This window comes from Aegilops tauschii, chromosome 1, assembly GCF_002575655.3.
Source record: "Aegilops tauschii subsp. strangulata cultivar AL8/78 chromosome 1, Aet v6.0, whole genome shotgun sequence".
In the NCBI taxonomy this organism is placed as follows: Eukaryota; Viridiplantae; Streptophyta; class Magnoliopsida; order Poales; family Poaceae; genus Aegilops; species Aegilops tauschii.
The window spans coordinates 316,705,189-316,777,277 of record NC_053035.3 but is presented as its reverse complement, the minus strand read 5'-3'; the positions used below and the strand labels follow the sequence as shown (position 1 = coordinate 316,777,277).

Genomic DNA, 72,089 nt, shown 5'->3' with positions numbered 1-72,089 from the left:
ATAACTAAAAGAAATAAGAAGCATGCCACAGTCGGGCGTCTATGCGACACCACATAAAGGGCTCATAAAGAATTTAAATAACAAGCATGCCACAGTCGGGCGTCTGAGCGACACCACATAAAGGGCTTATAAATAAAAGAAATAACAAGCATGCCACAGTCGGGCGTCTATGCGACACCACATAAAGGGCTTGTAAGAGAATAATCGCAGTCAGTATCCAGGAGGTAGAACCGTCCCAGGGATACCCAATAATTCGAATAATGTAAATGGTTAGTCCACAATAATAATAATCATAATCCTCATATGTCAGAGGTCATAATCAATGTTCTGGTTTAGCAGTTTTTCCTCCGAAGACCGACACTAAGACCGACACTAAGACCAAAATTAAGACCGACACTAGGCCCATCTCAGACTGTAGTCCTTACCCATGGACACGGCTATCCGAATAGATTTAACCTCTGCAGAGGGTGTACTCTTTACCCACGAGTAACGGATTTCTTTAGTCCATCGGGACTAATTTCGTCTACGGTCTTTTAATTCAAAACACACCTGTCCGCACACACCAGCCTAACTTACCGGTGTCTAGAATCACCCACGACACCTGTCATGCAAAACTCTAAGTGGGGAGGCTACAACCTCGATTAGCATGGGATCACAAAATTTATACCGCGCGCAAACTAGGGAAGCCACGCCCCTCGGCTACAACCGGAAACACCCATGCCCCCGGACCAGTTGGCATGCCTACCGGATGCCTCCGGTATCTTCCACCATGGCCTCTCTGTACGGTGTGTGCTTGGAGGGGTTGACAACTTACTGAACCGTACCCTACCTGCAGCAGGGACAGGTGGTAGTATGAAACAATAATGGGGGTTACTGGAACAAGACTCGATCTACGGCTGACTCAGGAGGTCCAAGTATTCCCTGTATGATTAGCATGACAAATATATATCAACTAACAGACAGAATCACCACTCATCATACCTCATCATGCCATATCGGACACACTCGTCTCGACGAGGAACTAGGGACAAGCTCGTGTCTACCCAAGACAGAGACTTTCCCGGCTCCCTTCCAGTATGCATGAAAAGCTTACGAGGATGATTACTATCACCAGCATATCCATTTCTAACAGCAAAGAATCTCCATTATGCACTCATGCGTATGATTGTATCGTCACATAAAATAACGAATGCTCCATGTCAAGGTAGTGTTGTAACCATATTCAAAAACACACGAAAATATTATGCCAGGGTTCAGAATACTTGCCTTCAAGTGTATGCAAGTGGGGGTGCACTTTTTGAAGGTTGCCTACTTCTTCAAAATCCTATTTTTGAAAATATTCAAATTAACGCCTAGTTTAAAAACAGTACAAAAAGTTGTTTGGAAAATTTCCAAATAAAAATGAAAATAAACTAGACCGAATTTGAGAAACAACAGAAAAAGAATCAAGTCATTTGGACTTATATTTAAAAGTTATAGCCAGTCAAAGTTCTGTTTTTAAAGAAAACAGAAAAGAAAACGGTTCGAATACAAATACGTTTTCGAGACGGAGGAGACGTACTTCTGGGTTTACGCTTTCACTTAAAACAGTGCGGGCCGTCGTTGTGTCACTGACAGTGGGTCCCTTGGACCCACTGGTCTGGTTTGACCAGTCGCCTTTCCCTCCTCTTCCTCTGCCCGAGCGAAGGCGGGACTACGGCGATCGCCGTCGACGAACGGCGGTTCCCCACGGGGTTCTGAGGGCGGGGATGGACCCGCTGGTCCAGGGCGGTCCTCCCAGTGGTTGATAGGCTGGTGGGGGTGGAGGGGATCACCGGCGGCGAGCTCCGCGGCGGACGGTGGTTCGGGAGCAATAGGGGCTTTGGGCTACGGTGGTTCCTGGTCAGGTTTGAGAGGTGGGGTGGCTCCGCAAGGTCTAGGAGGGTCGAATGGCGGCGCTGGATGGACCGGGGAGGTTCTGCTCGCGACGCAAGGCACCGGAGCATGGCGGCGGCCGAACTGGCCGGAGATGGGGAAGACGGCCTCTTCCGGTCAATCCGCGGCTAGGGGAGCACTAGGGGGATGGCCTGAGGTCGTCTGAGGGTCTGGCCGAGCTCGGGGACTCCTATTTATAGGTGGACGAGGTCGGTTCCCGCGGCGGCCGTGGATAAGAAAGCCGGCGACCGCCGTTCTGTAGCTGCAGGGCGACGTGGCGGAGGCTAGCGGGTTGGGCAGGGCGAGCGGATGAGGATGGACTGTTCTAAGGGGCAGTTGGCGCGCTGGAGTGGCTCGGGCGGCGCCGTCCACGGCAGGGGCTGTCGGAGCGGCGGTGGCGGCTTGCGTTGGTGGCGCTGCGGAGCTCCAGGAGCGGCTCTGTGGCGAGGGAGGAGTCGGGCGTGTTGGCGGTAAGTGGCTAAGGGTCAGCACTAGCGCGGGGAGGGCGGCAGTGAGACGCGGCGTCTCGGTGCGCGCGCGTGCAAAACGTGCGCTCTGGGCGCGCCCAGCGCACGCACGCTACATGCTCGACGAAATGCCAGGGCGTGCTAGAGGATTAGGATGAGGCTGGGGATTAGCAGGCCTGGGTTAGTGGTGGCTAGGAGACTAGTGGACATGCTGGTTTGTCACGAGGGGCAAGATCACAGTGCAAACATAAAACTATGCCAAAGCTGTCCATGAACACAAGGTGCTCGACAGAATGCCATGGGCATCTAGGCAACTCTTGGGGTGGCCAAAATCTCCAGATCCTAGCCTCTTTAGGTGTAGGTGATGGTGGCAAGGTTAATTGGTCAAGACCAGAAACTTGTTAGTGCAAATATTTGAGAAAACCAATTTTGAGCAGAAACTAAAAGCTATCATCTCATGAACCAAAAATACTCCAATGGGTCCATTCTCCTGGACTTAAGGGTTTTGTAGGGAGGACTACAAGCAGGAAAAAGCTCATGGGCACTAGAGCAAAATAAACTAGGGTTGCAGTAGAAAAAGCCAAATTGGACCAGAGAGCAAAAGAGGATGATTTGCTCAAATTTTTCAAAGGACACTCATGGGTTTTTGCATGAAGTTGAATTATATGCACCTACTGACATCTCCAAACACTAGGAAGAATTTTTAAAGAAATATTTAAATAGGTTGTAGTGCAAAAATACCTACTGGACCAGATTTGAAAATTTGGTGTAGAGCTCAAAATCTCCAATGACCAAAAGATATTTTTGCATAAAAGTGATGTGGAAACATCACATGACATCCCCAAATTTTGGTGAAAATTTTAAATGCATTTATCAAATGGTTGCAGTGCAAATGAGGCTCCAAATTTATGAAAAATTATTTTAAAAGAATAAAGCTCGGGAAAAACAATTATGCAAATAAATCCACTGATAAAGGATTGTTTTATTGAGAGAGTATACAAGTCCAATAATATTTTTGGAAAGTTTCCACTTGAGGTAAAAACTCACAATATTAAAGAGAAGAGGTGTTCTGAAATCAAAAGATAAATCCAGAAAATAAAAATTTAATTTCCTGGCAAAATTTTAATAAATAAAAACAAGGTCAAAATTTTGGGCTGTTACAAGTGTCACGGGCGGCGAGCCTCACAGGCATTGGGCCTTCTTCACAGGAACCGGCCTTGCTTCATATCGCCAGATGAGGGCCCCGCCTTGCACCACCCTCGACCACCTTTGAGCCGACCGGCAACCCGGACGACACAAAGGGGGGAAAGGGGACGCCAGCGGTGCCCTCGGCGACCACGGGTCCTCTGCCGGGGGAAGGCTCACCGGCGCCTCCCCGGTAGAGGGCCTACCTCCGGGCGTTGCCTGGCTTCACGCGAAGTGGGGAGGGGCCTTGCTCCTGGCTCCCTCCTCGCGGCCCCCAGCGGGCATCCCCCAGCAGAAGGGATGCTGCTGCGCCGGGGTCGTCAACCGACGCTGTGACCTGATTCACTTGCAACCCACGGTTAGCGTAAGCCTGCTCCTGAGAGATTAGTGGTACCCTGTAGTTGTTGTTGCTGGCGCGATCGTTGCGGTTCTCCGTCGGTTCCTGGAAGGCTTCCTCTTCTAACAAGCCAGGGTCGTCCTCCGGTGCGTACTCCTAGTCCATCATGCGGGGCACGTAGGCTTCCTGGGCCGTTAACCCGAACACCTCGCCATAGTGCCCCACACTCCAAGTTGCCCGGCCCAGCGTGGCGTCCTGAGGATGGTAACGCGGTATCTCACTAGGACCATGGGAGGCGACGCTTGTGCCCATGCTTGTTGCGGACGGCATGGGGGCGGCGGAGCCCCCGGCGCCGCCGGCCGTGCTGGTGTTGACGAAGCCCCCGGGCGCACCCGGTGGCGCGTGGTTGCGGCGAGGGCCGCCGTGAGACCCCGTAGTGGCCTGAGAAGGAAGCTGATAGCAGAAGGGCGGCGCTCCCGACGCCGCCGCATCCAGCAGCTCGACAACGCATTCCAGTAGTGCGTCCCGGCCTCTCTCCATCAGCCGGCACCGCAACAGCTCTCGCGCCACCGTGAGCGCCGCCCGCATGTTTGCCTGCTCCCGCCGTGACTGTGGCGCCGTGGCTGCGGCGTGGCTGGCTGCCCTTGCAGCGGCTCGCACTTGCCGTGCAGTGGGGGTGGATGACGCCTGGATGCGCCGCCCGCACCCCGCAGCATTGGACAGTGCACGCGCCGCCTGGAGCGCGGGGTCGAGGTCTTCATGGGCAGGTGACACTGCTCGGGCTGGCCAAGCTGCCCAGCGGTCGGAGTCTGGCCTTGGATTGCCGGACATCGGGGCGTGGAGCGTCGGTGGATTGATCGGCGGGGAAGAGGCTCCGGTGCACCCCTACCTGGTGCGCCAAATGTCGGATCTCAGGTTCCGGCAAAACCCTTAAGGTTCAAACTCTGGGGTGCACGCGGAGATTTCCTCCCTACCGATCTATGCCCTAGCTCGCTAAGATCTCACGGATGAACCGACGAACTCGCAACACAAAGACACAAGATTTATACTGGTTCGGGCCACCGTTGTGGTGTAATACCGTACTCTAGTGTGTGGTGGTGGATTGCCTCTTGGGCAGATGATGAACAGTACAAGGGGAAGAACAGCCTCCTGAGGTTGAGGTGCTCTTGTGCACTGCGAACTTGTGGGTGTGAGGATGGAGTGGATCCAGTCCCAGATGAGTTGCCTCTATGGTGGTGGCTAGTCCTACTTATATAGGCCCTGGTCCTCTTCCCAAATATTGAGTAGGAAGGGAGCCAACAACGGCGGCCAATTTGAAAGGGGACAACTAGTACAAGCTATCCTGAGAAAAGCGGTCTTCGCCTACGAAAGGGCTCTGGTGATGACGCCGTCTTGGGCTCCATGGTTACTTCCGTCCTGCTGGCCTGCTGGTCTTGGTCTTGTTGCACTGATACGGAAACCTTTGCCTGATGCCTCGGTACTCCGCGCCTATGCTGGCCTCCTTAGCACCAAAAAGGAAACAAGGACGCTGCGCGCGCTGGCGCCCGCCTGGTGTCGATCGTCATGGCTCACGTCACAAGAGCCTCGCGAGGTTTGCCCCGCCTTGACATCTCTGCTCCTCGTGAGCCTGCCTGGAGAGGCCGCTCCTGAGGAGGTTTTGCGTCGTCCGCCTCACGAGGCTTGGCCCCTCGCGAAGTTCTTGAGTGCCTTGTTGACGAAGATGGGTCGTACTGGCCTGCTAGCATAGCCACGCCGTGGGCCGCAGGCAGGCAAGTCTGGGGACCCCCGTTCCCAAAACGCCGACAGTTGAGGTGTTCTTGTGCTCGATGTGTGGCTAAGGATTGGCTAAAGATCAGATGCCTCCTACTGTGGTGGCTAACCCTATTTATAGAGGCCCTGGTCCTCTCCCCAAATATTGAGCGGGAAGGGAGCCAACAACGGCCAATTTGAAAGGGGACAACTAGTACAACTTATCCTGACAAAAGCAGTCTTCGCCTGCGAAAGGCTCTGGTGGTGACGCCGCCTTGGGCTCCATGGTGACCACCTTCTTGCCGTCCTGCTGGTCTTGGTCTCGTTGCACTGATATGGAAACCTTTGCTTGACGCCTCGGTACTCCGCGCCTGCGCTTGCCTCCTTAGCACGAAAGAGGAAACAAGGACACTGTGCGTGCTGGCGCCCGCCTGATCTTGATCTTCATGGCTCACGTCACGAGAACCTCACGAGGTTTGCCTTGCCTTGAACTCTCCACCCCTCGCGAGCCAACCTGGTGAGGCCGCTCTTGAGGAGGTCTTGTGTCGTCCGCCTCACGAGGCTTGGCCCCTCGCGAGGGTCTTGAATGCCTTGTTGATGAAGATGGGCCATATGGGCCCACCCGCAGAGCCACGCCATGGGCCGCAGGCAGGCAAGTCTGCGGACCCCCGTTCCCAGAACACCGACACTATCTGACGGGCCGGTCCCATTCACGTCACCTCCTGGGGTCATTGGTGCTTGGCCTTCTCCTATGATAACCTCAGGAGATTCGTTCGGCGCAGGTTGTCTAATCATCTCGCAGGACCACCACAATCAACAAGAACCAAGACCACGCGCAACCCGCCTTGAGGTAGGGCGTCGTGAGTCCCGCGCTGGCTCACGAGTGCCTAGACACACCTCATCTAGCCCTGTCGTGCAAGCCACGTGTCGGGGCGGGGCTGTACATGCCCCAGGGGCTCTCCGCAGTAGGGAGTCCCCTCCCACGCTCCAGTGGAAGAACCATCCTCCGCGCTGGCAGTCGACACTACCGAGGAGCGGTTATGCCCGTGCAAGTGCGGAAGCGCTATGCTCCGCGCTGGTGATAAACAACTGAAGGCGGCCCCCTGGCCGTATCAACCTCAGGGAGCCCTTGAGCTCAGTGTCTGGCCTCATCGCAACACCTCCCCTCGGGAGAGTCGCGCGAGGGGGCTGCGCACGGGGGCTGCGCACGGGTTACGCCCAAGCGTACGCCACCCAGCCAGGTCCCCTGGACCTGGTTGTCGCGCGCCCCTCCCAAGCCGAGCCTCGGTGAAGGAAAAGGTACGAAGGTCATTTGAGCGTCAAGGGGGACTCCTGAGCATCGCGACTCAGGAGCCTAACTGGCCACATAGCCCCTCACTCCTTGGTCTCGTCCTGGTGATCCGGACGACCCAACGGTGGTTGAGGTATGCGCGGGGCCGGGCCCTGCCGACGTAGAACACTAGACCTATTCCTGCATTTCCTTCCCATAAGCTGTTTGCGCATCAAGGGGGACTCCTGAGCATCGCGACTTAGGAGCCTAACTGGCCACGTAGCCCCTCACTCCTTGGTCTCGTCCTGGTGATCCGGACGACCCAACGGCGGCTCAGGTATGCGCGGGGTCGGGCCCTGTCGACGTAGAACGTAAAGCAAATGGGAAGGAAACCGCAAAATCTCAAGGAAATATTACAAGACATATTGTTCTCCCAATACCAAACGCAAGTTTAAACACCTCCACGAGGCATGGTGCATTTTGCAGAAACTAAATAGGGAAGGAGTCGCCAGCAAGTCATCTCGTCACCCCTGGACGTCGCCACTGTCGCCCGCAAGGGATTCTTCTCCTTCAATGGCGTTGCCCTCACTTGCACCACCCGCCGGAGTTGCAGGATCAGCAGCACCACCGGTTGAGGGCGCAGGGGCGAAGCCGTGGAACCTTTTCAGCAGGGCTTGCACCTGACCCTTCACGGCCTCGGCAGCAGCTGCGCAGTGCTCGGCATCCACAGGCTCCAGCAGCTCGTCGAGGCGGGCGGCAGGACCGCGAAGATGCAGGTGGCTGAAGACACGCGTCAACACGGCTGAGGAAAGAACGCTGGATTCTCCCTCTGCCATGGGGCCGATATCGCTCACGACTTCTTCAAGCGCCTCGACTAGATAAGGAAGCAGCTGGGCGGGGCCCTCATTGTTGGTAGCCAGCGGCTCCTCCAAGCCCTTCTCGTAAAGTGCCCGCAGTGCCACGTGGGACCTCTCCTTGAGGAGCTTGAAGGCCTCGTGGTCCTCGACCAGGACCTTCGCCTTGGCATCAAGCTCGGCTTTCTCCGCTTCCATCTCCTGCTTCAGCTTCTCCAGCCGGCCATGCTCTGCGGCCTGCGCCTTCCCCAACAGCTCTAGTTCGATGTCGCGACCTCTGACGGCGTCCTCTCGGGCCATCATCTTCTGCTCCTCCGCCTTGCGGCCACGAGCTTCTTCTGCATGCTCGTTGCGCGGAGTCTTCAGCTCGGCCTCCAGCACCCGACAGCGATCCTAGGCAGCCTCGACATCCTTCAGTGCCACCTCGCGAGCAGCCGCGGCTTGGGCGGCGGCCTGCATGTCCTTCTCGGATTTCGTTGCAGCCTGGTTCAGCGTCGCCCGAATGGACATGTCTGAGTAAAGCCAGCCGGAGACCAGCTCCAAGCGCCCGGGCTACCAGGTGGGGGTTGGCGCCTTGAAGATCTTCTTGTAGCAGGGTCATCGCGGAAAGAGCACGCTCCAGGACGTCAGGGGAGGCGAAAGGGCCCGGAGACAGTAGCGCGGCAGAAGGAGGAGGAGGCGACGTCGTCACCATGGCCTGGGAGGCAGGAAGCTCCTGAGCTTTGGGGACCTCGGCATCCGAGCTGGACGCTGGCACCTCCGGAGCCAGCGGGGCCACAGGGGCTGACTCTTCCAGAGGACGCTCCCCTAAGCCTCATGAGGATGATCGAGCCGGAGAGGCACGAGCGCTGACGCTGCCCTTCTCCATGGAGGGAGACGCAGCCGCAGCAGGCAAATTGTCCCGAGCAGCACCACCGCTTCCTCCTTCCTCTTCTTTGCCACGGGCGTCAGCCTAATTGCACAACGGAGCGGCATCAAGGATCAGCAGCATAAGAAAGAACAAGGCAGGGCGAGAACACTTACTGGTCCACCGTAGTGTAGTCCCTCCGCTTGTTAAGCTTGAAGCCTGAGAGCCTCGCAGCCTGAGGTGCGGGCGCGCGGGCTCCAGGAGCGGAAGAAGGGGCAACAGATGGGCCGGAAGCAGCTCCAGGCGGTGACGGAGCAAAGGCATCATCCCGGGAGATCAGCGCCGACCTGCCCCTCGTCGGAACCTCGGCCGGTGGCCTCCTCTGGGGGCTGGCCTGGGACCTCGAAGAGCCCCCAGCCATGGGTGGCTCGCCTTTCGCCGGGGGGACATCGGCCTCGTCATCATCATCAGGCAAGGTGCAGAGGATGTCGGCCTTCCGCAAGGGAGAGGTCTCCCCCATCCCTTCGGGGGTTGCCTCTGAGTCGTGCTCCTCATCCTCCTCTTCTTCCCCCTCCCTGTGAGAATCGCTAGAAGACACGTCCACTGGCACCGTCCCAGTCGGGGCCCCGGGGGGCGCCGGCGGCACAAGCCCGCGCTCGCTGAAGGTGGACATGGTGGCTGTGACCTGCGCCCCATCCTTGTGGGGGAACAAGGGGACGAAGGCACTCGGCGGATATTTCTGGTCCTCCACGACCAAATGGCGGAGACCCACAACCAGCTCTTCTCCGGACAAGGCCTCCGGACTCAAGCGAAGCTTATCTTCCGCGCCCCCGAGCGTCCACAAGGGGCGCGAGCGCGCCTGGAGCGGAGCCACGCGCAGCATCAGGAATTCCCTTAGGACCATGGCCCCCATCAACTTCGCCGCCTTCGCGTTGCCCGGCTTCAGGTCAGCGGTCATCTTCTCCAGCACCGGTTTCACCCGGTCGTCAGTAAGATTCGTGCAGAGCCACCCTTCGTCGGACTGGGGCATTTCCGTCGGTAGCATCAACCGTGGGTGGACACACTTGGCATCCACCATGACCCACTTGCTCCTGAAACCATCGGCCTTCTTTCCAGCCTTCGAGATCGCGTTGGCCTTGCCACCTGCGACGAAGTTGGCGCACCCCGAGGTGTGGCCGTCGTTGATCCGGAGGAAGAAGAAGTGGCATAGCAGAGCCACAGACGGCATCACCCCGACGTACACCTCGCAGTAGAAGGCGAAGATCGACAGGAGGAGAACAGAGTTGGGATGGAGATGAAGGGCCTGCAGCTTGTAATGGCTGAGGACGGCATAGAAGAAGTCGGAGAAGGGGGGAACCAGCCCCGCAACAACGCTGCTCATAAAGAAGGGGTAGAAGGTGCTCCTCAAAGCCTCCGGCTCAGCGGAGCCAGCCTGAAGATCAGTCTTCCCCTTCTCGTTGTTCCCCCCCGCCATCAGCAGACGCATGGCGGCAAGGTTCTTCTCTGAAACATTGGGCGCCTCCAGCGCCGGCTCGTACTAGGCGGGTGGCGAACGGGCCTTGACCTTTCGGGGCACCATTGGTCGCTGGCTCGGAAGGGGATTGAAGCGGATCTGGGGATTTCAGAAGCAAGGGGCGAGAAAGGGGATCTGGAGCAAGACGAAGGAAAGCAATGAAGGCAAGCGTTGCCCGCGCCAACCTTTTGTCAGTCGGGCAGTTGCCGAGGCAGTGTGGGGAAGCGGAGACGCCCACGTCCCATCAATTGCCACGCGTTAAGTGGGGCCACAGGCTGTTGGAGCCCGCGGCGCTCCGCACTTGCCCTTTGGCTTCGCCTCGAAGCCAAGTACGAGCACGCCTTGGGCCCAGGGGCTACTGTCGGCGTTCCGGGAACGGGGGTCACCAGACTTGCCTGCCTGCGGCTCACGGCATGGCTCCACGAGCGGCCCCGTACGACCCATCTTCACCAGCAAACACTCAAGACCCTCGCAAGGGGCCAAGCCTCGCGAGGCGGACGATGCAAGACCCCCTCGGGGGCAGCCTCTCCAGGTTGGCTCGCGAGGGGCGGAGAGATCAAGGCAAGGGGAACCTCGCGAGGTTCCTATGGCGCAAGCCATGACGACCAAGGCCAGGCGGGCGCCAGTGCGCACAGTGTCCTCATTTCCTCTTTGGTTCTAGAGAGGCAAGCGCAGGTGAGGAGTCCTGAGGCATCAGGCAAATGTTTCCATATCGGTGCAATGAGACCAAGACTAGCAGGACGGCAGGACGGAGGTCACCGTGGAGCCCAAGACGGCATCACCACCAGAGCCTTTGGCAGGCGAAGACCACCTTTAGTCAGGATAACTTGTACTAGTTGTCCCCCTTCTAATTGGCCATTGTGGCATCCCTTCCCGCTAAATATTTGGGAAGAGGACCAGGGCCTCTATAAATAGGACTAGCCACCATCGTAGGAAGGAGAGATCATCTTGGATTGGAGCCATTCCATCCATACCCTCACACAAGTTCACCAAGCACAAGAGCACCTCTCCTTAGGAGGCTGATCTTCCCTTGTAACTGTTCATCCTCAGCCCAAGAGGCAATCCACCACACCACACTGAAGTAGGGTATTACACCACAACGGTGGCCCGAACCAGTATAAATCTTGTGTCCCCTCATTATTTGGGTTCGCCGAGCTAGGCCGTGAGATCATGATGCGTGCGAGCTAGACGGAGGATAGATCTTCGTGCGCACCCCAGTGTCGAACCTCAAGGGTTTTGCCGAAACCCGAAATGCGACAACATAGTACACATAATTCATATCTAACTCTATAGTATGGTGTGTTGTTAAGATAATATACAAATGATGGTTTAAGTCGGCAACAATCATGATTGTACATTCTTATTCAAATAGAGAAACGAATTCTAATTTAGTTCAAATTTTAGCGCTAGTATATACATTTGGAATGCACTAAAATGTTCTTATGAGTAGGTTACATGCATTATTCAAGTAGCAAAAAAATTTAATTGGACATAACATGAATTCATAGTTTTGAATAGCATTTGTATAGTAAAACGGGACAAGACTCTCCCTTTGTGTGGTGCGAATAGTTTTTGTTTTTGTTTTTTTTTCATCGAGGGAAGTGCAAATTGATTTGGTACGTACATTATTACACGTTAGGCTTGTCCCGAAATTTCAACTCAGGCTTGTTATCCCAAAAATTCACATATCGCTTTGTCTGTTTGTGCTCCAAAAATTCGCGCCTTCACAACCCGCGCCTTGCTATCCTGAAATTACAACGCGCGCGAAAACTCCCTGCAGCTGCCAAATTCTAACATGCGAAATCCCCCTTCTAACCCTGAGCCGAAAGGGCCACTAGTTCAAATCGGTAGGGGTACTTTCGTAACACACCCTATATTTGGACAAGCGCGTCCCTAAGTCATGGTTCCCCCCCATCACCTCCTTTTCGCCATTCAAAAACATAGGTGCCATAACCTCTCTGCTTCAGCTGCGAAACCCCACCCTCCGCCGTCCGCCACCCCACCGCTGCCCAGTCGGAGCCTCTTCCCTAATGACGTAGTCCACCGCAATAGCTCGACGTCCCTCATCCACCATCCCGGATGAGGATCTGTCGTCGATCTCGTCATCCTGCCGGTTCAACCGCCCCGTCCTCCACCTCCAAGGAGCTGCTCCGATGATCACCTCATCTATCGCGACTACTCCATCCCCACAGCACCGCCTTAACCTGCTCCACCAGAACCGCAACATCCTCACTGACTCCTCGGACGAAGCCAAGGCCTACTCGGGGCCACCAAAGAGGGTACACTCATCGCATCGAACCTTCTCCATAACTCGACCTCCCAGCACCGCCGGTGCTCGATCCCGCTCCCCCATGGCGCAGCTACCACGTAGTCAGCGCCACCGGCGACATCCCCATGGCGGCTCTCAAGCAGCGTGAGGCTCCCTCGGCGGGGGCATCCATAGTAGCCGAAGTTGTTGCTGCTGCTCTGGCTCTCGCTTGCTTGCGCTGCTGCTGCTCTGGCTCTCGCTCGGTTGCGCTATTTCTCTACTCTTCCCCTTGCTCGTGCTGCTGCTCTACTCTTGCTCTCGCTCCGCTATTGATGCTAGTACACGGGCTGCCGCGGCTACACGAGTTGCTGCTCTGGCTCTAGTTCACGCTGCTGCTCCAGGCGTTGCTGCTCCGGCTGCTATCTGCTACTGTGTTCCCTGTCGATCGCTGCTGATTTAGATCACTGTTTATCTACTACTAGTGCTCGAGTGGCCTAAACTACATGTGAAGTGCCTCTCTACTACCAGTGCGTTCAGTTTCGACAGTAACATTCGGATTCCATAGTAAATTTCAGTTTCAAGTTCAGAGTCAACAGTTTTGACGTCATTTGTTGTAGTCAGGTGTTTTTTGGTGATGTAAATTTTACATCTACCACTTTTTGGTAATGTATTTTACATCATCTATTAGAGATGCTATTAGAAGCCCACTTGAGATTAACGATGTCAGTCTTATACTGCTTCAGCCTCGACCTCTTACGGCTTGACGGAGATGCTCCAACGACGGAACCATCCATCACAACAGAGCAGTAACCTGGACGCCGTCTACAGACGCCTCAGATCTTCCTCCACACCTCTGGTAGCCACTTCTGCTGCAACTTCTTCAGCGACCAACCCAATGATGATGAGGTCGACACGGCTACGCCAAAGAGGTTGTACACTTGTCGCATCACTGATTACTCTACATTCATGTCAATCCATTAGGGCTATTTTGATTGAAAGGAAAAAGTGAAGGAAAAACATAGCAATAGGAAATTTTCCTATGGTCCTCTACTATTCAATTATTCACGCATTTGGTTGAGAGGAGTGGAGCAAAACATCCACCTGGACCTACATTCACTACAAAAAAAGACACTTCCGTGATGATATGTGTTTGTCCCAGTAGGTCACGTTTCCTTTCATGTACATCCATGAAGATTTTATGACAGAATCAAGATAGTCATACCTGTGCTGTCATAGAAGTGTTCCATGACATTACCAAAATTATCATCTCGGAAGTGTCCACTTCCATGACGATAAATTGCACGTCATGGAAGTGCTTTCATCAAGGGTGACCGACACGTGGCATCCACCATAACGGGTCACCGTTAAGCTATCGGGTCCGTTTTCGATCCGATAACCCGTTAACAGCCTGGACCAATGAGGATTTTCCACGTGTAAAATTGTCATTGGCGGGAGGAAACACGTGTTGGCTCACCGTTGGGACAGATGTCATCCATTCATTGGACAGGAGGCGCCAATGATAGGTCGACATGTGGCACGGCCCAACAGAGGCCCATTCTGGTGAAAAGGCTGGCCCGTTTGACTTGGTCAAAAGGTAACGGGCCGGCCCACGGAAAGCCTGTTCCTATATAGCCCATTTACGACCCGCTAACTCATGACCCGTTACGGCCTATCGGAATTAAGCCCAGTAGCTTCATATGGGCCGTCCAATATGATTCCAGCCCGTTGTAACTTCCGGCCCATGTATGGCCCATGATGTCTTTCAGCCCATACGAGGCCATTTGTAACTCTTGGCCCATTAACGACCCATAATGAATCTGGCCAGCAATGAACAGTGTATCACTTCATACCCACTAACGGCCCATTATTCCATTGGGCCGTTTCCAACCCGTGTTATCTTTCGGCCTTCCCAGGGCCCATTTATTCTTGGGCTTATTTCCAGCATTCGGTTACTTATGGCCCGTTACTGGCCTTTTCTGCTTGTGGGCCAAATTTAGCCCGTGGTTACAATCGGCCCGTTTGCGACCCGTTAATCCGTTGGATCGATTTCATAGCATCATCAAATACAGCCGATTAATGATGACCCATTATTGTCGGCCCATAAACGGACGATTCCATCTAGCCCGTTTACGGCCCATAATGCAGTCTGTTATTGGCCCATGTTTGGCCGATCGATCATACGGCCCGTAGAAGGCCCATTGATGCTACGACCCGTAGAAGGCCCATTGTTTCTACGGCCCTTACAAGGCCCATTGTTTCTACGGCCCTTACAAGCCCATTGTTTCTACGACCCGTAGGAGGCCCATGGTAACTACAGTAAATATTTAGCCCTTGGTTATTGTGGCCTAGTTTTGAACAATAGGTTATTGCGGCCAATCCGCGGAAAAAGAACTGCACTGACTACAAGCAAACAAATAAACAAGACAACAAGGAAAAAATAATCAACCAACTTACGATAGGCTATCACGACTATTACACATATTACATCCACTAGGCATCAAAGTTCGCCACCAGTGCAAATATAGGGAACAAAGCAGCATATCATATACACTGGTTGTCAAAGTTGGCGACCAATGCAAATAAACGCCGCAGCAAAACAAGTCCAGAACTGAAACCACTTCCGAAGATCTCAAGAAACAATATGCTGGGTACCCATAATGCTGGCAAGATGCTTAGCAAGCTTATTAACTTTCTCTTGTTTGGCGCTTAAAAGAAACAGGTTTAAAACATACCTGTTGCACCATTGGATTTTCAATTCCATCCTTCAAATTCGAAAATAGTTGGTATGAGTAAATACAGTGATGCAAGAGCAAAGGAGTATGAACCATAGCTACAGAACCTGACCTGAGAACAATTCTTCTTCTCCTTTAAGCGTTGAGTTGGGATTCGGAGTGGTGGTCCTCGTGCTTTGGGCACTGCAGTTCCCTTACTAACTGATCGTGTTTGGGTGCTCTATGGTGGAGACGGTGTTGTGTCAACTGGAGCTGGGTTACTATCTGCTAGGGTTGGGGTTTGAAGGGGTGTAGCTGGTTCTCTGTCCAACTGGGTAGGGGTACAATCTGCGAGAGTCTGGGTTATGTGTGGTGGGGCTGGTTCTTGGGTAAGTACAACCATGGTTCTATCTGCATCAACTGGTAGCACTATCTTTTCTGAAGACCGTGTTGTTATTCCCTTAGATAGTGCCATCACCCTCTCCAATTCAAATGGCTGATAAACAAGAAAATTAATTGAATGTACAGACATTGTATGATAAGACAGGTGTAATGGATAGTGGGGAATAAAAGAGGGCATGAAATAATTTACATTTATGTTGTCTAACCAAACAGGATAGCATGACAGAATTTCACATATATGATGGCTAACTAAACAGGATAGCATGACACAATTTCACATCATGATGGCTAACTAAAAAAGATGGAAAGACATAGTTCAAAATATGATGACTATGTAAACAGGATGACATGATATAACTATATAATGTGTTTATTAAATAGGTTGGCATGCCATAATTCACATACATGTCGCCTATGGAAACATGATAGCATGATATAATTCACGGATAGAACAACATAATTTAAAATATGATGAGTGTAAACACTAAATAGGATGAGATGATATAACTATATGATGTCTTTATTAAATGGGTTGCCATGCCATAATTCAGATAGATGATGTGTATTTAAACATGATGGCATGACATAATTCAAATAAATGATTTACATAGTAAGCAAGTAAGCATATGGCAATCCATATATGATGTAAAAACTAAGCAATGCAAGACAACATGCATGACATGGGTAATATAACCATGCCAAGTTTGAGCATAGACCTCAGGGGGGAAATAGGACTGGTCATCAGTCTCTGAATCCTCCTCTGAAGAGCTCTCTATAACCAGCAAGATGTCTGCTTCAGCAGGTAGCATTGTCTACTCTGAATAGCTTGTTTTCACTCCAGATACTTCCATCACCGCTTTAAATGGCTGATGCATAGGAAGAGTAGTTGAATATACAGTCGACAAATGGAACACGTAATCTGGTGGCGGCGCCCAAGACCCACTCGAGGTGGCGCTACGAGATCTGTCTGTACCCATCGCAGAAGATGCCGACGCCAAGATGCTGGAAGCCCGCCGCGTCTCGCTCGTTGAAAGCGCCAAGAAGTTGGCCACCATGAGATGCCTCTCGGAGGCCTACCAGTGTGAGATCGACCGCACTGTTGGCGGCATGCCAGCTACTGGCGGGCCCAGCCGCATCGGCACGGTCCGGCAGCGCGGCGCTGCCATCACCAACATATTCGGGGTAGATCGCCCTGTTTACGCCACGCCCATGGAGAACATACGAGCTGCCCAGGCGGCAGCTGATGAGCTGGACCACCTCGAGGGCGACGAGCCCCGCTGCCTGACGAAGCGCGTGCAACAGCTCATTGACGCGGCTGCCGCGCAACAAGAAGCCGGCTGCCGCGCAGAAGGACCCGACCAGCGGGTTGAGAACCCGCCCCCTCGCCGAGATCAAGGCGTGACCTCCCGGACGCCGACAGGCGGCGCCTGCGAGAAACGAGACAAAGAACCAGCTGCTAGCCGCAGCCGCACACGCCTCACCATCGAGCGTGACCAAGATGGCCGCCCATGAGCAGTGGAACGACGTGACGACTATCCACCTCCTCCTCCTCCCAAGGAGAGGCGCGCTTCCCTGCTGCCTGTAGACCACCCGGCACTCGGTGACCAGCTAGGCCGCCGAGAAGGAGTCGGAGAGAACGACACGCGCCACGGGATCGACCGCCTTGCTCGATCCCAGGCGCTAGAAGAAGAGGAAGCGTTAGGCCCGCCTTGTTTCGGCCCCCGCATACGCGACGAGCCCTTCCCCAAAGGGCTCTAACTCCCACGAGACACACCCAAGTACAACGGCTCCATGAAGCCGGAGGATTGGTTGGTTGACTACTCCACTGCAGTCAGCATAGCGAACGGCAACAAGCGCGTTGCCGTAAAGTACGTTCCGCTCATGCTCCAGGGCACGGCCCGGACATGGCTGAACAGCCTGAAGCCCCGCAGCATCAACAGCTGGGTAGATTTCATTGTATTCTTCGTCCACAACTTCACCAGCACCTACAAGCGGCCGCCCAAGCCCCGCCAGCTCTCGCTGTGCGTTCAAGGCCCTGACGAGTCCACCCGCGACTACCTGACGCGGTGGGCCGAACTGCGCAACTCCTGCAAAGGGGTGCATGAGGTGCAGGCCATAGAGTACTTCACCGCCGGGTGCCTGGAAGGCACCCTCCTCAAGCATCGACTCCTCTGCGACGAGCCGGCTACACTCGACGAGCTGCTGATCATAGCAGACAAGTACGCCACTGCCGACTCCATGAAGTCGGAGCTTCGGGTGGACGCCTCTGGGAAGGTGCTCCCTCCGGCTCCCAGAATGCCGGCTGGCGACTCCACTCGGCACCAGCAACAGAACGACACCAAGCGCAAAGCCCCAATGCCGGCTTCTGTCACGACCGGTTTTCCAATAAAAATATTTATTGAGAGACCGATCCCTTTTACGGACCAGTAGAGAAGAATCCTTCTCACTGGTAGACAATATCTTGATCACAGAAGAAAAACCAGGAGTACTAAATATAATACAAGGTTGAGCGGAGACTGCTCAACAATTTATTACAAACACGCCGATATTACACATAAAGGCGGATAGGGTGGCATAACTACTGACTCACAATAAACGCGGTGGTGGATATATCACAATGAAGTGGGTGACATGACTCCTGAAACTAACAGCTCTTCGAGCATCGGAGTGAGGCTCGAGGATACTTATTGTGGGTGGCGGAAGCGTATATAATACAAGTGACCAATATCCAGGATCGCACGGGACTGACTGGGACTCCTCTAGGCGTCGGACTCACTATCAAACTCTTCATCCATGAGATCGCCTTCGTCAACATCTGGCCAAATCAACAAGCCAGGTGAGTACTATGAAAGTACTCGCAAGACAGTTCGGACATAAGATATAACAAATGTAAACATGATGCATATGAACAGATTAATAAGCGCGCCAGACAAAGAGATAATAATGCATGGGAAATAAAAGGGAAGTCGGGCGGTAGTCCTCCCGAAAATCCCAAAGTAATACTGAGGGCCAATCGAGTGTCTGAATGACTCCTCGAAAGGATACAAATGAAATAACAATGCCGCAGTCGGGCGTCAAGGCGACACCACATAAAGGGCTTATAAAGGAGAAATAAATAACAGTGCATGCCACAGTCGGACGTCTGAAGCGACATCACCTAAAGGGCTTATATCAAAAGTAAATAGCGGGCGTGCCAAAGTCGGACGTCTGAGCGACATCACATAAAGGGCTTATATTGAAAGTAAATGACAAGAGTGCCACAGTCGGACATCTGAGCGACATCACATAAAGGGCTTATATTGAAAGTAAATGACAAGAGTGCCACAGTCGGACGTCTGAGCGACATCACATAAAGGGCTTATATTTCATAACTTAATATCTCAGTAGCTCATGAATTTAAATCATTTCAAAGGAATATTCAGGTACGAGATAAATAAAAGGTTAGTCCATCCACAGGAACAACAATTCAACCGGGTTTACCACTCAAGCTTGTTCACCGGGGATTTACCACGAGGACTGACATAGATATGGATATACTGGCCATGGTCCTTGACCATGGACACGGTGACTCGGAAGGATTTGACTCTGCAGAGTTTGTACTTTAACCACAGCCAACGGATTTCAGTAGTGACCGGGACTAGTTCCGTTTACGGTGTTTTGGAAGAAACACATCTAACCAGTACACACCCATTCAACATTCCGAAGCCAGGAATCACCCTCGGCAACGTTCAAGAAAAATCTTGAGACGGGGAGGCTACAACCTCGCGTAGCATGGGATCAAATTTATATACGCGCGCTCTAAGGGGTGCCCCCCTCTCGGTCCCAACCGGAAACACCCATGCCCCCTGACCGGATGACTGGCTTTAATCCAGGGCCATGGAACCCTCATCCCGGCCCCTCTATTTGGTGTGTACACGGAAAGAGGTTAACAACTTACTAAACCGTATCCTTTGCAGAAAACATGTGGCAGCCCGAAGGGGAAGAACGATAACGTGACTCAGTCCACGTTAACGTCGGAGTTTATCAGGTGTCGTAAGGCTGGCATGCTACAACAATACCACCTTACTGCCTTTCATGTCACCACATGACTAGGCCATCTCTCATCAGAGATCACAGTAACTTCGGAACACACGGATAGTTGCCTTACATGCAACGAGGTACTCACCGATGCTCATATGCCATGCACAAACCATTCAAGCCAACATGCAAAACACCTATCATATCGAAGGTTCAAACATGCTTGCCTGGTTCGGAGAAGTCGGAGTCTAGCTCGGCGAAGTTCGCGGCTCCGTCACCTCCTCCGGAACCTACGGTATAGCGAAAACGTACACTAACGTGAAAATCATCGCGTGCATAGAGTTTGTTCCAAAAAATTTCCAAATAAATACTATAAAAAACTAGACAAAAATATAAGACTGACAGAAAAAGAATCAATCAAAAATCATCTTTTATTAAAAAGATATAAGGGTTTTAGTCCAGGGACTAATCTGTGATGAAACAGAAAAGATCCAGGGATTAACTGAGAAAACAGAAAACGGTTCGGAAAGAAATGAGCCAGCCCAAAGAGAAAACGCATTCTGCCCGAAGGCGCCATCAGAAAACGGTTCGAGGGAAATAGCAGAGAGGCTGACGGGGGGGTCCACACGTCAGGTTTAAAAACGGCCAACGGAGCTCGCCGGCGCCCGAAGGCTGCGGTGGTCGCCGGCGTTGAACCGCGGCGAGATAGAGGGATCGGAGGGTACCAAGAGGTTCAGTGTGTTCTTCCGCGTCGGTGGGTGGTGGACTTGGCCGACGGAGAGCACCACGTCGACGGCGACACTTTCTCCGGCGGACGGTGGCTCGGGCGATGGTGGAGAACTCCGGTGGGTGCTGCAAACTCCAAATTGAAGCGCGGGTCAGCAGAGTGGATGCACTAGATGGCTACTGGCAAGAGCTGAGGGGTAGGGGTGCACGCACGGGAGCGAATTGAGTTGGGTCTCGTGGCGGGTCGAGGCGGCCGGAGTTGGGGAAGAAGGCTCCCTCGGGGCCCTTCCAGTGGCTTGGCGTGGTATTAGAGGTGTGTAGAAGTGGTGTGGGTTCGAGTTCGAGCTCGGGGCCTCTATTTATAGGCGATCCGAGGGGGTGGCGGTGAACGGGATATCTCCGGCGAGCGATTACGGCGAGGCAGTGGTTGGGCAGGGAGTTTAAGTGGCCAGGCAACATCAGGGAGGTTCACAGGTGCCGTTCCACTGCTAAACCTCGGTCGGGCTTGGCGTAATACGCCGATCCTCGACGGGGCGGCCGTACGGGCACGGCGGCGGCAGAGAGCGCGCTCTGCGCCTAGCAGTTCACGACGACGCATGGCAGCTTGCACGGGCGAGTGGGTGGCCACGCGGCGGCCTCCGGTGGCTTGGGCGGCGCTGGACGGCGCCGTCCATGCTGCGCCTCTCTCTGGCAGCCGCAAAGCCGCCGCTGCCGTCGCTCACGGGGTGGCGCACCTCCTCCTGCTCGTTGCGGACGCCCGCAAGCTTCCAGGTGATCGTGCGGCGCAGAGATAAGAAGGAGGGGACAGGGAGCAAGGCGCCACCGTGGTACTGGCGAGATCGAGAACGGACTCTGAAGAAAACGACAGTGCTCTCTGAAACTGTATCTCTAAATTTTCTGAACATGACAGCAACAGTGTCCATCAGGTGCTCGACGAAATGATTTGGCATGAAGAAAAAAATTTCTGGAGCTGGGACTTGGTGAGGTGACCTCTCAATGCACCCAGAGGCTGCCTGAATTTTCTCAGATTTTTAGGAGAAGAATTCAAATGAATTTCAGCAAATTTGGCAAATAAGGTCCAAAGTTGCAGCAAGCACAATCTGAAATATTTGAACTGGAGACCAGTGGATCTTCATGGATCTTGGTTGAGGGCTCTAAGGACTAGCCAGGGAAAAAGGTTTGGAGGCAAAACTCAAAGTAGAAATAGTAGTTCCTTTGAAAACCTCCAAGGATCAAAATAGAAGGCAGAAATTATTTTTGATAAGAATTAAATGGAAACAAATACATGGAGAGGTTCAACTTGCTGGATTTGAAGTATAACTTGGCACAAAGATGGGGAATGGCTTATGGGAGGGGATTTCCACTCATTACATCGCAAGAGGAGATTTTGAAAAGGGGAGAAGATCACTCCAAATGCCATAGGGCTATTTAAAAGATTTTTCAAAAGAAATCTCCCAAGTGAAAGGCATTTGGTTTTGAGTCCACATAAGAAGGAAAAACCTCCAAGACCAAAATCAAGTCTTGGGTGAATCCAAAACAAAACACTTGTCATAAAAGAAAATATTTTGAGAGGGAGAGTTCTTCAGAAAATTTTGAAATAACATCCCTTAAATCAAATAAAAGTTTGAAAAAGCCAAACAAATTTTTTGGGTGTCACAGCTTCCACCTGCCGGCAGGTGGCAACAGTCGAAGACCAACAACCAGAGGGCCAACCCTTACCCAAGTGTCCGAAGGGCGGCAAGTCAGCTTGGCTGCCCGCCTTTTCCTATGAGAAAACCCTCGATGCCCCTTCAAGTTCCACAGCGGCGTGAAGCCGTCCAACCACACTACCCGGAAGTGCCACTAGCTCACCCGAATCTGCAAGGGCGAAGCACTGCTGCCCCCTCCGCCTGCTGGCCAGCCGCCTCCGCCTCCTCAGCAGCCGGTGGCCCGTCCAGCAGTCGGTGCCATCCAAGACAAATTCCCTAAAGAGCACGGAGCATACGTTGTCTTCACCAGCCAGGCGGACGATAGGCGCAGCTGGCGCTAGCAACACCAAGAAGTCAACGTTGTCGCCTTTGAAGTCCCGGAGTACATGCACTCGTCTGAGAAGCCCATCAGCTGGAGCCGTGCCGACCACCCGGAGGTGATGCCTTCTCCGGGTTGCTATGCCCTGGTATTGGATGCCACCTTTGCAACAGAGAGGCGAGCTGTTCGTTTCTCCCGAGTCCCTATAGATGGCGGCAGCAGCATCAACATCCTTTACCGCGATACCATGGAGAAGTTGAGCATCAAAGTTAAGCAACTCCAGCCCAGTCGGACTGTCTTCCACGGCATTGTGCCTGGCCTTTCCTGCTCACCAATCGGCAAGATCAAGATAGATGTCCTCTTCGGAGACAAGAATCATTTTCGCCGTGAAGCAATTTGGTTTGAGGTGGTGGACCTGGAGAGCCCTTATCATGCACTGCTTGGCCGACCTGCTCTGGCCAAGTTCATGGAAGTACCGCACTATGCATACCTCAAGATGAAGATGCCAGGAACCAAGGGCATTATCACTATAGCTGGAGACTACAAGAAGTCGGCCGATTGTGCTACAGCCAGCAGCCGGCTGGCCGAGTCCCTGGTAATCGCTGTAGAAAAGGAGCTCCTGGACCGGGTGGTGGCCATGGCCAGCAAGCAGCCGGACCAATCCCCAGAGCCCAAAGAGTCAGAGACCCATGGCTCCTTCTAGCCGGCCAAAGAAACTAAGAAGATCCCCTTGGACCCCGAGCACCCAGAGAGGTTCGCTCTCATAGGAATCACCCTTGACAGCAAATAGGAAAGCGAGCTCATCGATTTCCTCTGTGAGAATCGGGACGTCTTTGCATGGTCTCCCAAAGACATGCCGGGTGTCGCGACGGATTTCGCCGAGCACAAGCTACATGTCAGAGCAGATGCCAAGCCGGTCAAGCAACCCCTCCGCCGCCTGTCGGAAGAAAAAAGAAGAATTGTTGGTGAAGAGATCGCCCGCCTGTTGGCAGCCGACTTCATCATGGAAATTTTCTTCCCAGAATGGCTTGCCAACCCAGTCCTTGTACTGAAGAAGAATAACAAGTGGCGCATGTGCATAGATTACACCAGTCTCAACAAAGCCTACCCCAAGGATCCGTTTGCTTTGCCTCGGATTGACCAAGTGATAGACTCCACAGCCGGAATCGAGCTGTTGAGTTTCATGGATGCCTACTCAGGCTACCATGAGATCAAGTTGAACCCGGCAGACCGCCTGAAGACCGCCTTCATCACGCCATTCGGGGCCTTCTGCTACCTGACCATGACATTCGGCTTGAGAAATACCGGTGCCACTTTTCAGCGTTGCATGCAAAAGTGCCTCCTCAAGCAACTTGGCAGAAATGCCCACGTCTATGTAGATGATATTGTGGTGAAGACGGAGAAGCGCGGCATGCTCTTGGAAGATCTCAAGGAAACCTTTGAAAATCTGCGCTGATTTCAAATCAAGCTCAACCCGGAGAAGTGTGTGTTCGGAGGTACCAGCCGGCCAGCTCCTTGGCTTCCTGGTTTTGGAACGCGGCATTGAGTGCAACCCTGTCAAGATCAAGGCCATCGAGAGGATGGAGATACCCACCCGACTGCGAGACGTCCAGAAGTTTATCGGCTACTTGGCATCCATTAGCCGCTTCATCAGTCGGCTGGGCGAGAAGGCTCTTCCCCTGTACCAGCTCATGAAGAAGACCACTCATTTTGAGTGGAATGACAAGGCGGATGAAGCTTTTCTCCAGTTGAAGAAGATGTTGACCATGCCGCCTGTTCTGGCCGCTCCGGCTGCTAAGGAGCCCATGCTCCTCTACATCGCTGCCACCAGTCGGGTGGTCAGCATGGTCGTGGTGGTGGAATGCAAAGAAGACGGCAAAGCACTGCCGGTCCAGAGGCATGTGTATTACTTAAGCGAGGTGCTGTCAGCCTCAAAGCAGAACTACCCTCACCACCAGAAGATGTGCTACGGTGTGCACTTTGCCGCCAAGAAGCTAAAGCCATACTTTCAAGAGCACCCGATCACGGTTGTCTACACCGCTCCGCTTGCTGAGATCATTGGAAGACGAGATGCATCTGGCCGAGTGGCCAAGTGGGCCATTGAGTTGGCCCCCTACACCATCTTCTACCAGCCATGCACCGCCATCAAGTCCCAAGCACTGGCCGACTTCCTCGTCGATTGGGCCGAGACCCAGTACCTGCTGCCAGCTCCGGACTCTACACATTGGAGGATGCATTTTGATGGCTCGAAGATGCACACCGGTTTGGGAGCCATCATCATCCTCACCTCTCCCAAAGGCGATAAGCTCAGATACACATTGCAAATCCACTTTGTCGCCTCCAACAACGTGGCCGAGTATGAGGCGCTCGTACACGGGCTCCGGGTGGCCAAAGAACTCGGTATCCGCCGGATCCTGTGCTACGGCGACTGAGACTTGGTGGTTCAACAGTCGTCTGGCGACTGGGATGCCAAGCATACAAACATGGCGAGCTACCGCTTCCTTGTCCAGCAGCTCAGCGGATACTTTGAAGGATGTGAGTTCCTTCACGTACCACGAACGACAACGAGCAAGCTAATGCCCTGGCACGGATCAGCTCCACCCGTCATGCAATACCAGCCGGCGTCTCCCTTCAGTGCCTCCGCAAGCCGTCAATCAAGCCCTCCCGAGAATCAGACTCCATCTTCGTGCCGGCTGCCCCTGGAATTGTCGGATCCGACTTCGGGACCTCAGCAGTCGGCCCGGGGACTTCGGCAGGCGGCTCGGGGACTGCTGCACTTGCACCCGGCCCGGGGACTTCGGAACCCGGCCCGGGGACTTCAGAGCCCGGCTCGGGGACTTCAACAACGCAGCAAGCGGCGGCCGACTCCAACCCACCGCCTCCCAACCCAACCACCCAAGTACAAGTAGCCGTGGTAGCAACAGAAGAAATCCAAGCACCATCATGGGCACAACCCATCCTCAAGTTTCTCGTGAACAAAGAGCTGCCGGCCGATGAGATCTCGGTCCGGCAAGTGCAGCGCCGGGCAGGAGCCTGCACGATAGTAAACAGAGAGCTTGTCAGACGCAGCGTGACTGGGGTCTTCCAGCGCTGCGTGGAACCAGAGAAAGGCCAAGCAATCCTCAAAGATATCCACCAAGGCGAGTGCGGCCACCACGCGGCCTCCAGATCCCTTGTCGCCAAAACTTTCTGCCATGGTTTCTTCTGGCCGACTACTTTGGAGGGCGCCAAGGACTTGGTCAAGCATTGCAAGGGGTGCCAGAAATTTAGCTCCAAGCAACACCTGCCGGCTTCTGCACTCAAAACCATCCCTCTGACTTGGCCCTTTGCCGTGTGGGGGCTGGACATGGTGGGACCATTCAAGACAGCACGCGGTGGCATGACCCATCTGCTTGTCGCTGTGGACAAATTCTCCAAGTGGATTGAAGCAAAGCCAATCAAGAAACTCAATGGTCCGACTGCTGTGACCTTCATCGCAGACATTACCGTCCGGTATGGCATACCACATAGCATCATCACCGACAATGGCACCAACTTTGCCAAAGGCGCCTTGGCTCGTTTCTGCACGACGCAGGGCATCCGACTGGACTTAGCGTCCGTTGCCCATCCGCAGTCAAACGGTGAAGTCGAGCGAGCAAACCGCCTCATTTTGTCCGGCATCAAGCCCCGACTGGTCGAGCCATTGGTGCGCTCGGCCGACTGCTGGATCGACGAGCTGCCGGCTGTCCTCTGGAGACTCCGCACCACTCCGAACAAGTCAACCAACTTCACTCCATTCTTTCTCGTATATGGTGCCGAGGCCGTCATCCCAACTAACATTGAGTTTGACTCGCCTCGCGTCACCATGTACACGGAGGCGGAGGCAAAGGAAGCACGAGAAGACGGTGTCGATCTGCTGGAAGAGGGCCGGCTGTTGGCACTCACCTGGTCTGCCATCTACCAGCAGAGCCTGCGCCGGTACCACAACCGGAAGGTCAAGCCTAGATCCTTCCAAGAGGGAGACCTTGTGCTCCAGCTGATCTAGCGAACAGCCAGCCAGCAGAAGCTCTCAGCACCTTGGGAAGGCCCCTTCATCATCAGCAAAGCTTTGGGCAATGACTCCTACTACCTCATCGACACACAAAAGCCCAGAGCACGCAAGAGAGACGACTCCGGCAAGGAGTCAGAGCACCCATGGAATGCAAATCTCCTTCGAAGATTTTATAGTTGATGCAGTATGTACCATGTAAGACATCAGGGTCCCTCGACGAGAACTCGGGGACTACCCTTTTTATCTATATGATAGGTGTTATGACTATGAAAGTTTTATTTCATTCTTCTGCCTGGCACCAGGCTCGACTAGTCGGCCCGGAGGCTTGCCGCCTTGTACTATGTCGGTACTACCTACAGTCAGACAAGTAATGTGCCGGCATCTAAGCCCTCTCTTGCCACAAGCCGCAGCTCACAGAGCGACTGTCCGGCTGGCAGGAGTCAAAGGCAGGAAATGGTGCCCACAGGAAAAATGGCTAAGGACCAAGGTACTCACATAGACCAAGCCGGCTCCTTGCCTCTCCAACCGGCTGCCGAGCAGCCGGCTGGCCAGCTTCTTGCTTAACTTGTTGCGTTCTAAAACGGCTAAAGTACTTGTCTCCCCAAAGCGGCCAAGCACTTGACCTAGCCACGGACTGCAGAGCGGCCATCTGGCTGGCAAGGCGACAGCTGAGGGAAGGCGGCAAAGGAAAAAGCCAAAGAACAGAAAGCAAGAAAAGTAGAAATCGGCAAAGCACATCTCATGCGAGATAATATTTACATATCAAAAGGCCCTTGGCCAGCATTCAACAATGTTTGAATACACCCACAGTGGGTGGAATTGTGCGAATTAACAAGTTTTCTACAAAAGAAACTATAAAGCAGGAAAGATAAAACTAGCTGCCTAGGCCAGAGGAGTAGCAGGCGGGTCTGGCAGGCTGGTGGAGTGGCCAGCTGGTGAATCTTGGCTTGGTCACCTCCGGCAGCAGCTGACGCATCCTCACGCGGCTCGCTGCTTGAGGCACGATCGAGCTGAGGTTGGCCATCCGCTCCGCCCTCCGGCGCGTCGTCTTCGCCATCCTCGCTCTCCTCGCCTTCGCGTTCGTCGCTGGAGGCTATCTCCTCCATCGAGTCTTCGCTATCAGTCAGGTACAGCCCGAACCAGTTGGCCGGCAGTTCCGCACCCTCCTCGTCCAGCTCAGGGATGAAGTTGTCGGTGTTGCTGTACTCGGCGATCGCCGCTGCACGCTGAGGGAGCTTAGCTGCCACCTCCGCCAAGTCCCCGGTAGCTTCCTGCCGGAAAGTGGCCAGCTGGTCGAGGTCCAGCCCGGGGTACCAGGCCTTGACAAATTCCAAGGCCCTGCGTGCACCCGCCCGGGCCGAGGAGGCCTTCCACTCCTCAAGGCGGCCAGCTGCCACCTCCAGCCAGTCGGCAGTCCGTCTGGGGGTGCGCGCAATGTTGGCTTCGGGCCAAAGGGCGGACAACACCTGGGCTCCGACGCGCTGCAGACGGCGCAACATTCGGTGAGCCGGCTGAAGGCGCGACTGGATGGCGAGAAGCTGCTCATTGAGAGTCCGGGGTGCGTTGGGTGCAATCTCCACGCCTTCGTTCCTACGCTCATCACGGCGCGCCTCGATGGCCTGATTGGCAGCGACGGAGTGGCCAGGGAAAAATTCTGCACAAGATGAAGATATTAGAAGCTAGAAGCCGACTTCATTAGCAGTCGGCGACCATGCAAAGGAAGAAGCAACTCACCATCGATCATGTCCTCGATTTCGCTATAGCCGTCGGTCAGAGCCTTCTTCTCCTCGCCCCAGTTTGAGCGCTCAATCTTGAACTCGGCCAGGAGGCTGGTCTCGTTGTCCTTTGCCTTCTGAAGGGCCACCTTGTGACGGTCCGCCTGGTCAGCCAGCTCCTTGATCAGGCGGTCACGCTCCTCAGCCGCCTTACTGCACTCCGCCTCCTTGGCGCGCAGCGCGGTTTGGGCTTCGCCCAGTTACTACCACAAGGCGGCGTTGGTCTCTGCAAAGACAAGAAATAAAAGACAGTCGACAATCAACGAAAAGACAAGAAAACACCGGGAAGATCTGGCCCGACTGCTCAGCAGTCGACCCGAATCTCGGGGACTACACCCAGCAGGTGCGCTAAAGCGCCCCCGCAAGAAAAAAGAAGATGCAGTGCTTACTCTGGCTCTCGACCAAGTCAGCGTTCTGCTTGGCCAGCTCTTGGATATGGGAGTTGAAGGCGGCCGCACGAATGTTGTGGTAGTCCTGCAAGGAAGACAACAAGAAGAGAAAGCAAGTCAGCACTCGAACCTACCTGAAAGTTCCAGGCCGCCTACTCAGCAACTGGCTGGGAACTCGGGGACTACACCGAGTGGGTGCGCTGACGCGCCCCCACGGAAGATTACAAAGACAAGAATAAAAAACAAAGGCATACCCGGACGGCAGTCCGCATCACCATGAATGCCTTCGTGTACTCCTGAAGGGCGGCGCCCTCGGCTTGGAGCAGGGCCCGGACGTCTTGCGCGGCTGTGTTCAAGACGGCCGTGCCGCCCCAAGGGTCCATTCTGGCGGGGCGCGGCTGGTGGCCTCTGCGTCAGGGGCCGACGAGCTCGCAACCCTGACCTCCTGCGGCCGTGGTGCTGAGGCCGCCTTCTCTACATGGCGGCGCACCGGAGTACGCACCATTGGGGTCGCCCCCACCACCAGCTCGCCACCAAGTGGCGGCGCTGGCGGCTCCTTAGGGCCGACTGGCCTGAGCATCAACGGTCGCCATGGGCAGGGTCGCTCCCGCCTCCATGATGACAGGCTCGCTCCCTCCCCTCTCCATGACCGGCTGGTCGTCGCCGGCTCTCCCACTCGGCGCATGGGTCTCTGGCGCCGGCGGCGCATAGTGTAGAGGGATGATCAGTCGCGGGGTTCAGCCATGGGCCGCCTCCTCTGCTTGCGCCTTGGCGGCCGCATCCGCCGGGGCGTTAGCCGCGGCGTCGTCCTGGGCCTTGGCCGCTGCACCGGCCTCCTCCTACGCCGCCTTGGCAGCATCCGCCTGCTCCTTCTCCGCCCTCTCCCACTCCTCGTGCGCCTCCTGCGCGTTCCGCTCCATTGCCGCCAGAAGCTGGGGGCGCGGGTCTATATGGTGGGCGTTGGTGGAGCCCTCCGCCGTCCCGATCACGGATGCGGAGTCAGACCGCTCGAGAGAGAGCGGGGCCCTGTTCAAGACAAGAAGAAACTCAGAAGGAGTTGGTGAGAGAAAAGAAAAGGAAACACATGGGATAGCAAAAACTTACGAAGACACCATCGGCGGCTGCTTCGTGGCCTTCTGGAACCGGACCGCCTTCGCAGCAGCCTCCTCCCGCCTGGTCACGGCGGCCGTGCTCTTCGGTTTCTTCGGCCGACTGCCGAACTGCGATGGGCCGACTCGGCGCTTCCGCGTGCCTCCTGGTGCTGTCGGCACTGCTGAGGAACTCGCGCCCGCCTTGTTGGCGCTAGGCAGGTGGAGCGGCTCGACCTCCTCCCCGTCGTCGTCTGGCCATTCATCGAGGCCACCCCCTCCTCCGAAGCCGCCTGCTCCGCCACCGCCATCTGTGGCGTCGTCCTCCTCCATGGCGGCTGCCCCCAAGTCGGGGTCGTCCACGTCGCTAACTTCCCGGTCCGGCAGGTACCCGTGGCCTTCCTCCAAGGCGTCAGCTGCCGGCTCGGGGGTGAGGATCTGCATTATGGCCGACTGATCAGGCGGCAAAAGCAAAACCTAGCACATAAAGAAAAAGAAGAATTAAGGACTCACTGCGGGCGGTGGATCTGCGCGGGAATATGGCCGCTTGCCGAACTGCCACTCCCCTTCCGAGAGCTTGCAGTTCGAGATGTAGTTCACGAGCCGGGCCACCTCCGATGCCGGCATCTCCTTGGTGCTCAGACGGCACGGGTCTCGACGCCCACTCATCCGACCGATCAGATGAGGCCGGCCTTGGAGAGGGAGCACTCAGCGCTCCACGAAGGCGGTCAGAAGATCTGACCCCTAGAGGCCTTCCGCCTCCGTCATCACCTTGAGCCGGGCGATGGCGGTGGTGGAGGCAGCCGATAGCGCCTTCGGCTTGTAGGCCCAGTTGGTGCGCGGCTCAGCTGGCGGGCCGGCTGTATAAGCCGGCAGGTTGACGAAGTCCGCCGACGGGTGGACATTCTTGACATAGAAATATGATTTTTGCCACAGCTTGACCGATTATGTCAAGATGATGGGCGGGAAGCAGTTCCCGGCTCCCGGGCGTCGCACCGCGACGAAGGCTCCGCACTGAGCCTGCGTCTCCTTGGTGGCGGCGCCAAGTTCGGTGTAGAAGAACTTGCCCTAGAGCTCGAGGGTGGGGAGGATGCTGAGGTAGCCCTCGTAGAGCGTAACGAAGGCTGACAGCAGCACCACCGTGTTCGGTGTGAGGTGGTGCGGCTTGAGGTGATAAAATTGGAGGAAGGAGCGGAGAAAGCCGCTGGCCAGCAAGGCAAAGCCACGAAGGAAGTGAGACCGAAAGACGACGCATTCGCCGTCTTTCAGCGCCGGCATGATCTCTTTCTCCGGTGGGACGCGTACCTCTACGTACCCTGCGCTGAGCAGCCGCCGCGTGTTGCGGAGGAAGTCGAGGTGATCATTATGGACATTGGAGCCATCCCAAGAGCCGGAGTTCGCCTTGTCGCGCGCCATGAGAGCTCGAAGCTCGACGGAGGGACGGTGCGATGAGAAGTGAGTGAACCCGCGGTGGAGCAGCAGCGCCGCGTGGAGGAAAAGCTCGACGATGATGAGCTGCGGTGGCGCTTCGACAAAGAGGCAGGGGCGCCGCAGTAGTGAAGAAAGGGGAGAAGAAGAGAACGGCGAGGGGAGAGGAGGGCGCGCATGCGCTTGCCGCCCCCTCCTCACCCCTACTTATAGCCCCAGGTGGCGAAGCTGAGGGGGTGATAATGTGGGGAGACGTGGGATTAACTGCGCCAACGACCCCACGCCCCCACATTTACCGCGTAGTAACGGCGTGTATTACTGCGCCACGGAATCCTAACCGTTCACCTCGGCCGCACCAGATCCGCGCGCGCGCCGAGGCCCGGTAGTGGCGGGCCCCAACCTGCAGCGACATCCCATCGCGCACGTGGGCTGGCAGGCCCACCAGGCAGGCTAGCACCACGTGGCGTGCAGGTAGTAGGCGGCCGGCCTAGCACCTGGCCGGCGCGCCACCTGGCTCCCGCCTATGCATTTTGAAATGCGCCAGGAAGCCCGCCTGGTCCCGACGACTCCTAGCTGTCGGCGCCTCAGAAGACGAACGAAGCATGATTGCTGACCACTCGGAGTAGGAAGCTGCTGAGGCTTCTCGCCCTTTCTGCCACGGCGCCCCATCTGCTTCGGGGACTACTTTCGGAGTAAATGACCACGGGTAGCCTCATCCGCCTCCCTTGGTATTTCAAGACATCGGGGCCGGCTGCGCCCCTCAAGCATCAAAGACAAAGTGCCGCCTTCCTGAGGTCGGCTGGTCCAAGTGGCCGACTGCCGAAGGCTGGCGGACTCCAGGAGGCAGCCTCGAAGATGGCCGACTCCTAGCAGGCGGCCCCCCTGTGCCCTCAAAGTTAGCACCCACATTATGATGATGACACGGGGCGTGGCTACAATGCAGCTTGCCACCCCCGAATCCAGGGCAGAACGTGGCTACAGTGCGGCGTACTGGCCGGACATCCCCCGCCTGGCGCGGCACTGTTGCCACGCGGCCCGTGACATCACCCATGGCAGAGAAGACCGTGCTCCCATGATGGGCTGTCGATACGGCCCACCAACGACGGGCCCCACCTGTCCGTGAGAAGCCAGAGGGCGGCGAGCCCCGACCAGTCGGCTCGGGAGGAGGCTGACTCCTGACCAGGCGGCCCTCCCCCTCCCTCGAAGTTTGTGAGCCGTTAATCAGAAGAGACGGGGAATGACTGCAGTGAACGCCCACCAGGTGGCGGGACTGTAGCCACGCCTTCCCAGACAAAGCGAGCATCATCAGCCGCTCGGCTACAGTACTAAGCAGCCGGCAAGACCCGCCAGCGGCGGGCGCGGCCTGTCTGCCATGTACGAGACAGCCGGCGGGTCCCACCAGGCGGCGGGCTCCAGCTGCCGGCGTAGAAGCCGGCGACCATAGACACTGACAGCCGGGTCCTACACCCGGCCAGATTACCTTTGTACCCCTTGGGGGTAGGCCTATATAAACCCCCCAAGGCACACATGCAAAGGGTTCAGCCCCTGAGAGAACACACACCCCACATAGAGAGAGGAGAGAGCTAGCCTTGCCCTTGTTCCTCCTCAAGCAAACAGCTCAAGGAGCACTTGTAGCTACTTGTTGATTTAGTGATCATACGGAGACCCCGCAGAGCAGGACTAGGGGTGTTATCTCCTAGGAGAGCCCCGAACCTGGGTAAAGTGCGCCGGCGTTCGTGTCTACGCCTCATCCCGTTTCCAGGCACCGACGATGTCTTACTAGCTCCCACCATGATAAGCCATCCTTTGGCATATATCGCACCAAACCCCCGACACAAATCATTCCTAGGAGGGATGCATTAGGCTTAACAAGAAAATGGGCTTTAAGAAATAATAAATGGGATGTAATTATAAAAATTGGGCTGTAACTATAAAAAATGCACCAAACACGTAATTAGTTTATAAAATATTATTTTTGGATTTTGAAAATTTTAATTTCATGAATTGTTGCGCGCGCAATGTTTCATTGGATTTTTACGTAAGACAAATTTATATTGAAATTGTATTTAATCTGACTAGAAATTTAGGGATAAAAATATTTTGGATCCCATCAAAATGTGGGAAATTTTATGTAATTCTGTTTTGAACGGTTGGTTGAAATTATTAATCGTTGACCTAGCTAGAAAATGGGCTGTACTTTTAACAAACTGTAAATGGGCTATAGTAAATTCCATTAGAATTCAAAAATGGACTGTACATTCTTAGAAATCTCAAATGGGCTATAAGTTCTCTGCCACACACTTGTGGGCCTACTAAGTTGACGCGTCCCCTAAAAAAATAAGTTGACGCATATGCAAGGCTTTATCAACTTATAGTCAACACACGGTTCTAGCAACAGTGGTCGTTGGATGTCCATCCAACGGATATCGTGCTTCTTCTTCAATCTCGGATATTCTCTTCACCCGCCCAAAAAAACATTCCTCCCCCTGACATCTAGGGCGCACCGTTTCGGAGGCTGACCTGTGGGATACTAAGTTAACACGTACCAAGGGCTTTGTCAACTTAGTCAATATAAACGATTCTAGTAGAAGTGACCGTACAATGTCCATCCAATGGTCGTCGTGCTTCTTCAACCTCTGTTCTTCTTGCTCCAGCCGCCCAAAGCAGCGCCGGTCGTGTCGCCTGCTCCTGCCTCTCGTGGCCGGTTGTGCTGTCGCGGAGGCCTCACAGCCCCCTACTACTCCCACCGCTGGCCAGGCCCTGCGACGACGGCAGCCTCACATTGCAGCCGAACCAGTGAACCCTCGTACTCCTCTCCACGTGGGCATCCACTGCCGCGTCTTCCCCGGCTCCACGTCGTCCCCTTCCTAGGCCTCGTCGTTGTCCACCGCCTTGGTGCTCTCGGCGCGGCGTGGTCACTGTGGTCAACGACCGACTTCCATCGGAAGAGTACTGTATGTGGAGAGGCTAACAGCTGGGTCCACGGCCGCAGCAAGGAAGTGCCTCCTTACTACACGAAAAATAATGATTCCTCCACCTGAAAGCAGGGACCCACCGGACGGGCCGTCGTATTTCGCGAATAAACATTTCCCCCATGACTGCTAGGACCCACCAGCTACATCTTCGCACACAATGAAGTGCATCCATATTACGGGCAAAAAAATGATTTGCTCCCTGACTGCTAGGACCCACCAGCTACATCTTCGCACGCAAGGAAGTGCCTGACAGTCGGGCCCACTCGGTCGAAGCGTACGTAGCGTTGTCATTTTGGTCGCGAATGTGTACGTACATATTGGTCGATGTAGAGGCGCGCACATGTCGTAGTAGAGGCGCGCACGTAGCATGTACATGTACGTACAGTGGCCAGGGTGCAAGAAAGTAAATACGGCCACGTACATACATACGGGCGAGGTCTCGAACGCCTACTCGCGCATACGTACGGCCAGGGCTCGTGTACATGGCTGGGTCCGAACAGAGAAAGTGCGTCGTCGTCGTGTTCACGGGGAGGCAATGGAATGCGTCGTGTTCATCAGGAGGCAACGGAACGCGTGCTGTTCATCGGGAGCCAACCGGCTTGGACGGAACAACCGATGGAAACGAGTCTTGGCGTACCGCAGAACAGAGGAAACAGCCTTGTGTTCGACCGGCCACGGTCGAAACGGGATCCTGTTCATCGGGAGGGGTCTGGCGTACCGCAAAACGGAGGAAACGGACCTCCTACGGTCGAAACGGGGTCCTGTTGATCGGGAGGGGTGTGGCGTACTGCAAAATGGAGGAAACGGAATTGTGTTGGAGCGCTACGGTCGAAACGGGGGTCCTGTTCATCGGGAGGGGTGTGGTATACCGCAAAACGGAACTCCATGGGCTACTGTTCATCCCCACCGTTGACTGCCTCCACGGGCTACTGTTCATCCACCGTCGACCCCCTCCAGCCTCCACCTACGCCTGTTCATCCAAGGGCTCCTATTCATCCAGCCTCCAACGCACGCTCCTCCACCGGCTATTGTTCAATCAGCCCTCTCCACGGGGTCCTGTTCAACCACCCCTCCACGGGCTACTGTTCATCCAGCCCTCCACCGGCTACTGTTCAACCAGCCCTCCACCGGCTACTGTTCAACCAGCCCTCCACGGGGTCCTGTTCATCCAGCCCTCCACGGGATCCTGTTCATCCACCGGCTCGATCGATCGGGGTCCTGTTCATCTAGCGGCAACGGCCTCTACTACCACGGGGTCCTGTTCATCCAACACCCCCGGGAACTGTTCATCCAAACCCCCCCAACAACGCTCACTGTTCATCAAGGGAAGGAGGCGGCAGTGTTCGATCAGCTTCAGTTAGCAGCAGTAGCGAAGGAATCGCTCGATCGGGTTCAGTTAACAGCCATCGATCGATCGCTCGGGTTCAGTAATGCGTAGCCTGCAGTGCAATTGCTCCAGTTCAGTAGGCGAACGCCTCTCTCGGGTTAAGTTAGAGCCCAACGCCTCGCACCCACACGCCTACATCTATGAGAGAAACGCGCATCGCTCGGCCCCCGACCACCCACCGTAATCGAGAACTCCCCGATATTTTCCTCGCCCTCGCTTCTACCACGGTTTTTTCCGTCATGCACGGCCCAAAGAATGTCATGCAGCTGCGTCTCCGGCCCGCCTAGGACGAAAGCCCATTTTCTGTCATGATTTTTGTCATAGAAGTTGGAGCCCACCACACCTATGATGATACCGGGTTTTGTCACAATTATCGTCATAGAAGTGTCATAAGCATGACAGAAAAAAATTCGTTCGGCCCAAAATGTCACGGATGTGTCTTTTTTTTGTAGTGATTTCAAAATCCTATGCATGAAAGCAAGACTAAGTGCATTAGTGGCAGAATAACATTCTAACTGTACACATTTTCATATGGTTTCACTTTAATTTGGCCATGTTTATTTGCATTCCTCTGCTCTTCCAATTCCTTTGAACCAAACACCCAAGTTGACAGATATCATGTGTTTACAAATGCTCTGTTTCCCACGTGCATTCTATCCATTTCCGGTGTTTTTCCTATCCATATGTTTTGAGAATCCTGCAAGCCAAAGGAGCCCTTACAGAATTACTTCAATTACAGATAGGTGTCAAAGAAAACTCTGTGTGGTTTGTCCTGCTCCTGCTGCGACGTCGTCCACCTCACTAATACGTCCATTTTGCATCATGTTTCATTACTGTTGTTTACAATGTTTTTATCCATAATAATGCTTTTTGGAGTAATTCTAATGCCTTTTCTCTCATAATTTGCAAGGTACACACCAAGAGGGAGAATTCCGGCAACTGGAAATCTGGACCTGAAAAAGCTACGTCAGGCCACCTATTCTGCACAACTCCAAATGAGCTGAAACTCCACGAGGATTTTTTATGGAATATTTAAGAATTACTGGAGCCAATAAACACCAGAGGGGGCCACCAGGTGGGCACAACCCACCTGGGCGTGCCAGGCACCCCTGGCGCCCCCTGGTGGGTTGGGGCCTCCTCGGCCCACCTCTGGTGCCCATCTTTCGGTATATAAGTGGTAAGCTAGAAAAAATAAGAATAATACTTTCGGGACAGAGCGCCGCCGTCTCGAGGCGGAACTTGGGCAGGAGCACTTTTGCCCTTCGGTGGAGCGATTCTGCCGGGGGAACTTCCCTCCCGGAGGGGCAAATCATCGTCATCATCATCACCAACAACTCTCCCATCTTGGGGAGGGCAATCTCCATCAACGTCTTCACGAGCACCATCTCATCGCAAACCCTAGTTCATCTCTTGTATTCAATCTTGTTACTGGAACTATAGATTGTTGCTAAGGGGTGACTAGTAGTGTTGATTACATCCTCTAGTTGATTACTATATGGTTTATTTGGTGGAAAATTATATGTTCAGATCCATTATGCATATTAATACCCCTCTGATCATGAGCATGTTTGTTGATTGTGAGTAGTTACTTTTGTTTTTGAGGTCACGGGATAAATCATGTTGCAAGTAATCATGTGAATTTGATATGTGTTTGATATTTTGATGGTATGTATGTTGTGATTCCCTTAGTGGTGTCATGTGAACGTCGACTACATGACACTTCACCATATTTGGGCCTAAGGAATGCATTGTGGAGTAGTAACTAGATGGTGGGTTGCGAGAGTGACAGAAACTTAAACCCCAGTTTATGCACTATTCCGTAAGGGACTGATTGGATGCTAGAGTTTAATGCTATGGTTAGGATTTATCCTTAATACTTTTCTCGTAGTTGCAGAAGCTTGCGGGAGGGTTAATCATAAGTAGGAGGTTTGTTCAAGTAAGAACAGCACCTAAGCACCGGTCCAACCACATATCAAATTATCAATGTAGCGAACACAAATCAAACCAACATGACGAGAGTGACTAGATGAAATTCCCGTGTACCCTCAAGAACAGTTTTACTTATCATAAGAGACCGTTTTGGCCTGTCCTTTGCCTCAAAAGGATTGGGCTACCTTGCTTCATATTTGTTACTATTATCGTTACTTGCTCGTTTCAAATTATCTTGCTATCAAACTACTCGCTACTTACAATTTCAGCACTTGCATACATTACCTTACTGAAAACTACTTGTCATTTCCTTCTGCTCCTCGTTGGCTTCGACACTCTTACTTATCAAAAAGAGCTACAGTTGATCCCCTATACTTGTGGGTCATCACTCACCTGAGTAGCTCCACCGACAGAAGCGTGCACCATACCAGACATCACAACTCCTGACCGTGTTTTGCCGCCTCAGATCTCCTTCCCTGCCGTCGGCACCCACTTCAACTCCATCACCATCATCGACTCAGCAGATGAGCCTGAGGAGTACACGGGTCCGCAAGAGAGGTCGCACTCTTTTGTTTCTCTTATGTTATGCATTGCAATATTACCTGCTACTTTATCATCCTGTTCACCTCTTAGACTCCAAGTCAGGTTCAAATTAATGTTCAAACTTGAGTTTTAAAATGCTTGTGGGGCACATATCGAGGCGGCAATGAATAGTATCTCTGTCTATTATCTGGTTCATCTAGGGTATGTCTATGTTGTTCATCTTGGGTGGGAAACAAACATGAAAGAAGTCATCATTTGTCTTTTTATTAATTAAAGCTATCATCAGCCTGGTATCATCATTTTTGGATCTATACACTGGTTGTTACCATCACTCTAGATTTCTGCATGCTCTCCTTGCATAATCTCACTATTTTTTTGGTGTGCATGTCAGATATTGTACACAATCATGCTGAACATGTAGAGAAAAAGTTGATGTGAGATTATCTTCCCCTTTTTGTCTTCTCCACAACCACCATTCTATTCCACCTATAGTGATATGTCCATGGCTCGCGCTCATGTATTGCGTGAAGATTGAAAAAGTTTGAGAACATCAAAAGTATGAGACAATTGCTTGGCTTGTCATCGGGGTTGTGCATGATTTAAATATTTTGTGTGATGAAGATAGAGCATAGACAGATTATATGATTTTGTAGGGATAGCTTTCTTTGGCCATCTAATTTTTGAGAAGACATGATTGCTTTATTAGTATGCTTGAAGTATTATTATTTTTATGTCAATATTAAACTTTTGTTTTGAATCTTATGGATCTGAACATTCATGCCACAATAAAGAGAATTACATTGATAATTATGATAGGTAGCATTCCACATCAAAAATTCTGTTTTTATCATTTACCTACTCAAGGACGAGCAGGAATTAAGCTTGGGGATGCTTGATACGTCCCCAAGGTATCTATAATTTTTGATTGTTCCATGCTATTATATTATCTGTTTTGGATGTTTAATGGGCTTTAATATGCTCTTTTATATTATTTTTGGGACTAACCTATTAATCGAAGGCCCAGTGCCAGTTTCTGTTTTTTTTCCCGATTTTAGAGTTTTGCAGAAAAGGAATACCAAACGGAGTCCAAACGGAATGAAACCTTCGCGATGATCATTCTTGGACCGAAAGCAAACCAAAAGACTTGGAGTTGAAGTCTGGAACGCCACGAGATGGCCACGAGGTAGGAGGGAGCGCCCAGGGGGTAGGCGCGCCCCCACCCTCGTGGGCCCCTCGTAGCTCCACTGACATACTTCTTTCGCCTATATATACTCTTATACCCTAAAAACATCAGGGGGAGACATGAAACCACTTTTCCACCGCCGCAACCTTCTGTACCCGTGAGATCCCATCTTGGGGCCTTTTCCGGCGATCTACCGTAGGGGGAATCGATCACGGAGGGCTACTACATCAACACCCTGGCCTCTCTGATGAAGCGTGAGTAGTTTACCACAGACCTTCGGGTCCATAGTTATTAGCTAGATGGCTTCTTCTCTCTCTTTGATTCTCAATACAAAGTTCTCCTCGACGTTCTTGGAGATCTATTCGATGTAATACTCTTTTGCGGTGTGTTTGCCGAGATCCGATGAATTGTGGATTTATTAACAAGATTATCTATGAATATTATTTGGTTCTTCTCTTAATTCTTATATGCATGATTTGATATCTTTGCAAGTCTCTTCGAATTATCGGTTTAGTTTAGCCTACTAGATTGATCTTTCTTGCAATGGGAGAAGTGCTTAGCTTTGGGTTTAATCTTGCGGTGTCCTTTCCCAGTGACAGTAGGGGCAGCAAGGCACGTATTGGATTGTTGCCATCGAGGATAAAAAATGGGGTTTATATCATATTGCATGAGTTTATCCCTCTACATCATGTCATCTTGCTTAATGCGTTACTCTGTTCTTATGAACTTAATACTCTAGATGCATGCTGGATAGCGGTCGATGTGTTGAGTAATAGTAGTAGATGCAGAATCGTTTCGGTCTACTTGACACGGACGTGATGCCTATATTCATGATCATTGCCTTAGATATTCTCATAACTATGCGCTTTTCTATCAATTGCTCGGCGGTAATTTGTTCACCCACCGTAATACATGCTATCTTGAGAGAAGCCACTAGTGAAACCTATGGCTCCCGGGTCTATTTTACATCATATTAGTTTCCCGTTAACTTGCTAGTTTTTGTTGCCGTTCTTTTTATTTTGCAATCTTTACTTTCCAATTTATACTACAAAAATACCAAAAATATTTACTTTACTATCTTTATTAGATCTCACTTTTGCGAGTGACGTGAAGGGATTGACAACCCCTTTATCGCGTTGATTGCAAGGTTCTTGATTGTTTGTCCAGGTACTAGGTGACTTAAGCGTTGTCTCCTACTGGATTGATACCTTGGTTCTCAAAAACTGAGGGAAATACTTACGCTACTTTGATGCATCACCCTTTCCTCTTCAAGGGAAAACCAAGGCATGCTCAAGAGGTAGCACCAATCCGCACTAAGTAGAGATACTATTTGTGCATCCAAAAACCCTTAAACCCAAATCTTTTTCAAGTGTCCACCATACTTACCTAGGGATTGAGCAAGATCCCTCAAGTAAGTTGTCATCGGTGCAAAAGGGCAACAAAAATTGCTTCTAAAAGTGTGAGATCTTTTAGTGTAAGAGAAAATTGAGCGTTGCACGAACTTGGATGGCAACGAATAAAAGCGACAGACTGCATAATAAAGGTTGTCATCTTAAGGGGCAATGTAACGTGACGTTCTTTTGCACTAAGGGTTTGAGCATGCAAACAAATAAGCGCATGGCAACCTCTGCTTCCCTCCGCGAAGGGCCTATCTTTTACTTTTATGCAAGGAGTCAAAGTTTTCCTTCTATTCCTTTTATTTTTCTATTTTGGCAAGCATCGTGTGGTGAGGAAAGATCTAGGCACATATGTCCAGATGAATATAGATAGCATGAGTTATTATTGTTGACATCACCCTTGAGGTGAGTATGTTGGGAGGCGAAACTATAAGCCCCTATCTTTCTGTGTGTCCGGTTGAAACGTTTTGCTCATGTGTACAAGGTGAGTGTCAGTAGTCATAGAAGACTATATGGTGGTTGAGTATGTGGACTTCCCTAAAAGGCTCCAACATGAGACCCTTCCTGAAAAGATGATGAATTGTAGTTGCAAAGTTGACCGAGAACATAGTTTGTTGGTTTCTAATAGAGTTTTTGCTTTATACTTCGATTATGTGTTGAAATATCACTTATTCATAGGAAGTGTATGATAGAAGTTCTATGATAAAGGTTTTATGTTTAAATTTGTTGCTATTATAATAATCAACATGATGCTTCTATGTCCATTATTTTGTTTTCATCGACACCTCTCTCTCAAATCATGTGGACATGTTTTTCGATTTCGGTTTTCGCTTGAGGACAAGTGAGGTCTAAGCTTGGGGGAGCTGATACGTCCATTTTGCATCATGTTTTATTACTGTTATTTACAATTTTTTTATCCATAATAATTCTTTTTGGAGTAATTCTAATGCCTTTTCTCTCATAATTTGCAAGGTACACACCAAGAGGGAGAATTCCGACAGCTGGAAATCTGGACCTGAAAAAGCTACGTCAGGCCACCTATTCTGCACAACTCCAAATGAGCTGAAACTCCATGAGGATTTTTTATGGAATATTTAAGAATTACTGGAGCCAATAAACACCAGAGGGGGGCCACCAGGTGGGCACAACCCACCTGGGTGCGCCAGGCCCCCTGGTGCCCCCTGGTGGGTTGTGGCCTCCTCGGCCCACCTCCGGTACCCATCTTCTGATATATATAAGTGGTTTTGACCTAGAAAAAATAAGAATAATACTTTTGGGACGGACCGCCGCCATCTTGAGGCGGAATTTGGGCAGGAGCACTTTTGCCCTCTGGCGGAGCGATTCTGCCGGGGGAACGTCCCTCCCGGAGGGGGAAATCATCGTCATCATCATCACCAACAACTCTCCCATCTTAGGGAGGGCAATCTCCATCAACATCTTCATGAGCACCATCTCATCTCAAACCCTAGTTCATCTCTTGTATTCAATCTTGTTACCGAAACTCTAGATTGTTGCTAAGGGGTGACTAGTGGTGTTGATTACATCCTGTAGTTGATTACTATATGGTTTATTTGCTGGAAGATTATATGTTCAGATCCGTTATGCATATTAATACCCCTCTGATCATGAGAATGTTTGTTGATTGTGAGTAGTTACTTTTGTTCTTGAGGTCACGGGATAAATCATGTGGCAAGTAATCATGTGAATTTGATACGTGTTCGATATTTTGATGGTATGTATGTTGTGATTCCCTTAGTGGTGTCATGTGAACGTCGACTACATGACACTTCACCATATTTGGGCCTAAGGGAATGCATTGTGGAGTAGTAACTAGATGGTGGGTTGCGAGAGTGACAGAAACTTAAACCCCAGTTTATGCACTATTCCGTAAGGGACTGATTGGATCATATAGTTTAATGCTATGGTTAGGATTTATCCTTAATACTTTTCTCGTAGTTGCGGATGCTTGTGGGAGGGTTAATCATAAGTAGGAGGTTTTTTCAAGTAAGAACAACACCTAAGCACCGGTCCACCCACATATCAAATTATCAAAGTAGCAAACACAAATCAAACCAACATGACGAAAGTGACTAGATGAAATTCCCGTGTACCCTCAAGTACGCTTGCTTATCATAAGAGACCGTTTTGGCATGTCCATTGCCTCAAAAGCATTGGGCTACCTTGATGCATACTTGTTACTAATATCATTACTTGCTCGTTACAAATTATCTTGCTATCAAACTACTCGCTACTTACAATTTCAGCACTTGCAGACATTACCTTACTGAAAACTACTTGTCATTTCCTTCTGCTCCTCCTTGGGTTCGACACTCTTACTTATCGAAAAGAGCTACAATTGATCCCATATACTTGTGGGTCATCACTCACCTGAGTAGCTCCACCAACAGAAGCGTCCACCATACCAGACATCATGACTCCTGACCGTGCTTTGCTGCCTCAGATCTCCTTCCCTGCTGTCGACACCCACTGCAACTCCATTACCATCATCGACTCAGCAGATGAGCCTGAGGAGTACACGGGTCCGCAAGAGAGGTCGCACTCTTTTGTTTCTCTTATGTTATGCATTGCAATATTACATGCTACTTTATCATCCTGTTCACCTCTTAGACTCCAAGTCAGGTTCAAATTAATGTTCAAACTTGAGTTTTAAAATGCTTGTGGGGCACATATCGAGGCGGCAATTAATAGTATCTCTGTCTATTATCTAGTTCATCTAGGGTATGTCTATGTTGTTCATCTTGGGTGGGAAACAAACATTAAAGCAATCATCATTTGTCTTTTTATTAATTAAAGCTATGATCAGCCTGGTATCATCATTTTTGGATCTATCCACTGGTTGTTACCATCACTCTAGATTTCTGCATGCTCTCCTTGCATAATCTCACATTTTTTTGGTGTGCATGTCTGATATTGTACACAATCATGCTGAACGTGTAGAGAAAAAGAGATGAGTTTTGCGCGGCAATACAATGTCATGAAGACATCGCTCCATGGCGGGTGCAATGGCAAACCCTCCCCTCTCCTCCAAATTATAATCCTAAGGAAGATATCTATTCGAAGGCGGATTCAGAAGGAGCTGGACACTCCTATTTACCCCCCGAGGTGTTTGCTCTAACTTGGCATGATGATGTTGGTCATATCATGCATATGTTGCCTTGCGGTGCTTACCTTCGACATTATATATGTCATCTACTTAGTTTATACATGTTATGTAATGGCACCTGTTTAGTTTCTATATCATATATGTGAATTATGCAATCTCATCTTTTTTAGCCAGCCATAATATATGTGAAATATGCAATGCCATCCTGTTTAGCCAGGCATCATATATTTAAATTATATCTTGCCATTCTTTTTCTTCATTACATTTCCATTTGTCGAAAATGTTTGTATATTCAACTACTCTTCCTGTGAATCAACCATTTGAGTGGGTGATGGAAAATCTGGAGTGAAAACAAGGCCTTCAGAGCAGACAGTGCTACCTGTCGAAGCAGATCTCTTGTTGGGTCCATATAGCTCCTCAAAGATGGATTCAGAGACATATGACCAGTCCTATTCCCCCACCGAGGTGTATGCTCTAACCTGGCACGGTTATACTGCTCATATCATGCATATGGTGTCTTGCATTGCATAGTTTAGACATCATATAGACAATGTTCAACACCATGTTCTTAGTTGAGACATCATATATGCGAATGCCATCTTCTTAGTATATGAATCACATATGTGAATTATATCATGCGATCCTAATTACTTAGATAACATGCATGTGAATTATGTCATGCGAACCTGTTTACTAAAGGCATCATATAATTATCCCATGCCATCTTGTCTAGTTAGTCATCATATCTTTGAATTATGTCATGCGAACCTGTTTACTAAAGACATCATATAATTATCCCATGCCATCTTGTTTAGTTAGTCATCATATCTTTGAATTATGTCATGCTATGCTATCGAGCTTAGATAGACATCATATATGTGAAGTTATGTCATGCTATCCTTTTTAGTTAAACCATATATATGTGAACTATTTCATGCCCTCTTTTTTCCACACCATCTATTACATTTGTCTCTCCTACAAGGTCGTTCAACTACTTTTCTTGTTTACCAGCCATTTGAATTGGAGGGGGTGACGGCTGAAAGTGCTAGTTATCGACTAGAGGGGGGTGAATAGGCGATTTTTATGAAAGTCTTCAAAACACGGGGTCTTTGAAGACAACCAGTAGAAATGAACCTATTGATATGCAGTGGAAGGTAGACTACACTAGACAAACCGTAGTCAAGTAAGCAAAGAAGTGAAAGCACGAAGACTATCAGCAGCTAGGTAGTATGGATTAGGATGGAAGATAGTATGAAGCCAAATAGTACACAATCTTCACGCAGTGAAGATACTCAGATCATGCAAGCAGGCAATGACTTCATGAAGACAAACTGTAAGTAAAGGGAAGGGAAGGATAGAACCAGTTGCTTGGTGAAGACAAGGATTTGGTAGACCAGTTCCAGTTGCTGTGACAACTGTACGTCTGGTTAGGGAGGCTGAGATTTAACTCAGAAGATCACGTCTTCACCTTATTCCCCTTGAGCTAAGAACATTTAGTCCTCGCCCAATCACTCTGGTAAGTCTTCAAGGTAGACCTCCAAACCTTCATAGACTTCGTTCACTAGCAATCCATAATGGCTCTTGGATGCTCAGAACGTGACGCCTAATCGGCTGGAGGATTCATAGTCCTCAAATGTAACAAGTCTTCAGGTCACGCGGACAAAAAGACTTCAGTGATGCCTAGCACTCTTTGGCTCTGGGTGTTTTGGGCTTTGTCCTCGCAAGGATCTCTCTCTCAAATGCTTTGGAGGTGGGTTGCTCTCAAACGACAAAAGTCGTGCACTAACTCTAAGCAGCCACCAATTTATGGTGTAGGGGGTGGGCTATTTATAGCTAGGAGGCAACCCGACCTGATTTGTCCGAAATGACCCTGGGTCACTAAGGAACTGACACATGTCCAACGGTCAAATTTCAAACACACGCGGCAGCTTGACTTAGGCTACAATTAAAGCTGACTCATCCAGCTCTGGATAAGATTTGCTCTCATTGTCTTCGCTCGAAGACATAGGATTTGGTTGAGCATCACATCAGTCACTCTGACTTTGTTCACTTGGACCCCACTTAACAGTACGGTGGTTCCTATGACTCAACAAAGAAGAAAAGGAAACTACGAAACAACTATGTCTTCGTACTCCATAGTCTTCATGTGAATGTCTTCTCATGTCATAATCTTCAGTGTGAATATCTTCACAAACCACCATTGTCTTCAATGTCTTCAGACATTTTTAGGGGTCATCTCTCGTAGGTAAAACGAATCAATATGGGACTACTACCTGTGTTATCCTGCTATTCTCACAAACACATTAGTCCCTCAACCAAGTTTGTCGTCAATACTCCAAAACCAACTAGGGATGGCACTAGATGCACTTACAATCTCCACCCTTTTTGGTGATTGATGACAAACTAGTTGAAGTTTTCAACGGGGATAAAAGTATGTGAAAGTTAAGGATTAAGGCATTGTCTTCATAAGTAGAAAAAAGCTCCCCCTGAAGATGTGCATATAAGTAGTTTGCTTTTGAATGCAAATGCACATGGCAGGTTTTACTTTGTGGAGATCCTGTTCAACTTATGAAGACAATTCATCCTGCATATAAACAGATAACGAAGATAATGACATGCACAATGAAAAATGAACGTCTGCAGAATGTCTTCATCCGGAATTTATCATCGCATCATAAGGTAGCAGAAAGAGTAGCAAACGACCATCGAGTTTAAGTGTTAAAACTCAAAGGACCAAATTTAAAACAATAATGAGGCTAGCCAACTCACCTCCACAAGGCTCCCCCGATTGGGGCTTCGTTGGCCGTTGGATCTGGTCATCTAGAGTGTCTGAGCCATAGGATCTTTACCTGCTGTCAAACCTGATTTCACCTTGTCGTTGTTCTAGCTGTCCAATGACTGGTGGGCTCGCGCCGCATGTTTATTGGCTGGGTTGATCCATCTCGCGTGAAAAAGGCTTTCGCCCAATCCCCGCGCGCGCTCCGTTCCCAATACTCATCGCAAGCCAGAGCCCACACCCGCACCAACCCCAGCCTCCACACCTCACCTTCCTCCCTCGCTCTGCCCCAACCCTAGCCGCCACATCTCTGCTTCCTCCCTTGCTCGACGCCATAGGCACTGCAGCCCCTACCTCCTTCCTGCTCGTCCGGATAGCCGCCGCCCGCCACATCCTTCCTCCTCCCTGGTCCCCGCTGGCGCCCCTTGCCCTCGTCCTCGGACAGGGGGCCTCCCGCATGGACGGTCGGGTCTTCAAACCGGGGGTAGAGGAGCAGGGGAGGGCCAAGGGGCCGTCGGTGGGGGTGGATCAGCTAGGCCGGAGACATCTGATTGCTTAGGCCCCATGGCAGCAGCCGGATCAGGGCGGCGGCGGAAGGCCATAGAGGGTCTGGCGCATGCGGGCGGAACCAACATGGGTTGGTGGAGCGACGGATGCGGGCAGGGTCAGGGGCACTGCGAGGAGTGGAAGGCAGCGGTCATACGCCAGATCGGAGCAGCAGCAGCAGGGAGCTGCTGGTGGTTCAGGTTTGCCTGTATGGCCGTCAACTCCAGCCCCGACCCGGACAGTGCCATGGGTCCGGCGAAGTGGTCCACGCTGAGGAAGAGGGAAACAACACAGGGAAGAAGCCAGCGTTCTTGTGGTTTGTTCTCCTGTCGATTTCCCCTCTTGCCTGATCTGATTTTGTGGTGAAAACAATGGTGGATTTCTCTGCTGGGTGGTCTAATTTGGGGTTGATTTATGCCCTCGATTCCTTCCTTTTCTGGTTCCTTTCCGGCTTGCTATTCATGCCGTTGCAATGGTTGGAAGAAAGGGGACCCAATACAACTTGTTACAAATCATTTCAAAGTTTCCTTGAAAGACACCATAGATGAGTTCTTTCATCATTATTTTGTGTGGACCTATCCTTGTTACTTTGTTTTTTAGTTCCCTGTGTAACCATCAGATAGCATTGCTCTTTTATTTAAGGGCGCTGATAGGCGCCGGCGCACCGGCCGAACGGTTGGGCCCGTCAAGCCCCAGCCACCCGATACATACTTTTTCAACCGTTTGATTGCTTTGTTTGAAAAGTCAAACACGCACAGGAAAACAAGAAAAAAAGGCAGCGTGCGCACATGCCAGATCCCGTGCGCTCGCCGACGGCCCGCACTTGTCCTCGTCTTCCCGAGGTTGCTTGCCACCCTCGCCACCGTGCCCGTCACCCGCGCTTGCCTGCCGCTCGACCGTCGCTCGTGCCCGACACTTGCCTCAGCTGCCTCTGCTCGCATGGTTGCAACTCGAATATAGGAGGGTTGAAGCAAAAAGACTTGCCGGTTCCAGCAAAAATAATGATGGTTCCACCAAAAGTCTCAGCAGTAGAAAAACTTCAGGAGTCGTTTGTAGCAAACAAAATTAGCTAGTTCCACCAAAAAGAAATGATGGTTCGAACAAAAAAGCATGCCGCTTCGAACAATTGTTTGCTGGTTCCAGCAAATTACATGACGCCGTGATGTGTGTCATGTAAATGGATGTAGCAATTGAGAACATTGGTTGTAGCAAAAACTCAAACGGTGGTAGCAAAAAAAGTGATGCACTCGTTCCATCCAAAAAACATGGTAGCAACAAAATTGATTGGTTCCAGCAAAAAACAAAGATGGTGGTAGCAAAAATGTACACTGGTTGTACCAAAAGCAAATGACATGGTAGCAAAAATTTGGGTTGGTTCCATAAAAAAACGAACACGATGGTAGCAAAATAATTGATTGGTTCCAGCAAAAACTGAAGATGGTGGTAGCAAAATTGTACACTGGTTGTACCAAAAAGCAAATGACATGGCAGCAAAATTTTGGATTGGTTCCATCAAAAAGCAAACATGGTGGTAGCAAAATGGGACGCTGGTTCCAGCAAAAAATATGGTCGTCGCCATCCTCACCGGTCGTTGTTTGCTATCGCAGCAAAATGGGATGCCGGTTCCAGCAAAACAGAGAGCTGGTTCCAGCATTTTTGCCGGCCGGTTGCAGCACATGTCCTCGCCGTGGACGTCGCCGGGCGTAGCAGGGACAGTCACCGGTTCCAGCATCCTCGCTGGGTGGCCTCGTCATCTCCAACACACGGTTGCAGCACATGGTATGCAGCCCCCAAAACGCCGGTCGGCGTGGTTGTAGCTTTGGACGTAGGTGCGCGGTGCGGCTCGGCCTATTGTAGTATCGCTGGTCGCCGTCTCCAGCAACCGTGGATGTCCTTCCCCACGGTAGCCGCTCGCCCTGGCTCCCGTAGCAGCACCTCCGCCTCCCTTCCTTCAGAACGGTGCAATCCGCGGCCACCGGAGCAGTGGATTTGGTTGCGTTAGAGATCAACGGAGGAGCAGGATTAGGTGAGGAGTGGATATTGGAGAGGAAATCCAGAGAAAGGGGATCCACGGTACTGTTATTTTGGGGAGAAAGAATGATAGAGGAAGGATGCGTAGACGGAAATGAGGTGAAATGAGTGGTGGAGCTCAGAGGTGAAGAGATAAGGCATGGCACAGGCGGTGGATGGGGCACGTGACGTGTGGAGGAGAAAAGAATGAGTAGCTGCGTGAGAGAGCGGTGTGACCGGCCGAAGATTTGGCCGGCACGCCGATTTTAAACGTTTCCCTTTATTTAATTGAATGCAGGTATATCTGAGGTATTAGGACGATTGGCCAGTGGATGGAAAAGGTATTGGTACAAAAGTCATTGACAAACTGTAACAGGCTTATGCATCTGAGATTCCTATGATGGCGAAAAAGGTATTTTCCATTGGTACTCTTCCACAATTCAACAATGAGTTTATTGTTGGGTTTGCATTCCCATTCCTATAGGTTCTTGCCTTCAAAGGTGGGGCGACTTTACCCTTGCTTGCTTGCAAGCTGTTCAATGAAATGCCTATGCAATCAGAAAACATCCTTATCTTTTGTTTCATCTTGCTGCTGCTAGAAACTGGTTTGTTCTTAGTGCTGCTAAGGAATTTAGAGCTGTAGATAAAGGCTTGTAGTAGGAGGGTGATCATTACACCGATGAAATAGCAGATTGTATAGGCTTACTGCCATATCGTTCATTTGCGTGCTCCGGACTGCATATTTTTGCCCTTGGGAGATTAAGCCATTGTGGCGTTGCTTGGTAAGTAGACGATGGGATAACTTGTCAGTTCAGTTTAGATATGCATGCATGACCTAATAATGATGACTCATAATCTTAGGTTTAAGGTGTGTGGTTTAGTCAAGTGTGCGTCAAGGAGATGGCTAGCCGCACAATGTTGGGTATAGAAAGAACGCCATATCTGTTGAGGATATAGACCTTAGAGTCACCCGCCAGGAGGGGCCGGGTTACTCGAATGGTCATTGCCAGAAGCCCGGAGCTAAGTTTCAAGATGATGGGCCAGAGATGGGCTGAGACCCGGATATGGCTTAGGGCCTGTAGCTACAATCATTATTATAGTAGACTTGTAGTGTAAGGCAAGTATAGTTTAGAGTCCGAGCCGGACGTTCTTATGAGCCGGCCGAGACTCTAAGGGCTGCTCGGCGTCAGCCTCCCTATATAAAGGGACGACCCGGCAGCGGTTCAAGGACGACAACCTCATCGAGAGCCGGGCATAGCTGTTTAGTTCCCTGGCGATCGTAACCCTAATCAATATCACCTCAAACTGGACGTAGGCTTTTACCTTCATCGTAAGGGGCCGAACCAGTATAAACCCTCGTGTTCCTTGTCCCGCATAACCCCTTCAAGCTTCCTGGTTGCGATGGCTCCACGACTAAGTCCTAGCTCGAGGACATCTGCCGTGACAATTCCACGACAGTTGGCGCCCACCATGGGGCCAGCGCACGGTGGATTTGAGTTCTTGAAGGGCAGCTTCGAAGGGCTCAGGGGATACGCCGTGGGCCGGATGACCAAGAGTCGTCGCGGCAAGCTCTACATCGACGATGCAAACTGGGGCCCCGACGTCGGCTCAATTGAGTACGGGTACCGGGTCCCCTTCGGCGGAATTCATGTTTTCATCGGCAAGATTGGTGAGCCGGGCCCTGAGCCGGGTCTCTGCGCTGATCTCATCGAGACGGCTCAGCTTGCGCGACCCGCCCAGGCCCGGCCTGCCTTAAAACATGCTTTTGTGGGGTGTATCCATGGGGGACTCTCCGATCGATCTGGATCCGGTGATGAGGCGGCCGCCGGCTCTGATGACGAGTCGGCCACCGATGAGTCAAACTCGTTGTACCAGCTTCAAGATGGCAGGCTCATGGGTTGTTTCGATGGTGACAGTATTCCGGACCTTTTAGAGCCACCAAGTCAGGTTGGAGTTTTTATGGCTGGTGCGCAGCCTGTTCAGAACCTCGCTGCTGGAGCGGGAAAACCGGTGCCTTCTCCGGCTCAGGTGCTAATGGATCTCACGGACAAGATGACGGCCCTGTTAACCGCCACGGTTGACCCGGCGGATCAAGCTCAGCATGATGGGGAGGTGGCACAGCTAAAATTGGATCTGATAAAAGCTAAAGAGGATCTTGCAGCAGAAGGGATCAGGCTGGCTGCGGAGCGGGCGGCTCTCGACGCCCGGACTCAGCTGATTCAGGCGCAGTCCTTCCAACTCACGATGGATCAGAACGCGGCCAACGAGGTCATGAGAAGGAGGCATCAGAAGGCCCAGTCTCGACTCCCACCGGTTTACGATCCACGCAATCTTTTCAACACGCCGGGTGCAGGGTCTAGTAACCCGCCAGGGGTCATTGCGCCCGGGTCTGGACCCCTTATTCAGCCACGGGTGATGGGGCCTCCCCAGGTGCCCCCTGCCCCGCCTCAGTATGTGCCAATACCCCCGGGTCATTATGATAACCCGCTGGAGAACATGGTAGCTGCGGCAGCACGACTGGCGGCTCTCCCCGTTGACGGCGACTCTCCGGCGGCCATCGAAACCCACCGGGTCAGGGAACTCCTGCAGACGGCACTGGCACAGCAAGAGGTGTACTCCTACAACCGGGACAGGATCCACTCGACCCCTCGTCCAGGCCAGAGCCCGAGTTACAGCCGGCACATGGTCTCAGCAACCGGCTCAAGTAATGTCCGACGCCATGACCCGCCCCCTGGCCATGGCCCGCCTCATAATGGAGCCTTTTACGCAGCAGACCAAGCGCGGCAAGAGGCGGAGCAGGTGCCTCAATTGACGGCTTACCAGACCCCCCGGTTTATCCAACGACGTCCGTTGATGTGGGTATTTCTACCAGGACCGGGGGTGTCCCTTGTTTGGTGACAGCCATCCGTAATGAACGTCTGCCTAAAGACTTCAAGGGCCCTAGGAAGGTGCCTAACTATACAGCTGACTTACAGCCTGCAGCCTGGATTGAGAGTTATGAGATGGCTATGGAATTGCTAGAGGTCAGTGAGGCGGCCATGGCCAAATATTTCACCATGATGTTAGATGGAACTGCCCGCACGTGGTTGAAAGGGCTACCACCGAACTCCATTGGGTCTTGGGCTGAGCTGAAAGCCCGGTTCATTCAAAACTTTAAAGATACCTGTAGGCAGTCTATGTCTATTGTGGATTTGACTAACTGTAAGCAGCAGGAGGGTGAATCCACGACCCATTGGGTTCGCCGGGTCAAGGAGATCATACATTCATCAGATAAGATGGATGCCGGCTCTGCAGTCTTAATGTTGGAACAGAACTGTCGCTTTGTGCCCCTTAAGATGAAACTCGGACGGCTTAAACGCGACTGCACCGATATGGGTACCCTAATGGCGGCTCTTGTCAAGTACGCCGATTCTGACGGTACCAAGGATCCCCCTTCAGACGATGAAAGGACAGGGAAGGGAAAGAAGAACGGCAACGGCAAGGGTCCTCAGTTTAACCCGGGGAACCAAGGAGGAGGCAAGCGTAAGGCCGATGGCAGCCTAGAGTTTGTAGCCAACGCCAACTCCCAAGGTAATAACCAGCGACGCAAGGGGAGGCCCCCTCCCCGAGGCGGCGGGTCAGGTCCAACGCTGGAGCAGCTGTTGAATGAACCTTGTCCAAGGCATGGCTCTAGAGAGAAGCCAGCGACTCACCTGTGGAAGGATTGCGCGATCATGAAGGCCTTTAAGAGCTACAATGGCCCGGGCGGCGGATCAGGCACCGGCGGCTTTCATGGCCCGGGCGGCGGCTCAAATTCCGGTCCTCAGAACGGTCAAGGGGGCTTTAATCAACAGTCTGGTCAGGGTCATCAACAGCAGCAGGGGGGTTATCAGACCAACCCAAAGCAGCTTAGCGGTGGACAGTATCATGTGTTCACCACCAGTTTGTGCAAACGGGATCAGAAGCTTCACAAGAGAGCTGTTCATGCTGTTGAGCCGGCGGTTCCACGCTACTTACAGTGGTATGAGCAGCCTATAGTGTGGAGTAGGGAGGATCACCCTCCCCGGGTGGATAACCCGGGCCACTTGGCCTTAGTGGTGGCTCCTCAGGTGGGAGGCTATAAGTTCACAAAGGTACTCATGGATGGAGGCAGCAACATCAATATCCTCTATTATGAGACTTTCCGTCATATGGGGCTAGTCGATAAGAACCTTAGCCAGTCAAACACTATCTTCCATGGTGTGGTACCCGGTAAGTCGGCTTATCCAGTCGGCAAGATCAAATTGGAAGTGGCTTTTGGTGATGAGAACAACTACAGGGTGGAGAAGCTGACCTTTGAGGTGGTCAAGATAAGAAGTCCATACCATGCTATATTTGGACGGCCGGCTTATGCCAAGTTCATGGCACGGCCGTGCTATGTGTACTTACAGCTCAAAATGCCGGGTCACAACGGGACTATTACGGTTCACGGCAGCCGAAAGGTGGCTCTAGAGTGCGAGGAAGGCGACGCGGCTTATGCAGAGTCTGTTTGTGCTACAGAGGAGTTGAAGTTTTACAAAGACAATGTTGACCCAACAGATATGACCTCTCTGAAAAAGCCAACCACGGAGAATGAACCAGCAATGAAATTTAAATCAGCTGATGAGACTAAACTTGTTGATTTTGTTCCAGGTGACTCGTCTTAGCAGTTTAGCATCAGTGCAAATCTGGACCCGAAATAGGAAAGCGCGCTCATCGAGTTCATCCGTGAGAATAGGGACATCTTTGCGTGGAAACCTTCTGACATGCCAGGTGTACCTAGAGAACTCGCTGAGCACACTCTCAATGTTGATCCAAAATTTAAGCCGGTCAGACAGTTCCTTCGACGGTTTAACGAAGAGAGGCGGAAAGCTATTGGTGAAGAAGTGGCCCGGCTCTTGGCGGCCGGGTTCATTGTTGAAGTTTTTCACCCGGAGTGGTTGGCTAACCCGGTGCTCGTACTCAAGAAGAACGGCACCTGGCAGATGTGTGTGGACTACACGGACTTGAACAAGGCGTGTCCGGCTGATCCTTTTGCTCTCCCCCATATCGACCAAATCATTGATGCTACGGCAGGTTGTGCACGCTTAAGTTTCTTGGATGCTTACTCCGGGTATCATCAGATTAAGATGGCAGTTAAGGACCAGGAGAAGACGGCGTTCATCACTCCCTTTGGAGCTTTATGCTAGGTGTCTATGCCCTTTGGACTCAAGTGTGCACAGGCGACTTACCAGCGTTGTGTACAGAATTGTCTTCATAAACAGATCGGGCGCAATGTTCACGCTTACGTGGACGATATTGTGGTTAAATCCATCAAAGAGGGAACCCTGATAGATGATTTAAGAGAAACCTTTGATAATCTCCGGGTCTATAAGATGATGCTTAACCCGGCCAAATGTGTCTTTGGTGTTCCTGCAGGCAAACTATTGGGCTTCTTGGTTTCTGACAGAGGCATTGAGGCTAACCCGGAGAAGATCAAGGCCATCACCTCACTAGCCAAACCGGCGTGTATGAATGACGTTCAGCGCTTGGCGGGTCGCATCGCTGCTTTAAGCCGGTTTATAAGCCGTTTGGGTGAGAAGGCTATGCCCTTATATCAGTTGATGAAGAAAACTGATAACTTTGTCTGGAATGATGCGGCTAATACCGCTTTTGAGGATTTGAAAAATCAGCTGGCAGAGCCCCCTGTCCTTGCAGCTCCGGTTGATAAGGAGCCCTTACTACTGTATGTAGCGGCAAACGCACGAGCCGTCAGCGTGGCTATTGTGGTGGAGCGCAAGGAGGCGGGTAAGGAGCATCCGGTTCAGCGGCCGGTTTATTATGTCAGCGAAGTGCTCATTGAGTCCAAACAGCGGTACCCGCATTGGCAGAAGCTTGTATATGGTGTGTTCATGGCGAGCCAGAAGCTTAAGCATTATTTTCAGGGTCATCCCATCACTGTGGTCAGTTCTGCCCCTCTTGGTGATATGATTCAAAACAGAGAGGCCACAGGGAGAATTGCTAAGTGGGCTATAGAACTTGGACCTCATGGTCTCAAATATGTGCCACGTACTGCTGTTAAATCTCAGGCTTTGGTGGATTTCATCAATGATTGGACGGAGTCACAAGTGCCTGAGCAAAAGCCAGATAACACTTATTGGACTATTCACTTTGATGGGTCCAGACAGCTGGAGGGCTCGGGGGCTGGCGTTATATTAGCTTCCCCTAAGGGTGACAAGTTCCATTATGTGCTACAATTGATGTTTCCTTGCACTAATAATGCGGCTGAGTATGAGGCTTTGCTCCATGGTCTTCGGGTGGCTAAGGAGATGAGCTTAAGCCGGGTAAGGTGCTTTGGTGACTCATACTTGGTGGCTCAACAAGTATCAGGCACCTGGGATTCTAAGGATCCTCTCATGGCGGCTTATCGCCGCGAGGTTGATGCCATTGCTGGGCATTTTCAGGGATACCAAGAGGAGCACATTGATCGCAGGAAGAACGAGGCGGCTGATGCTTTAAGCCGGCTAGGCTCTCAGCGAAAGACGGTGCCGCCTAACACTTTCCTGGGTGTCCTGTATAACCCCTCGGTTAAGTTGCCTACAGAGGAGGACTTGGCTATCCCTGACCCGGAGGCACGACTGGTGGCGGCTCTTCATGTCATACCAGATTGGACAATGCCATATCTGGCTTATATAACCCGGGGAGAGTTGCCTGAGGATGAAACTTTGGCCAGGCAAATAACCCGGCGGGCTAAGTCAATGATCGTCATCAATGGCGAGTTACATCACCGCAGTGTTTCAGGGGCTTTTCAACGTTGTATCTCCCCTGAGGAAGGTCAAGAGATCTTGCGTGAGATCCATGAAGGGGATTGTGGCCATCATGCCAGCTCAAAATCCCTTGTGGCCAAGGCTTTCCGTCATGGTTTTTATTGGCTGACGGCTCATGCTGATGCAGAGGACTTGGTCAGTAAATGTGATGGTTGCCAAAGGTTTTCACGACGGGCTCACGTGCCGGCTCAGGAGTTGAGGATGATCCCAATCACTTGGCCCTTTGCGGTCTGGGGGCTTGATATGGTTGGGCCTTTTAAACGGTCCAAGGATAAGAAGACCCACCTCTTGGTGGCAGTTGACAAATTCACGAAGTGGGTGGAAGCTGAGCCGGTTAGCAAGTGCGACGCAGCCACGACGGTTCAATTTATGAAAAAGGTGATTTTCCGCTTTGGTTTTCCGCACAGCATTATAACTGACAATGGCACCAATCTCTCCAAAGGCGCTATGGAAGAGTTTTGTCAACGAGAGCATATCCGACTTGATGTTTCTTCAGTGGCTCACCCCCAATCCAATGGTCAGGCTGAGAGAGCTAACCAGGAGATTCTGAAGGGCATCAAGCCCCGGCTTTTGGTCCCTTTGCAACGGACGCCGGGTTGTTGGGTGGAGGAGTTGCCCTCCGTCTTATGGAGCATCAACACTACTCCTAACAGGTCTACAGGCTTCACGCCTTTCTTCATGGTTTATGGAGCAGAAGCAGTCCTCCCCAACGACATCCGTCACGATTCACCTCATGTGGCGGCTTATGTTGAGACAGATAATGAACAGGCGCGCCAAGATGCTCTGGACTTGTTGGACGAAAAGCGTGATGTGGCAGCAGCCCGTTCAGCGATTTACCAACAAGACCTGCACCGTTATCATAGCCGCCAGGTCAAATCCCGGGTCTTCCAGGAAGGCGACCTTGTGCTCCGGCTCATCCAGGATCAAACAGATGCACACAAGTTATCCCCACCTTGGGAAGGGCCCTTTGTGGTCAGTAAGAACTTGCACAACGGGTCATATTACCTCATTGATATTCGGGAACATAAAGATTCGCGTAAATCTGAGGAGGAGACCCGTCGGCCGTGGAATATAGCTCAGCTTCGGCCTTACTACACTTGAGCTACCGGCTCTTGTGGTGTACATATTTATCTCAGACATGTATATATTATGATAAGCAATAAAGCAGGACCTCTGTCCTTTTTTCTCCTCCAATTATGCGTGTGTTATTTTTTACATGCTGATTTAAAGGAGGATCCGGCTTATGATCGTATTCGAGTCTAGCCGTAAGCAGTAAGGTCACTTGGGGGCTTCTTGTTCAAACATGGGTCGTATTCGAACCAAAGAGAACATAGCTGTCGATACCCACTTGATTGGCAAAGTGCCGAGCTCATTAGGAAGTTAATTTTGGTCATATTTGAATCACAGTTTAACCCCTCTGAGAACCGACGTGGATCGTATTCGAATCAGCGTCGTTAAACAATTTTAAGAATCATTTGGGGGCTTCCTGTTCAAACATGGGTCGTATTCGAACCAAAGAGAACATAGCTGTCGGTACCCTCTTGATTGGCATCGCCACACCCACTGGGGGCTATATGATCGTATCCGAATCTTGGCTTAACCCCTTTTGGGCCGGGTCTCTGGTCGTATTCGAACTGGAAGCCCCTAAGTTCTGATTTATCACAAGTTTACTCTGATTATGACAAAGTGTGCATGGTCGGGTCTCACTTGCCGGCTTAATTTTGGTTTATCTTGTTAGTTGAACATCATGGATGTCATCAAGGCAAGTAAATTAGAGTTAAGATACCAACCGTGCTACCCGGGTTATTTAATCCGGAAGTATGCTTACAGGCCGTTAAGTGTGTTATCACGGCTATGTTCAGAGTATAACTAAGGACCAGTCTTCTTTGATTCATATTCCGGGTTATCCATCTCAAACACCTAATTCTCAGGGTGGTAAGCCGCCTTGAGACTTGTGATTTGCCTTTCTATGCAGATACTTAAAGGCACCTTTTAAGGTTGAGAAGGACAAAGGGATAATTATGACCCGGAGGAACACCAAAAGGATAACTTCAAGGGATTTCAGCATTCATTACGTGCACGATGGCACGGCAGAGATAAATTGTTGCACCTATTCTATTACAAAATTCGTCAAGTTTCAAGGATGGAGCGTTGTTCGGTGAACCGCCAGCCGCTTTATGATGCCTGCTAAGTCGAAGTCTCCGGCTCGTTCCTGTCCTCTCCTCCGGCTGATCCAAAGACTTGGAAAGTTGATGACTTCCAGTCGATGCCGCGAAGAGCTTCGAATTGGGCTTCTTCATCAACTAACCCCGCCGGGTCAATCTCTGGGGCGAAGGTGTGCTGACGAGCCGGAGGGATCAGATTGAGGGCTTCATAGCGAGGGGTTGGAATCCTCTGATTCGCCACATCATAACCCGGCTGGTACTTGGTTAAGTCAGTGTCATTCCTGATGAGGGTGGCCACTGGGCGTACAACCTTCACACATGCCGCGAAGTCCTTCTGGTCGAAGGCTGAGCCGTCTTCCTTCAGGCTTGGGTAACCCAGGGCGATGTCTGCCGGGTCTAGCTCCGGCAGAAATGCCTTAGCCCGGCTCAGCGCGGCGATTGCTCCGGCTCTTGCGGAGGCCCTTCGCAGTTCTTGGATCCGCTGCGGCAGAACGGCGAGCCGGCGCAGGACTTCGGCCAGGTGAGTCGGCACCTCATTGGATAGGGCCACCACGGCTAAGGCGCGCTGTGACCCGGTGTAGAGCTGCTCTACCAAGGTGTACACGGCCTTTAGCTTGGTGACCACGCTCTGGTTGAGGTTGGCACTTCTGGGACCTGTTTAACAACATCAGATAAGCCGGTGACAAGGATGAATCAGGAGATGTAAACATTCTAACATGGATGAAAGCCGGTGAGGCGACTTACCGAAGATGGCGGCTACCATTTGGGAAACCTGGCGCTTTAGGCCGGAGATCTCGGTGGTTTTCTCAGAGAGCGCCTTCTCCGCCTGTTTCGCCCGGGTCACCAGTGCGGCCTTCTCCTCAGCCCAGGCCTTCCGCTCAGCATCAAATTCGGTCTTCAGCTTCTCTTGAGCGGCGATGCTGGAGACAAACTTGGCGTTTGCCTTCCGGGTTTCCATCTCCTGTGTCTTCAGCCGGCTCTTGAGATCCGCAAGGTCCGACTCTAATTTCTTGCCAACAGCCTGCATATATTTCCGGGTTATTAACAGTCATTATATAAGTCCCAAGCGCTTTCCAAGAAAAGACACTTGGCACTTGGGGGCTAATGCATATTGAACGTATCTATCTACGTACTGCCGGCTCAGTTGAGTAAGCCGGAACCTAAGTCTACAACATATTCAAGTATAAGTCGTCGACTTGGGGGCTAGCATGACAAGGGTCACTATATAGTAAGTAAGAAGACAGCAGAAGGATACCTCAGATTTTTGTTGGATCTGGTTGACCATGGCGATCTCGGCGTCCCGGCTCTTGTGGACTTGGTTGATGTAGCCAGAGACGAGCTCTCCAATGCTCAAGTCGGTGTAGCCGGAGAGGTCCAGGTTCACCCGGTGGGGCTGCAGTAACTCCCCGTTCGCGGAGCATTTGACCAACGCGGTCGGTCTCCCCGGCTCAACGAATTCCGTCCCGGTAATTACCACGTCCGGGTCGTCTGCTGGTGGGGCTGAGCCGGAGGCCTCCGGGTTAACCGACGCTTCGGTCGTTGTCTTGGTAGTCGGGGTAGGAGCTTCAGGCGCCGTGTCCATTGGAATGGTGGCTTCGGGGGCGGAGGTAGCTGGCGGCTCTTGAGCCGTCGCCTCCGGGTCAGGCAAGTCTGGCACTCCGGCTGACCTGGTTTTCTTTGCTCTTTTAGTGAGCTTTGCCTGGGCACTGAAAAAACAGAAGTGTTAGGCACACAAAGAGTAAGCACAGACAGATAATGTAAGGAGATTGTTATTACCCGGGTGCAGTCTTGAAGGCCGGCAGACTTGACTGCATGGAGTCACCCGAAGATGGGGAGGTCTCCTGATAATTAGAGTCAGAAGAGTTGAGTGGCTGACGGATAACACCCGCCAACGGATGAAAAGGGTACAGGTGAGAAAAAACCTCAGTACGACGCTTCCTGGTTGCGTCGGGTAACCCGGCGGAGAGGTCGGTGTCCTTACGGGCCCGGGTGTGACGCCGGCTTTCGTGAACGTGCTGCTTCAAAAGAAATTGAGGGTCTTGGTGAGCTAATGGATGTGAAAAGCTTACTTTCCGGGTTACTCTTCGGACTTTCAGCTGTGGCAAAGGCTCCGAGTCGGAGGGAAGTGACATTACCTCTTCAACCACCGGGTTACTGGCGCCGGTGTCATCCTGTCAATGAGCAAATGTTGATAAGGCGGACAGCAACAAGCAACAAATATGGCAAGAATTTAAAGGTTTAAGGATTACCTCTGACTCGGAGCTGTCGCTTAATTGCAATAGCTCCGAAGCAGTGGGTCTGCTTCCCTTTTTGCGAGGGGCGGCTTTCTTGGCGGCTTTCTTCGCCTTCCTGGCCTTCTTGGCCACCTCATGGTCATATTTGACCCGCCAGAACTTATCATCAGCCTGAAAGATACAATGATTGATTCTTAAAACGGTTCAGTTGAAGGTTATATGCAGACGAAGATAAAAGTTAAGGTCAGCAGCTTACCGCTGGGGCTGGATTGATCTTGCAGAAGGGGGCTAGCCCGGTTCTTCCGCAATCTGCCAAGCTCTCGTTTAGAAGAGCCTTGGTCTCCTCCTCTGCAACGTCTTCTGGAAGATCATTGCGACTGTGCCTCTGCGGGTCATCCTTTCGCCCGGTGTACTCACACATTAAGCCGGGGCGGCGACTCAATGGGATCACCCGCCATGAGATCCAAACCCGGACCAGATCAATTCCGTTCAGACCGTTGCCTAGCAGGGCCTTGATCTTATTGATCGTTGGAAGCAGAGGCTGGCGTTCCGCGGCAGTCAGTTTGTCGGACAGCGGATGAGTCGGCTCTAGGCGCGTTGGGCGAAAGCCGGGCAGCGGGTTCTCGTCAGCCGGGGACGTATCTTGGCAGTAGAACCAAGTCATATTCCAGTCCTTAGGGTGGCTCGGCGGCTCTGCGTAAGGGAACAGACAGTCCCTACGCCGCTGGATGGAGATGCCTCCTAACTCTAGACTCGGCCCATTGGCGCACTCATTTTGGCGGTTTAAGTAAAACAGCTCTCTGAAGAGCAGCAGACTCGGCTCTTCTCCAAGATACACTTCACAAAAGACTTGGAAGTTGCAGATGTTGGATACGGAGTTGGGTCCTATATCCTGAGGTCGTAGGTCAAAGAAGTTGAGCACGTCCCTGAAGAACTTTGAGCCGGGCGGTGCGAAGCCCCGGCTCATGTGGTCTGCGAAGATCACTACCTCCCCGTCCCTTGGCTGTGGTCTCTCTTCCGACGGGTCAGGGGCACGGTAGGACATAATTTCCTTCTTAGGCAAATATCCGGACTTAACGAAATTGGCCAGGGTCTCGTCGGTGACGTTGGACTTCATCCAGTTGCACGTGATGGGAGCCTTGGGAGGCATGGTGAAGGTTGGTGGTCTATGATAAAGAGAAAAGTATCCGGGTTAATTATAAGCCGGAGATCTATTGTTCAAACTAAGGTGGCGGCTTATGAAGGGGACTAATGATATATATTCAGATACGGTGGGTTATTTAAGCCGTAGGGGCATTCAGAATAAGTTGGTCATCTACGGCTTACCGCAGTTAAGCCGGAGGATTCTACGGAGCATGGTTCTCTTTAAACCGGAAAGTTCTACAGCGCGTGTTTTCTTTAAGTCGGAAATATAAGCCGCCAAGATTCAAGGGCTGCAGTTTTTACTAAGTGTGGTAAAACAGGTTTCACATATTGCAGTAACTTTTTTGGATCAAAATGGTCGGGTGAAATGAAAATTTTCTAGACCTAAAAAACAGAGGCAGGAGAAGTTCTTGAGGTTGAACACGGTTCTTATGCAGTAAAGAGAGGGTTTCTTGCAGGTGAAATGGATATCAAACATCTACCGCAGTGGTTCTACGCAGAGTTAAGATCAAGAGAAGGGTGGTAAAAAACAAAACTACCGCAGGCCGCAACGAACATGAAGAACACAGACGAACTCTACCACAGATCTGTTCTAGCAAGGCAGAGGAGACTCACCGGAGTTGGGGAAGAGCGGAAGTCGCCGCCGTTATCTGGTCCGAGTCAGGGTGATGCAGCGGCCGGGTTGATGAAGATCAAGGGTGCGACGGCGGTGGCAGTGGCAGAGCTCGGGCAGAAGAGCGACGGCGCGAGGAGGAAGAAAGAGAGCGTGGGAAGAGCACGTTGGGCCGGCCTATTTATAAGGCGAAGTCATAAGTGGGCGCGAGATTCAAGGAGACCTCGGCGTGGTTATCTCCCCCTCACGACGCCTCGATTTTCGGAAAGACAGTAAAAGCAAAGATCCGTTGCGGATCTGGCGGAGTAAAAACGGACTTAATGGAGGATGACGTCACGGCGGATTATCCGGAGTCCGGAGGATGACGTCACTCCGGGTTATGGCCTTCATACGAAAGGTAAGCCGGAGATTTTTTCTGTCGGCAGAGTTGAAGATTGACACGAGCCGGCTCAAGTCAATCTGGGGCCTAATGTTGAGGATATAGACCTTAGAGTCACCCGCCAGGAGGGGCCGGGTTACTCGAACGGTCATTGCCAGAAGCCCGGAGCTAAGTTTCAAGATGATGGGCCAGAGATGGGCCGAGACCCGGATATGGCTTAGGGCCTGTAGCTACAATCATTATTATAGTAGACTTGTAGTGTAAGGCAAGTATAGTTTAGAGTCCGAGCCGGACGTTCTTATGAGCCGGCCAGGACTCTAAGGGCTGCTGGGTGTCAGCCTCCCTATATAAAGGGACGACCCGGCAGCGGTTCAAGGACGACAACCTCATCGAGAGCCAGGCATAGCTGTTTAGTTCCCTGGCGATCGTAACCCTAATCAATATCACCTCAAACTGGACGTAGGCTTTTACCTTCACCGTAAGGGGCCGAACCAGTATAAACCCTCGTGATCCTTGTCCCGCATAACCCCTTCAAGCTTCCTGGTTGCGATGGCTCCACGACTAAGTCCTAGCTCGAGGACATCTGCCGTGACAATTCCACGACAATATCATTCATTTGCATGCTCTGGACTGCATATTTTTGCCCTTGGGAGATTAAGCCACTGTGGTGTTGCTTGGTTAGTAGACGATGGGATAACTTGTCAGTTCAGTTTAGATATGCATGCAGGACCTAATAATGATGACTCATAATCTTAGGTTTAAGGTGTTTGGTTTAGTCAAGTGTGCGTCAAGGAGATGGCTAGCCGCACAATGCTGGGTATAGAAAGAACCAATTGTTATACACATGATAGTTAGAGGCATTATGAAGGAATTGCTATAAGGTGTTTATTTACTTATTAGTGACAAGACATTGAATGTGGAACATTACAGAGAAATGATTGACTATTTGACAGAAGTATTAGATGAGTTTCGGACGACAAGGTAATGGCGTAGAGGTAGCATCATACATACTGTTCTGGTTGGTTAGCTTCACGCTCTAAAGCTAGGATTTTAATTCTCTGAGTGTAAGTAATGTATTGTTATACCAGATGAAATATATGTAGGCACTGCTAACATGATTTTGGTTATAGGCGAAAGTATATTTTTTAGATCCATCTGTTCAATTATTAGGCCCATTCTTTACTAGAAGTCCAGAACTATGTTATTTGGTAATTGTGTCAAAGCTCGCCTGGTTGTGCTGTATTGCATTGTGAATGCTATGTTGTTGGGGAATCAGCGAGCTTGGTTATATTTCTGTGGCCGTCATGTTAACTGGTGGCCGTAGCGCTCGCTTGCTAGCTACGAGTTCTTCTTGTGTGTTTGCTTAGTGGCTTAGTTATGTGTGTGTGTCCGGGCACCTGTTGTGTTTTTGCTGGCTTGTTGGTGCGTGCATGATTGTTGTGACTGGGCGCTGGTTGTTCGCTGCTAGGCTGCTGATGGCATGCTACCTGCTTTGAAAAAAGGAATGAAAGGAAGCATTTTTTCATAGAACAAATATATTGTAAAATTTTCCATGGAAAGCCTGCATATTTAGCAAGGAAAAGGAGTCTAGAGAGCCTTAGGTTCTTGTTATGTGTTGATTTTGCAAAATTTCTGCAGCTATATATTTTCTCAATCCAAAAGACAAATTGTACTCAACCTTCAGTATAATGTATTTCTAATTGTTCATAACTACTTAATTTTTTGTTGTGATTTTGCAAGATATTGAAATTATTGTATTTCAAAATTGTTATACTGATTCCTTGATGCTCTGTTCATGGCTTTTTTCTTATTTTATCCTTCTTTGCTTTTTTCCTTTCCTACAAGAAGATGTCGAGTCATGTAATATGTTCAAAGAAGAGAGAATCTGCATTTTATGAATCCTTTCTTCTTTCTTCATTGTTACTTCAAGTTAGTGAATTCATTTAAGTTCTATTGAGCAGCTTCATGTGATGGTTTCTTCATCTACACATCTTATTCAGTCATGAGGCCAGTAAGATATTTTGCCTTTTAGAAAAAGGGAGATGCCATTTAGACCTTACTCTTCCAACTTGATCTTTAACTTGCTACTACTGTTTCTAAGCATTTTCCCAAGCATTTTTTATTTGCTTCAGAGAATGAGCTCACCTTATTCAGTGGATGTGCCAAGTAAAAAAAATAAAAACTGAGCAATTAGTTCCACTCTTAAATTTTGTACAGCAGTCCAAATTATCCAATAAATCATTTGTTAGCAGGGTCACATTATAGAAGTTGAATCAGTTGTTCCAAATTACCCAGTGAGACTTATTCCATTTGTTTATCCTTTTGTCCTTTTAATCAAGAACAATGTTTAGAGCTTACATGGTTGTCGAAATTTAGTTCTGTAAAAGAGGAATATTGATATCATGCAATGATCAGTGTAGATTAGGATAGTTATCGAGTTCTTCCTCAGTTTTCATTGAGCAAAGATTGAATTTGTATGATTTGTTCTAATACCAAGTAAATCTTGGTCTTCATTGTGTTAGTTGTCATACGGAGTTTTTTTGGCTATTTTCGTTTAAATTGGTAGTTGATGTGAAAAAGTGTGTTGACATGCATGTAACCAAATCATGTATTAATGTGAGGTACTACATATACTTGCCTATCTCTTTCCATAAGCACAGCCCTCTTGATCCAACTAGGAACATCAAAACCAAATGGGATATCATTGAGTGGACTTCAGATGGCCATGCTGTGAGTACACCATTAGTATCTGAATCTGCTTTGTATAATTAAGACACACTTTCTACATATCGCTGCTATATTGATACCATGTGATCACTTAACATGAGTGTGACTAGCCTATTTTCTTGCCTAACTATGTGATTAGATGTAGTAATGCATGGCTTCTCTATTTAAATGAAGATTTGTGTTTATCATAATAATTATATACCACAGACTTGTTTCTTTCTGTTTATATAATAATGCAGTTCGTCTTCTACCATATGTTTTTTTCATTACATGTCTTCTAATTGTTCATCTTTTTTTCTCTTTCAACGACAAAATAACTTCGCGTTTCGAAATATTTAGTACGCCGTCATGGTCTTTCTTAAGGGTGTTCAGGCCTTTTTTTCCTTCTATAAATTACTTCCTTCGTTCCATAATGTAGTGCCTATAGATTTTTACAGAAGTCAAACATTACAAACTTTGACCATGTTTATAGAGAAAAGTTGGTACATCTAGAATTCCAAATGCACATCATTGGATACATCGTGAGTTATATTTTCAGAATGTACATGTTTGGAATTGTAGATGTAGACAATTTTCTCTATACACTTGGTCAAAGTTGGCAAAGTTTGACTTTCACAAAAATCTATAGGCACTACATTGTGGAATGAAGGGAGTAGTGGTCTTCTATTCATGTTGCGAACCCCAATATGGCATCTCGCCATTCCCCACAATCCACATGTTAAGTATGGATTTATTTAATGATAATATGATATCAACTGCCTTTTCTTCAGGATAATCTGACACCTAATAAGGACCAAGAGAACAACAGAGATGCTAAGAGGCAACCTTTTGGGTTTAAGGATATAAACAACATGGCTTACGAGGATTTGAACTGCTGTTCTTTTAGTTCCACTCTTAAATGTTTTGGTTCTTGAAGGCCTGCACTTTCCTGGTGGAGTAGGAGCAAAATAATTCAGAGGGTTTAAAGCTACTACACTTTAGTAGTTAGGATCAATTCTTTGTTTTGGTTTGAAATGCTCCTCAATTGCTCCTATTTGATTGTATCCAAAGGACATGAAATATATTCAGAAAGCGTCAGTTTTGTATTCTGTGTGTGCTGTTAGTTAATCCTTCAAAATTTCATGATACATCGGGTTTATAAAGGGCTATCTCACAAGCACTTGATAGCAAGAGAATTACTCCATGACATTGCCTCAATTGCATGTAATGGCTATTCTCCAAAATAAGATTGTTGCTTACTCTGCTTACCACCTTCTCATTCCAGGCGCTCTAGCTATAATCATGGAAAAGATGGTGTTCGGAGCTATATCTTGGAAAATATTTCTTGTCATTCCATTAAATTTCTGTGGTAACAATTTTCCATCGCTTCTAGACCATAGTGTGTTCCATAAATAGCTTGCGTATAGTATTATAAATGTACTCTTTTCCTTTATTTAGATAAGGTATTTTAATGTTTCCTGTTCTCCATATGCAGTTAGTGTATAATAGCTGCTAATTTTTGCCTTCTGTACTTCTTTAGAAAATGCTGCTGAAGGTAAGAGTAGGACAATGCTAGATATAACTGATGCTAATATGCTGCTGAAGGTAGGAATATGATGGCATGCCCATAATTTCAGGATGATTAAGAGTCTGGTTAAGGCCGGAAATAAATTGACTGGGTAACTAAATTAAGAAGTACTATCAACCTATCCTCCTTTAGGCTATCCTCTTTCTTCTGTTGGAAATTATCGTCTCCTTTAGGCTATCCTCTTTCTTCTGTTGGAAATTATTGTCTCATATTCATTCTGTGAACTTCCGCACAAATGACACTCTGTTTTCAAGTTTTTCTTTCCATTTTCTTTAAGGAGCTCCTTCAGTTAGTATGCTTGAATATTAAAAATCTTTAAATTTTCACTTTGTTCGTATATGTCTGACATGCCTTAAAGTTCTTGCTAGAAGGTTAGAAATGGAGGAGCTGGACATGGATGGCGAGAAGGCGGCCAGACCCGAGTTCGCCTGCCCCTACTGCTATGAGGACCATGAGGTCGCCTCCTTGTGCGCGCATGTAGATGAGGAGCACCCATTGGAGTGGAGATATAGTTTGCACAATGTTCTGGTCCAGCAATGTATTTTAGATGTGCAAAAGATGTAACATCCCAAATTTTCAATTTGGAATGTTATACATTAGATCATCATTGCATAGCATATTTTATTGCATTTTGGCAAAATCCTCGAAATCCTAAGCAACTCAAGGACCCTCGGAGAGAGTTGGGGAATTTTTCGCGGTTTTCATATTTGATTTTTATCAAATAATGAAACGAGGATTTTTGTTTTTATTATTTTTCTCTCCGAAAAATATTTCGTATTAAAATAAATGAGTGGAGAAAATATGACTTCTCCAAAATAATTGAAATATTGGAGGAAAAATATTAAAATCAAATATTTGATTTTATTTGGATTTTATTTGCAATTTTAATTGCATTAGAAAAATTGCACGTTTTCAAAACTGCATTTTCGGGCCAAGAAAATGTTCATCTTGTTCTAATTATTTTAATTAGACGGCGAAAATTTGTTTTGGAATTTTTGGATTTTTATTTATTTTTCTATGATTTTTTTAGTTCGGCGGAATTATATAAAAAAAAATCACCCGAGCGCCGACTCGGCAGAAGCCCAGCCGCGCGGCCCAGCAGCCCACCCCGAGTCGTCCCCGACCTGGAGACGGACTCCCGCCGCCGCCCGTGTCCCTCCAGGACACGTCGCCGCCGCAGCCTTGCCCCTCCCCCACGACACCCCCTCCCCCTCCTATAAGTACCGCCCGCCGCCGCCCCTCTCCCTCACCCCGTTCCTGCCCCGACCCGCACCCGCCAACGCCAGAGGAGCCCGACGCCGGAGCCGACCCCGCCGCCCGAAGGAGTCGCCGCCCCGGAGCCCGTACGCCGCCGCCCGCCGCCTCCCGTCGTCGCCCGTCGCCTCCCCGAGCCCCGCCGCCCCTCGCCGAGCCCCACCGGAGCCCGTCCCGTGCCTCGCTGGAGTTGCCCCGACGAGGTAGCCACAGCCGCCGACGCCGTGCCTGTTTTTTTTAAACCGTTCAGTTTTTTTTTTTGAAACCCTAGATTTTTTTTAGATTGGTTTATTTTTTTGGTTTAGTTAGTTAGTGAACGTTCACCGATCCGTTCGTTTTAACGAATGTGTTCACCGGTTAGCCGCAGTTAACGAACGTCCATTCGTTTAGCTGTTCGTCAGTTAATATATGGTTAAACTTAAGGTGGCAACTAAAACTCACATTTGGGGGGATTGAGGTACCTGGGTATTCCAGGATTGCCTGTTTTCTTTTGGACCGCCACCCAGGCTCAAAGGGATCATGAGATTATTCATGCTAGAAACTTCCGTGTGCAGCCACAAGCTATTATGGGCTCTAGCATAGTTGATTAAGTTGTGTGAACTCTTACAGTGGTAGACTAGCAGATGTAGGGGATGTAGGTGTACCGGTCTACCCATCGTAAGGTGCTAACGCTTCTGAAAGACTGTGTCTCGGTCATCCGGTTCTCAAACATCATGTAGTGCGAGAATCAAGCGGAGGCGATCGAGTCTTGTGGGGAAAAGTGCACAAACCTCTGCAGAGTGTACAATCTAATCATGGTTAGCCGTGTCCCCGGTTATGGACATCTTGAGTATCTAGTACTTGGATTATCATGTGAATCTCATCATGTTACTTTAATTAATTTTGTTGGGTTAATGATGATACTTAATTGGGATTGAGATGCTGTCAACCATCTCAATGTTTAACAACCACCATGATAGTTAAATAAAATTTATTCCTTTGAAGTAGGGAAAAATTGGCTTTTTTGCAAAACAGTAGCCATAGAGCCTTCTACCAGACAGATATGCACGTAGTGATAGCGTCATTCTGTTCATTACTCTCTATGTGTTATTTTGCCAGCATATTCCATGTGCTGACCCGTTTTCGGGCTGCAACATTTCATGTTGCAGACTTTTCAGACGACGAGTAAGGTGCCTTAGGTCGTGGTCTTATACTCAGTGATGCCGTTGGAGTTGATGGACTCACTTATCTTCCAAGTCTTCCACTGTTATCGTTTTTAGATGGCCTTAAGCCATATTTATCATACTTATTTCTCTTTTGAGATACTCGTTGTAATAAGTGTGTGATTGCAACTCTGTTATAAATCCTCCATTTGTACTGTGAGTGTCAGCATTACTGATCCAGAGATGACACTGGTGCACAGCAGCACAGACTGTTTGAGGTCTGGTCGCTACAAAGGTGGTATCAGAGCACACGCTGACTGTAGGACACGACCACTAAGCTTAAACCCTAGAACACTACTCTCTTCTCATTTCTGACTCCTCTCCACTTTCTACTCTTTTAGGAATGGCGGATGCAAGGAACAAGTTCATGCAACCGGATGAAGAGACACCTTTTGGACGACACTTGAAGGAAGTCACTAAGTACCTGAACATCGGAATACCAAGCTTCACCGGAACCTACAACGCCACACTACCAGAAGAGGAGCGCTGGAAGATTCAAGTTCAAGTTCCAGGAAGGACGTTTACGCCAGTCACTGAGCCTATAGAGTTTTCCTTTGATGCACCAACCTGGAGTTTAGGGAAGAGCATGGAAGCCCACATCTCTATGGGACGCATTGGAGAAGTCTACCGCAGGGAGCTTAAGGATACCATTTATCAGATTTGTGGACGCCGAGATGAGCAATGGGAGATGATCAGCACCAAGAAGGATGGATCAATTGCAGCTTTCATCCAGGAGCAAAACCAACACATTCGTCGCCAGGAGAACCAGATGTGCGCAGACATGATAGAACTGAAGAAGGCATTGACCAAGATCACGGAGTTGGAGGAAGAACTCAAGGCTATGCGCGATGGATATGAGGAGGAGATCGCCACGTTGTTGGAAAAGAACGGCGACCTGATACAGAAGATCGGAGTATTCATGGGAGACCCAGCACCAGGAGGAGAAGATGACGATTCTACTTGCCCGGATAACTACATCATCATCGACGACACCGACTCAGACCCCAGTGAAGATGACTTTGTTGATGAAGCTGGAGCAGATATCATGGAGTCTTCGACCGATCAAAATTTCTAGTAGACCCCCATAATCAGTAGTAGTATTCCCCCCATGTATATAGTATAGTCCGAGCACTTTTGTAACGATAGTTAGATCGATTGTATGCCTTGTTTGATTGATTGAGTGATATTGATTGTGTTTGTCTCATGAGCATATGGGTAGTGTTTTCCCTCTAGACCTCATTCTATTCTAAATTCTCATCTTTTCTAAATCTATCAGATGCCTCTGAGACGCGACACCGGATTTGTTTTCCCACCGGAGATCACTTAGTTGATTCAGCAGCAGAATGCCCTGATGCAAGTATTAGTACAGAACCAAGGCAACAACAACAACAACCCACCACCACCAACTGTTGATCACTTAGCCCGTTTCTTGAGGCTAAATCTGCCGGTGTTTTCCAACAGCACCGAGCCAATTGTTGCAGATCATTGGCTCCGCAAGGTTGGAAGGGAGTTGACCACTGCAGGATGCACAGATGCGGAGAGAGTGCATTTTTCCGCACATCAGCTTGATGGACCCGCAGCATCATGGTGGGAGAATTACACAGCCACACACCCTATTGACACTGTCACATGGGACCAGTTTCAGCAAGTTTTCCGTACTGCCCATGTTTCAGCAGGAGTCATGGCTATGAAGAAGCGTGAGTTTCGCAACCTACGCCAAGGAGGACGCACCGTAGGCCAGTATGTGGAGGACTTTAGTAAGTTAGCACGTTATGCTCCAGATGACGTTGCTACAGATGCAGCCAGTAGGATTGCTACAGCCATTGCCGATACCCGAATGGAAATGGGATAAACTAGGCATGGATTTTATCACGGGATTACCCAGGACTCGTTCAGGCTATGACTCAATATGGGTTGTAGTCGATCGTTTGACAAAAGTAGCTCATTTCATCCCACTGAAGACCACTTACACCAGTGCTAAGTTGGCAAAGATATACATGACCAGAATCATATGTTTGCATGGAGTTCCGAGGACCATTGTATCAGATAGAGGAACCCAGTTTACCTTGAAGTTTTGGAATCAGTTACATGAAACTTTGGGAAGCAGGCTAGAATTCAGTACAGCTTTTCACCCACAGACAGATGGTCAGACCGAGAGAGTCAATCAGATTTTGGAGGACATGTTGAGAGCTTGTGCGCTAGATTATGGATCTAGTTGGGACGACAACCTGCCGTATGCAGAGTTTTCTTACAACAACAGTTATCAAAACAGTTTGAAGATGGCCCCTTTCGAAGCTTTATACGGAAGGAGGTGTAGAACACCATTGTTATGGGACGAAGTTGGAGACCGCCAGTTGTTTGGACCAGACTTGATTAAGGAATCGGAACAGAAGGTGAAATTGATTCGCGATAGGCTCAAGGTAGCCCAGTCCAGGAAGAAGAGTTATGCGGATTCTAAACGCAAGGAGACAGTTCACGAAGTCGGAGACAGAGTTTATCTTCGTGTATCACCACTTCAAGGAGTGAAGCGCTTTGGAGTTAAAGGAAAGTTAGCGCCACGTTTTGTCGGACCATACAAAGTTTTGGAGCGTATGGGAGAAGTTGCTTACAAGCTGGAATTGCCTGAAGGATTGTCAGGAGTTCATGATGTATTTCACGTTTCCCAGTTGAAGAAGTGCCACGCAGAGATGGCTGAGATACCACTGAGAGATACGGTGCCACTGGAAGCGATTCAGCTAGATAGTGACTTGACCTATGAGGAGAAACCAGTTAAGATTCTTGAGTATGCCAGCCGAGTCACCCGCAGCAAGGTTATCAAGTTTTGCAAAGTTCAGTGGAGTCACCATACCGAGGACGAAGCCACCTGGGAGCGAGAGGAAGATCTACGGAAGAACCACTCTCACCTATTTTCTAGCCAACCCGAATCTCGAGGGCGAGATTCATCTTAAGGGGGGTAGGTTTGTAACATCCCAAATTTTCAATTTGGAATGTTATACATTAGATCATCATTGCATAGCATATTTTATTGCATTTTGGCAAAATCCTCGAAATCCTAAGCAACTCAAGGACCCTCGGAGAGAGTTGGGGAATTTTTCGCGGTTTTCATATTTGATTTTTATCAAATAATGAAACGAGGATTTTTGTTTTTAATTATTTTTCTCTCCGAAAAATATTT

The 72,089-nt window shown here is 50.4% G+C and overlaps 1 long non-coding RNA gene across 1 annotated transcript; it reads left to right on the top strand.

Annotated features, from left to right (window-relative positions):
• The first annotated feature begins 46,940 nt into the window (after nt 1-46,940).
• Nucleotides 46,941-63,147, top strand: LOC120976868 (uncharacterized). Its single transcript, XR_005773464.2, has 3 exons — nt 46,941-47,133; nt 49,126-49,239; nt 63,065-63,147. It is a non-coding gene; the product is annotated as an uncharacterized lncRNA (long non-coding RNA).
• The last annotated feature ends 8,942 nt before the right edge of the window (nt 63,148-72,089 follow it).